At 34.4% G+C, this 72,089-nt stretch overlaps 3 protein-coding genes and 3 long non-coding RNA genes across 9 annotated transcripts; 5 read left to right on the top strand and 1 right to left on the bottom strand.

Moving 5' to 3' along the window:
* Nucleotides 1-4,966: 4,966 nt before the first annotated feature.
* LOC136061677 (uncharacterized) lies at nucleotides 4,967-8,736 on the top strand. Of its 2 annotated transcripts, XR_010623523.1 has the most exons (3): nucleotides 4,967-5,383; nucleotides 5,532-6,357; nucleotides 7,590-8,736. It is a non-coding gene; the product is annotated as an uncharacterized LOC136061677 (long non-coding RNA). The 2 variants fall into 2 exon arrangements; XR_010623522.1 differs by lacking the exon at nucleotides 4,967-5,383 and having other exon boundaries at nucleotides 5,422-6,357.
* Nucleotides 8,737-12,166: 3,430 nt separating this feature from the next.
* LOC112028211 (inorganic phosphate transporter 1-4) lies at nucleotides 12,167-15,291 on the top strand. Of its 2 annotated transcripts, XM_024060878.2 has the most exons (3): nucleotides 12,182-12,283; nucleotides 12,381-12,411; nucleotides 13,322-15,291. In XM_024060878.2, exon 3 carries the CDS (start codon nucleotides 13,380-13,382, stop codon nucleotides 14,952-14,954), a length of 1,575 nt encoding a protein of 524 aa, XP_023916646.1. In that variant the 5' UTR covers nucleotides 12,182-12,283; nucleotides 12,381-12,411; nucleotides 13,322-13,379; the 3' UTR covers nucleotides 14,955-15,291. The 2 variants fall into 2 exon arrangements, with proteins under 2 accessions (XP_023916645.1, XP_023916646.1); XM_024060877.2 differs by lacking the exon at nucleotides 12,381-12,411 and having other exon boundaries at nucleotides 12,167-12,283.
* Nucleotides 15,292-17,211: 1,920 nt separating this feature from the next.
* LOC112028208 (actin-depolymerizing factor) lies at nucleotides 17,212-24,063 on the bottom strand. 2 transcript variants are annotated; one of them, XM_024060873.2, is made up of 3 exons: nucleotides 23,785-24,063; nucleotides 19,613-19,878; nucleotides 17,212-17,747 (listed from the first exon to the last, which is right to left on the bottom strand). In XM_024060873.2, exons 1-3 carry the CDS (start codon nucleotides 23,806-23,808, stop codon nucleotides 17,597-17,599), a joined length of 441 nt encoding a protein of 146 aa, XP_023916641.2. In that variant the 5' UTR covers nucleotides 23,809-24,063; the 3' UTR covers nucleotides 17,212-17,596. The 2 variants fall into 2 exon arrangements, with proteins under 2 accessions (XP_023916641.2, XP_065615841.1); XM_065759769.1 differs by lacking the exon at nucleotides 23,785-24,063 and adding an exon at nucleotides 20,775-21,027.
* A 7,431-nt stretch (nucleotides 24,064-31,494) lies between these two features.
* Nucleotides 31,495-39,927, top strand: LOC112028200 (uncharacterized). Its single transcript, XM_024060863.2, has 7 exons — nucleotides 31,495-31,598; nucleotides 31,718-31,812; nucleotides 33,150-33,250; nucleotides 35,758-35,827; nucleotides 37,713-37,740; nucleotides 37,822-37,882; nucleotides 39,683-39,927. Exons 1-7 carry the CDS (start codon nucleotides 31,586-31,588, stop codon nucleotides 39,786-39,788), a joined length of 474 nt encoding a protein of 157 aa, XP_023916631.1. The 5' UTR covers nucleotides 31,495-31,585; the 3' UTR covers nucleotides 39,789-39,927.
* Nucleotides 39,928-64,714: 24,787 nt separating this feature from the next.
* LOC136061850 (uncharacterized) lies at nucleotides 64,715-68,420 on the top strand. The gene is made up of 3 exons (XR_010623709.1): nucleotides 64,715-64,794; nucleotides 64,895-64,974; nucleotides 68,301-68,420. It is a non-coding gene; the product is annotated as an uncharacterized LOC136061850 (long non-coding RNA).
* An 899-nt stretch (nucleotides 68,421-69,319) lies between these two features.
* On the top strand, nucleotides 69,320-69,834 carry LOC136061851 (uncharacterized). The gene is made up of 2 exons (XR_010623710.1): nucleotides 69,320-69,439; nucleotides 69,530-69,834. It is a non-coding gene; the product is annotated as an uncharacterized LOC136061851 (long non-coding RNA).
* The last annotated feature ends 2,255 nt before the right edge of the window (nucleotides 69,835-72,089 follow it).

Here is a 72,089-nt window from a genome sequence, read left to right on the forward strand (position 1 = left end):
TAAATAAATAAATAAATAAAGGAAACCCAGCCCTCAAACGTTTCAAGGTCCATGCCCTCAATGATCTGGCTGAACACGATGTGCTTTCTGGCGGGTCACTCGATCTTGGCGATGCATATGAAGAAATGAGATTCGTTGATTACGAGACTAACATTGGCCATGGAGAGGACTCCGGGGCCAATGTGCTTCTTCACGAAGTTCTTGTCGGCAAACTTGGCGTCGTAGACCGACTCGCCTCCGATGCCGTTTCTGGCAGTGAAGTCGCCTCCCTAGCACATAAACCCAGGGATCACGTGGTGGAACGACAATCCCTTGTAGTGGAGCGGCCGGTGCTCTTCTCACCGGTGTAGAGAGCCCGGAAGTTCTTGGCAGTGCGGGGAACCACGTCGACGTAGAGCTCCATGATGATATGGCCGGTAGGTTGGCCACCGATGGTCATGTCGAAGAAGACCTTAGGGTTGGAAGCCATTGGAGCAGAGATTCAACGCTTTTTTCTGAAAAATAAAAAATTTAGGGTTTCGAAGAGAGAGAGAGAGAGATGGATTTGGGTTAGAAGCAATTAGTTAAATGAGTTTCTTTTTTCTTCATGAAATAATAATTTGGTGGGTTAGGGTTTACCCATAATAATTGGGTTGAGTTAGATTTGGGTTAGAAGCAATTAGTTAAATAGATTTTAATAGGTAAATGAATTTTATATACCCAACCCAATTATGCCCACCCTAAATCCACCCATTTGACTCCCCTATTTGTGGCTAACAAGAGTCCTATGATTCATTGGTTTCATACCCATGAATAAAAACAGGTGCTAATAGAACTATTCTGTTCACAGTTACAAACACATGAATATTCCACCAGAAATATAATACACAAACTTTGACTACTATCACATGCAATACTAATGTTCTTAGTGACTTAAACCGTTGACAACAAAATTGAGCTTTTATTTGTTTTCATCACAACATTGGAAAGAAGATTTAATTTCTGTACATAGGAATCACAAAACACGATTCATTAAATTGAACTGTTAAGTCTATATTTTTGTTGGCTTAGTCACAAAGCTTTTTGTATTTTTTTTTTCTCTCATTTTAATGTGTTTTTTGGGCAAAATTGTATTTGGCAGAAAGTACTTTAGCTTGGTCAAACTATGGTCGACATGTGGAATATGAAGGGTTGTTTGGGTGTGACTATCGTGACCTGCCGCATGGCATGTAGATAGATTATTATCTTTTATCATGATCTGTCTTTTCAACCTTTTACAATAGTCCAACATTCACTCCTTGTGCATGGTGGTTGTGACTAGAGAGTGGGATCTAATTATATACACATTGAGAGATCTCATTTCATCTCATTTATCTTGGAGAGAGAGAGAGCCTTTCCAAAAGAGCTCAAAAAGTACTCTCAACCACTTCATTCTCACATACTAGAGAGAAATATTTATCATTCTCTCCCCATTCACCATCTTCAGAGTGTTGTGAGTTTGTGTTAAAGGATAGAAACATTAAGAGTTGAAGAGGAAGAAAACCATGGATGACGGATCTGCTTAAGTGGACTTGATGGTGAGGTGCAAGCTCTCATGATGAACAGATCAAACGTGAATAGACACCATGTGGACCGAACCAAAGTCCACGTGGAATTCAACTAATGATTATGTGGTCTCCAAGAAGCCTTAAATGGAAACAAATTGCGCCTTAAGGTTAACCCTAGCCCACAAGAGTCCCAACATGAGCATAATTCTAATTCGAAAAGGATTCTGCAAGATATGCGCATCAAGAGAGACCCTCTCCAAAAAGGAAACGGGTTTGAGGCACAAGTCAAGGAGTTAGGTTCTATTCTACTATAAAAACCCAGAGGCCCCCAAAAAAAGGTACGCATAATTCACCCAAGTTCTGACACTCTAGAGTTGTAGAAATATTTTTTTGACTTAACTTTCAGAGGGTTTTTGGTCGGTACTATACCGGTACTCTCCTAGGGTTCTTTCTTTCTGATTGTGCAGGGATTGTTCTGAGTGTGCAAGGACTGTGTAGCTTACTGGTGAGTTTGTCGGCATCATCAAGAGTAATTACAAGGCCAAATTTATCGGTTGCTTTCCATTGGTGGCTTAACAGTGGTGTCTTTGATCATTTAGATGAAGAAATGGCTCTGTGAAACCAATTGTAAGCTAGAGCTTGAAGGACTTAAGTACATGGAGGGATTTAGGTGTGGAGATTTCATAGTCTTACATATATTGCAACTAATTATTTTATTGCAAATTTTTCGATAGTGTGGTTAAGAAAGAGGTTTTTCTGCCTTTATGCATGGGTTTTCCTCTTTCTAAACACTTCTTGGTGTTTAGCTTCAGTTTGGTTTCTTTTTCGCATTTTATATTGATTCCTATTTGTTATAGTTCATATATGTGTTAGCTAGCAATATTAAATTTGGTTTACTTACATTGAACTAATTTGTAGTTTTAGTATGAAAGTGATTAAGTTGTAATTTTCTACAGACAAAGTTTGGCTACAAACTTGTGTTAGGTTTTTAGACCCCTGAAAACCAAATTTCTTTAACCTAGTTATTTATCAAAGTGATTACTTAGATAAATTATTCAAATCTAGGTCAAACAAACATAAATCATATATGTAAAGCAGCGGAAATATAAAAAACATAATGATATGATCACCTAGAAAAACCAAATCAGTAAAAAACCTAAGGAGGATTTAACTTAGTTATTCTCAAGGTAAAAATACCTAGAGAATCGAAGTTTACAATAAGACTTAGACCACTAAAATTTTATTGCTACCAGATGTAGAACTTGCTGACATGACCACATGCAAGCTCCAAATTCACGGACTCCTTTTCTATTAGGCCTTTGCAACATAAGCACCCACACTTGTGATAAAAAAAAACTCCGTTCTAAAGACTTGAACCTCAGCCCTTGCCCCCACACCTCATAAGCATTTATACTTGTGGAGTGGCCACCGCACCAAGGGTGCACAATGGTAGGCTCCCAACTATATTAAGTTGGCCCTAATTGGTCTTTTTTATCTCTTAATTAATTTTAACCTTAAATTTGGTTTTGTGTGTTCTTAATTTAAAAAAAAAATCCAATGTCTACAACTCCCAAAAAAAAAAAATTTAAATGTTTACATATTTTGAAAATCTAATAGTTAGATTGCATGTTCTTTATATTCTTGACAAATATTTCAAATTATTTTTATGCATAATTTTATGCTATAAAACTTGAAATTTAAACAATTGTTTGATGCCACAACTATTGATCTGTAATCTTCTGGAAATTTTGCAAGTATGAAAGACATAAGAAAAAAAATGTAATCCAATAATGGATTCTCAAAGTTCACAACCAATAAAAAAATATTGAGTGAAATTGTAGCAATTAGCTACAACCAAGTTATTAGCTTCTAAAAGTTTAGAATAATTGGCAAATCATGAATACAAATTTGTCTAGATATAGATCTTAGAGTCTATAGGTATTATTAGACAATGCTCAAGTTAATTCAAGTTAAGATTCAAGAACAAGTAAGCTGTAGAAAGAAGATTTCAAAATCTGCCTGGTTCGACCAATCGAAGAATAGGCTCGACCAATCGAAATACGGGTCTGCAGAATTTAAGTTCGGCCCAACAGCAGTTCAAGCCCAAAAAGGATTAGGGTTTCAGATCTATTTCTCCTAGTATATAAAGGAAACCCTAAACACATTTTTAAATAGGCTTTTTAGGGAGAAAAGAGTGTGCCTCTTTTGTAGATCTAGGGTTTGTACCCAAAAAACTCTTTCATGTCTTCTACTGTGTTATTCCTTAAAGAATCTTAAGATTCAGTATTGTAGAAGTTGCTACCTTCTTTAGTCAACAAAGGTGCCGATGATCTAAACCTTCAAGGGTGGTCTTGGAGTCACAAACAGGAGAGTTTGTGGTTTTTTTTTTTTTTTTTTTTTTTTTTTTTTTTTTTTTACAGTGCCCCTCTATTTCCTTTTTCTTTGCTAGATTAAGAGTCTATTTGAGTATTCTTCTAGTCGACATCCCCAAGCAGGTCTCTTGGTGTCTCGTTTTACTCTTTCAAATCCGTTTTACTCGCCCTTTATCCTTTAATCCGCCATTCTTTGATTAAACACCACCTAGAAATGACTTCTGTAGAATATAGGCGAGATGATGTTAGGTCGAGTGAGCTAGAGACAGGGCTATCATCAAATGCTGAATCTCTTTGTATGGAGGTTGATATAGTTGTGTTGAAATTGCCTACATCTTCTTCTTTAACTCCCTTTCATGCCCTTTCTAACTTTGTTCTTTAAAGGTAAAGCACTTGAAAGGTTTTAGAAAAATATTTCAATTCTCCAAAGGAACCACTATTCGCTTGCCCTGTTCTAGCAAGAAGGCTTGTAGTTTTGCTCTTGGCAAAGTGTGTTTCTACGATGCTCTTTTCTATGCGGTCTTCGTTTTCCCATCCATCCATTTATTATGCAACTTCTTTCAATTTCCAAATTGCCCCTGGCCAGCTGTCCCTAACGCTTTGAGGACGATCATAAGTTGTATGTTGATTTGGATGTCTGCCTATGAGGTGGACATGATAACTTTGAATGAATTTTCTTATTTATACGTTTGAAACCTTCTACCCATTATGGGTATTTTGAGCTTTTGCCTTGGGATAGAAAATCAGGGTCGTCTTGGGTTTTCTTTTTCTTTTCGTGATTGGAAATCACAATATTTTTCATCTCTAGAATTGGATGGGAAACCATGTCTGACAACCTCTATCTAACGAAATCAAAATCAACCATCAAAAAAGTATGAAGAAGAGGAACCTTACCAATAAGAGAAAGGGTTTGAAATGTGAAATCCTTCGAAGCTTCAGGCGCAAAGAAAATAAGACAAAAGGAGAAGATTTTTCTTTAAAAAGGAAAAATGAAGTTAAGGCACGCCAAAACCGAGAAAATCTCGCACATACCACAAATAAAATAGGGACACATGTTCGTCATTTGACAAAGAGGTTGTATCACATTAACTACAACAGAAGATTTTCGGGAAGTGAAAAGATGCGAACCATTGCAACTAATCATATTCATGTTCTTGTCTGAACACTGGACAACAAAGGAATAGGGGGACAACTAAAGGAGCCATGAATAAATAGTCATCCATTAAGACGGACGACTGTAAAGCACATTATGCCCGTCATTAAGGCAGACAATCACAACACATTAAAAGCAAAAATAACTCTAGTGACCCAATTAGCAATGAGCAACGGCAAAAAGACTATTGCAAAAGACTTAATAAGCCACCTAGGCATTACAAACCTCCGCTTAAAGAGAGGCATCATTGCCATCAATGTTGTAACTCCTTCAGGTGCAATTGACAAGAGCATTAACCCGAGGCATTGGCTATATAAAGCCAGCTAACTCAAGTAAGTACTCTCATAAGACATTTTCAGATATCATACACTCACTTGAGATTCCTAAGCTGAGAAAGAGATTGCCTAACTTAAGCATTAGAGGGCCTTTGGCTGGCACCATCCAGTGTCTTTCACTCTTACTCTTCTTTGTTTTCAACAGGCAAACGAGCTTGTCCATGGACATAGACCAGGAACATACAGACGAGGCGACTTTGTGCTTCATCAATGTTGAAGGTCATGAGTGAAGTGCTTGGTTTTCATTAATCTATTACTGCTAGTTAATGTTGATGGAATTTTATATGTTTAGATGAATAAGATTTCCCCATCCAGTAGGCAAAAAGAAAATTTTCCTTGTATAACATCCAAACAATAAAACTAATATTTGACATAATTTTAATTTAGATTTTCATGCAAATGTCAATTTCTCCAAACACAACATAACTAAAGCTTTCAAGAATGCAACAAATAAGGAAAGAAGAAAATGTAATCAATTATATTAAATTAAAACAAATAAAATCAACATTAGTTCTGATTGCATTCAAATCTTCTAGAGTTCCTAGAGTACTCTACCAAGTAAATTTCTTTAAATCCTCACCTCTCATTTAAAATTAATGGTTTAAGATATTGTCACATCATCAATCCACTAACTTACTCTTTAAAAAAAAAAAAAAAAGCGAATAAGCTTAGGAAGCAGCTATGATCTTTAACGTTAGCAAATGGATCTAACCCTTTTTTTTTTTTTTTGGGATGGAACAAATCTCAAACTTGGTAAATTCATCAACTCACAAATTTCTCCCGCCATTTTTCCCATCTGAATCCAAAAGACACTCCTGAGCAAAACAATTCAAGAAGAAAACCGGACTTTCTTTTACAACTCTCCTATATCCTTGAAATTTTCAATACTTTCAATTACAAATGATGGATCCATCCAGCTCAATCCCTTCAAATCGTCCATGGATGACAATTGAAAGCTCAATGGAGGCCAGGTATATATATCAGCTATCTCTCTCTCTCTCTCTCTCTCTCTCTCTCTCTCTCTCTCTCTCTCTCTCTCTCTCCTTTGTTCTCTGTCTATTGTCTACTGACTACTAGTTTCTTCCTTTCTTCTTTTTTTTTTTTCTTTTTTTGTCATTTCTTTATTTCATAACTGTGCTTGATATTAGATTTTTGTTGTTTTGCAATTTCACTACTGCAAAATTGTTTAATGATTACTCAAGAAACGCTGTGTTTTTTTAGGACTATCCTCTGCCTGTTTGATAATTGTTCAAGATAAGAAACAGAGCAAACAAAGAAGATAACTGTACTAGTTTGTTACCCTTAGTATAATCTTAGACACAAAGCAAGGCCACAATAATCAGAGAGAAGAAAAGAATGATTCTTTTATCATGACCATTTATTGAATAACTTGTACTTGTTTAGTTTATGGTTTGCATCTTGCTTATGCAGTAATAATATTTTGTCTTGTAAAATTGGTAAGGAACTTGTAGTGGGTTATGTGATATCCATAGTTGGACCAGTGCCACAGGGCAGTCAATGGAATTCTTTACAAGTTTTGGCAATTGGGACCCCTTTACGTATTGTTGATTTTTAAAATTCTTAGTCTTTACTTGGTGTTTGCCCCACTATGTTTATAATTAAAAGGCCAATGACAGGTTACTAATTCTCATTACCCTTTATTTTCACTCAAATGATAATTTTGAGTCTTTCTACCCCTTAAAAAGAATGTTGTGTAAAAATTATATATTTGAAAATCCTAAGTTAATTGATGATTCAATTGAATATGAATAAGTTAATCCATTATGCCTCTAACCACTTGGAATCAATTGAATATCAATTAGCATGCATCTACTTTGAATCACTCAATTGTAGTCAATATTAATATAATGTATATAATATTATTAGGTTCAAGATAATTGTACTAGATCGAAAAAATATGATAGGGTACACTACATAAAATGATATATATGTACTGGTGTAATCAATTTGCTTTGTGTTTTTGCTAATTTTTCTAATGATTTGCAAGCTGTTGGATTTGGAAATCTACTTTGGTGCTTTTCTTTTTATATTATTAGGTTTTTCTATTGTGATTATTGTTTCAAACTTGTCTACTTAGGTTGAGTATATTAGTAATGGGACCTTGGTATATTAGTAATATTTGAAATATTCAATTTTAGTTAATTAGAATTGAGTTTTTTTTTTTTTTTTTGTATTTTTATAGGATGATGGATGATTCTTGTCAAAACAAGGATACCATGAATGATTGTACCCCGGAGGTTGGTATGGAGTTTGGTACGTTAGAGGCAGCTTGGATGTTTTGGAAAAATTATGGAAAATAAATGGAGTTTAGTGTTCAAAAGCATTATGCAAATAAAAGTAAGATAGATGGAGAAATAAAATCAAGAAGATTTTTGTTTTCTAAAGAGGGTACATGTAAGCCTGATAAATGAGATCATCTGACCAGTCAACCTCGACAAGAAACAAGGACTAATAGTCTAGTACGATTAGGTGTTTCATTAGTTTATGAGACCGAAAAGTACAAGGTGTACAATTTTGTATCTGAGCACAACCATGTTCTTCATCCTGCAGCAACTACTTTCATGATGCGATCAGAACGAAAGATGTCTGATGTCCAAGCTTTTGCTATTGATTTAGCTTATGCTTCTGGAATTAAGCCTAAAGAGATACATGAGTTAATGAGTAGAGAGGCTGGTGGAAGGCTAGTCTTGACTACGCTGGAATTGATCAAAAAAACTATCTTCGAACTAGACAACAACAAAGCTTGATATATGGTGAAGCCGGTAGTTTATTAAGGTATTTCCAACAATAATTGGTTCAAAATCCATCGTCCATTATGTTGTACAGTTGGATATTTGAGGAGCAAATAACTAATATATTTTGGCCTGATGTTAAAATGATAATTGATTATGCCCATTTTGGTGATGTTTTTAGTTTTGACATTACATTTGGCACAAACAAAGAATTTAGGCCTTTAGCTGTGTTTATTAGTTTCAGTCACCATAGACAGATGGTATTTTTGGGGATGCACTTTTATACGATGAGACAACTGAATCATTCAAATGCCAATGTTACATTTTTCTTTTGTTAAGATTGTCCATGTTATAAAAGAGAAGAGGGGATAGGCCATTGTTAATGTTGCCACTGTTACATTTTTCTTTTGTTAAGATTGTCTCTGTTGTAAAAGAGAGGAGGGGATAGGCTATTGTTAATGCTACCAGTGTTACATTTTTCTTTTGTTAAGATTGTCCCTGTAACAGAATAGGGGATAGGTCTTGATATCTAGCATTTTCTCTTCTTTAAAACAATTGTACCTTGTGCAAAGTTGAAACTTCTAGATTTTAAATCAATATTATTGGCTATTTGAATGTTTAGCAATAAATTACATTATATTACATATATAGTATACAAGCATCTATGAAATAACAAAGTAAGAAAAGAGTGATAAAACTGATATTATTGCCAATAACTATTCATTACATATCTATAACTATTGAAACATTGGTAATACATGAAGCATTTTGGCCACTATTGATACATATTCTTCTTAAATGTTGTGATCTTTCCTACTATCTTTTTTCCAAAGAACTAAATCCTAAAAGCCACTATGGATCCTACTCATTGATAGCCACCCGCATAATTAGTGTGCAATCATAGATCATTAACATCCAAGCTTTCAAGTGAACTTGAAATTAGAAGTTGGAAAAAAAAAAGCGTCAAAGTGGGATGTAAAGATCAATATGATACATTAAATTTCTAAAAGAAAGGGAAAAAATTGTCACATTGCAAGTTGCAACATCATGCACTTGCCTAAAATTGAGATTATAAACAAACCAGACTTGTTATGAATTCTTTTCTAGGGGCAGAAGACTCGAAATATCATTTAAGTTAAAATAAAGGGTAATAAGAATTAGTAATCAGGCATTTGTTTCAATTATAAACATAATGGGGCAAACACAAAAGTAAAGTCTAAGAATCATTCTTTTCTTCTCTTTGATTATAGTGGCCTCACTTTTTGTCTAAGATTATACTAAGTACCCGTTTGGATATTGAGTATGCATTTAGCGTCTGTGTTTCACCTTTTTTTTTAGAAGAGTAGATTATGCTTTTCCAGTGGGTCCCGTGCATTGTTCACAAGACCCACAGGTACTTTATTTAGCAACTTTTTCATTAAAAATGGGTCTCACGGCACTATTCACATATTTAAAAAATATTTTGCTGCAGTGTTTTCAGTTTTTAACGGTATCCAAACAGACCCTAAAGGTAACATCTGCCATGTTCTTTGTCTCCCCTGTTTCTTATCTTGAACAATTACCCAAACGTAAAAGGAATAACATCTACCATGTTCACATAATAGAATTGCCTCACAAACATCATATTTGTACTCCAAAGGTTCTTATATTTTAAACTGCTCATTATACTGCAATTATTAAAGCTAAAACTATCAACACTTTGCAGCTTATAAAAAAAATACATCATAGAGATTGAGAGTAGGGGAGAGTAGAAGAAACACACCTAGGTGCTATTAGTGCCTTCAGGGAGCTTAAGAATCAATTTGCAATGGTCTATTATATATGCAGTGAGTCCTAGCCCCTTGTTTGCCTACACCCAATTTCAAGCTGAGTACAAAACTGGCCTACTAGCAAATACAATAAATAATCATACAAGAAGAATTAAAATATCACATAGAAGAAACTAATGAGCAAACCACAATAACAAACCCTTAGTCCCAAATTTGTTGGGGTTGGCTATGGATCCTCAACAAATTCGTTAATATTTATTCTTTTCCTTCATTCTAGTCATCTAAAGTCATACTCATTGTCACTTCCTTGATTGACATGTCTTTTGTTATTTCTACTAATGTTATTTTTGCTCTTCCTTTACCTTTTTCTTTTTCTTATTCCTTCAACTTGGATCAACTCATCCTTTCTTACCATACTAGTGCATTAATTGCTCTACTCTAAACACAACTAATTGTACTGGTTTGATAATTGTTCAAGATAAGAAACTAGTACAATTATCTTCAACTTGAATCATTCTTTTCTTCTCTCTGGTTATAATGGTCTTGCTCTTTGTCTAAGATTATACTAAAGGTAACAAACTAGTACAAAACTATCTTCTTTGTCTACTATGTTTCTTATCTTTAACAATTATCAAACACCTTGTATGCATAGGGTAGCCCCAAAAAAAACACAGCCTTTCTTGAGCAATCATTAAACAGTTTTGTAATAGTGAAATTACAAAAGAACAAAAATCCAATATCAAGCATAGGTATGAAATAAAGAAACAACAACTAAAAAAAAAAAAAAAGGAAAAAGAAGAAGAAGAAAGGAAGAAGCTAGTAGTCAATAGACAATAGATAGAGAAAAAAGGCTAGAGAGAGAGTAAGATAGTTGATATAACTGGCCTCCATTAAGCTTTCAATGTTCATCCATGGACAATTTGAAGGGATTGAGTTAGATGGATCCATCATTTGTAATTGAAAGTATTGAAAATTTCAAGGAGTAGGAGAGTTGTAAAAGAAAGTCTGTTTTCTTCTTGAACTGTTTTGCCCAAGAGTGTCTTTTGGATTCAAATGGGAAAAATGGTGAGAGTAATTTGTGGGTTGATGAATTTCTCAAGTTTGAGATTTTTTCCATCCAAAAAAAAAAAAAAAAGGTAAGATCTGTTTGCTAACGTTAAGGATCACGGCTACTTCCTAAACTTATCCCCTTTTTTGTGCTTTTAAAAGAGTTAGTTAGTAGATTGATGATATGGCAGCATCTTAAAGCATTAATTTTAAATAAGAGGTGAGGATTTAAAGAAATTTACTTGATAGGGTACCATAGGAACTCTAGAAAATCTGAATCCATTCTAATTGTACTTTTCACCAATGACAGATGCAATGATAGGCTAGGGCTATTCCACCGACTACCTGGCACTTTTTACCTAAACCTATCATATTTTCTCTACAACTCAGAGTTTGTTACATGATTCTAGACAATTTTGATAACTCTAGTTTTTTAATATATTATGTTGAGAAAGAGTAATGCTATAGATACAAACTTTTTTACAAACTGATGATATGGTGAGTAGTTATTGATAAATGAAAATATGATATTAGTGGTGAGTCTAAATGAAAATCAATAAGAAGTTGACAACATCAATAGTTTATAAAAATATTGTAAAATAATATGTGGCATTACTCATTGAAAAGTGTTAAATCCACAACATTTTCACAACACTTTTTACAACAAATTCTAGATTGTAAGTTGTTACTAGTTATAATTTGAACTCACTACTGAAATTAACTTTCTTCTCACAAGTAATAGCAATAAAAATCTATCATTTAAGATTTATTGTGAAAGTATTGTAAATATATTGTGGGATAACATTTCTCATATTACATTAACTCTAGTCATAGTCGACGGTATTATCTGTTTCTCTGCAGGTTGCACGGTTTAACATGTCGCTAAAGATAAGGTAGATTTTGTCAAAACAAGGTAGATAACATTCAGAAATCTTGCATGGAACTGAAGACTCCGTAATATACCAAGTACAGCTAGACTATGTGCCTGTACCCAAAATTAAAGTAAAGATGAATATAATATAAGAAAGACATTTATATTTGATTTGTTGGCCAAAGTCAGCAAGCTATAAATGGTAATTCTAATGGGAAAAATCCAATGGAATATACTAGTGATGATTTTAGTCAAATCGGCCAGAAAATGGGGGTGACAGGTTGGGAGAAAGAGAACTTTGGGAATATGCCGGCCACATATTCTGGTCTTAATTAAGAAAAATTTAATGCATATAAGTTCTCAATCCCATACATGGCTTTGTACCATCATTTATAATTTTCTCTATCTCTCTCTCTCTCTCTCTCTCACAACAATCTCGAGCCAAGAAAATCTTCAGGTGAGTTTATCAAACTTCTCTGTGAATATAATATTATGCCTTCTTTGGGGCTGTTTTTCACGTTCGTATTAACTTTTTGTCTATTGAATATGCCCAGGTCAATTGAAGCTGTTTGTCTCTCGAATTAGGTGTCACTATCTGCTCTAGCTCTATATTTTGTACAGAAATATTTCTACTTTTTGAGATGTAAATGGTTAGGGTTTTTAAACCAAACCCAATACGTCATTGTCGATGATATACGTATACAATATTCCAGTTTGATATTTATGTATATACTAATCCATCATTCAAAAGCCACAATAATATATTAATTTTAAAGTTGTTGCTTTCGTAAATAGGAACAATAATAAACCAAATGCATGTTTATTTCTATGATCTCTTCCCTAGCCTCTGTAATTTGCTATCTTTACATTTGTCAAATGAATCCTATTGGGATCTATCCTGTGTGAGAAAGCTGTAATATGCAAATATTACATAATACACCACCCAATTTCTTAATACGATAATTGCCAATTATGTGATTTTATGAAAATTCAACTCTTTTGCCAAAGATTTATTATTGTCACTATTTTATGTGAACTTTCGCACATAAAATTATAAGGAAAGTAATGAAATTCGATTTTCAAAAAACAGAATACATCTTTAAATTCCTTTCTTAGATTTTGAAACGTATGAGGAAAATGAGAAAGTATTTGTTGATGGAAGTCTGTATTCTAAAAGAATTTCTGGACCTTTTAATTTTTCCTCATATATTTTAAGATCAAAAGAGAGTTTTAAGTTCCTTACACTACGCTTTGAATGGTTCTCTAATATTTATTTTACTTCTTCGTATTTAAGTACTTATTTGATAAAAGTTATGTTATGAATTGGATGCACAGTACATAATATATATATATATATATTCCTTTTTGTCTGTCATAAAAACAATGTGGTATATTTGGTATGCATAAGTTTATGTGTGTCACATTTCTAATGAAAGATCCAATGATTCTTGTTCAAAAATTGGTTGTGTCTAAACTTGTAGTGCAATTGGCGCAGGGATTGTGTGTGAGAGAGAGAGCAAAGACAAGAAAGACAGCTAGTGAGCTAGCTAGCCATGGCAAGGGAACAATTGAAGGTGCTGAATGCACTTGATGTTGCCAAAACTCAATGGTACCATTTCACTGCAATTATCATTGCTGGAATGGGCTTCTTCACAGATGCATATGATCTATTCTGTATATCCGTTTGCACCAAATTGCTTGGGCGCATATACTACCATCATGAAGGTGCAGCTAAGCCTGGCACATTGCCTCCCAATGTATCAGCTGCTGTTAATGGTGTAGCACTTTGTGGAACTCTGGCAGGGCAGCTCTTTTTTGGATGGCTTGGTGACAAGTTGGGCAGAAAGAAAGTCTATGGTATCACTCTGTTGCTCATGATCATTTGCTCCATTGGTTCAGGGCTTTCTATTGGCCATGATGCAAAAGCTGTGATGGCTACGCTTTGCTTCTTTCGGTTCTGGCTTGGATTTGGCATAGGTGGCGACTACCCACTTTCTGCTACCATCATGTCTGAATATGCTAATAAGAAGACTCGTGGAGCCTTCATTGCTGCAGTGTTCGCCATGCAAGGCTTTGGAATTTTAACTGGTGGTATATTTGCTATTATTATATCTTCCATATTCCAGAACAAGTTCGATGCTCCTCCTTACGAAGTTGATGCACTTGGCTCAACTGTTCCCCAAGCAGATTATGTTTGGAGGATTATTGTAATATTTGGAGCATTTCCAGCTGCACTGACATACTACTGGAGGTTGAAGATGCCTGAAACTGCTCGTTACACGGCACTTGTTGCCAAGAATGCAAAGCAGGCTGCAAATGATATGTCAAGGGTTCTGCAGGTAGACATTGAATCAGAACCACAGAAGGTTGAGAAGTTAGCTGAAAAACCAGCCAATACCTTTGGTTTGTTCTCTAAGGAGTTTCTTCGACGACATGGACTTCACTTGCTTGGTACAACAAGCACATGGTTCTTGCTTGACATTGCATTTTACAGCCAAAACCTGTTCCAAAAGGATATTTTCACTGCAATTGGATGGATTCCTCCTGCAAAGACCATGAATGCCATCGAGGAGGTTTTTAGAATTGCAAGGGCCCAAACACTGATTGCTCTTTGCAGTACTGTCCCAGGCTACTGGTTTACAGTGGCTTTCATTGACAGGATGGGAAGGTTTGCTATCCAACTGATGGGTTTCTTCTTCATGACAGTGTTTATGTTCGCCCTGGCTTTTCCATACAACCACTGGACTCATAAGGATAACCGCATTGGATTTGTGGTGCTCTATTCATTGACTTTCTTCTTTGCAAATTTCGGGCCTAATGCAACCACATTTGTTGTGCCAGCTGAAATTTTCCCAGCTAGGCTTAGGTCTACTTGCCACGGCATATCAGCAGCAGCTGGGAAGGCTGGGGCTATTGTTGGTGCATTTGGGTTTTTGTATTTGGCTCAAAACAAGGACAAGGCCAAGGCTGATGCCGGGTACCCTGCAGGCATTGGGGTGAAGAATGCGCTCATTGTGTTGGGAGTGGTCAACTTCTTGGGTATGCTGTTCACTTTTCTTGTGCCTGAATCAAATGGTAGATCATTGGAGGATATGTCCCGTGAAAACGAGGATGAAACTGTGGATTAAAGACTGCTACTACCTGTGCACCATAACTTTTCCTTATCAGTTATTTTTGTATGTCTTGAGCGCGATGTTGTAGCTATTTGTTTAAGTTTCTCTCAATATTCCCCTTTTTTTGTCTTTCTTTTTAAATGTTGTGATGCCCCACTAAAAGAGTGTGTTATTAGCCATTAGATTGTAATATTTGTTCAATTTCCCCTTCCTGTTTTAACCACCTTCATGTTCTTCTTGCTATTGTTTATATGACTTATGTTGCATTCCACAGTTGTGTTACTTTCTTCTTCTTTTATGGAAAGAGGTACATTGCTTTTTGGAAGCATGAAATCATAAAATATTTTCCTAATTTTATTTTTATCCAAGTAGTAGCAATGAAAGAGGTACAACACAAGCAGTCTTCAACCTTTGGTCCTATCAGTACTTTGAGCAACCCTTCCAAGCAAGAATATGCAACCAATATTCTCTGTTTTTTTTTTCTTTGATCACTAGGCTACACAATGGAGCTAGTCTTTCCCCTTCTCAGACCCCATCCGTCCATCCATCCATTCGAAAATAGAAGGCAGGGAAAAATGCCTACATCCCCGTCACTGGTGAGTTTCATGAAATTAAGTTCATTACCGGGAAACAAGCATCAAGTTTTGAAATTGCTTGTAGATCAAAATCTAAGAGCCACATATATTATACTTCTATGGCAAAAAGTTGGCTACAACATTGTTGGTCACTATGAGTAGCAAAAAATAAATGTTGGTCGCTAGTAAAAATATCATCTGCCTGGGGAAGAACTCATTAACCAATCTGCTATATTAAATGGCAACAGGCTTGTTCGAGAAATTTTGAACATATTCTGGCAAAATAGTCTTGCCTTGCAAGAGGTTGCAGGCTTCGTTTTCAAGGCTAACCTCTCTGCGTATGTAGTAGATGACAGAGTCACAGGAAGGTCTTGACAATCCACCAGTTGCAAAGCAATACAGAGCTATATTCTAATTGAACTGACTCAGTATGTTTGTCTATATGATGGTGCATCTACCACAAGCTTTGGAGGAAATCTTTAAACATTTCATGGTGATATTTGGTTGAAAAAGCACATTCCTGTACGAGTTACGTCTGCACCACATCATGAGTGGTGTTGGCTCCACCCATAGTCAAGTCAAAAATCAACCATACTACACTATTGTTTTTACTAATAAGTAAATTACATTATCCTCTTATCAAAATGAAACTCTGGAGAATTATAAATGCAATATATTAGTCCATGACCTCTCAAACTATGACTAAGTTACCAGAATGTTCCTTTCTAAAACAGATTTGTACCCAAAATATGGACAAAATAACACCACCCCCCCCCCCCCCCAAAAAAAAAAAAAACGTTTGTATAAATGACACTGACTTTCTTGAGATTTATAAATGCAACAGTTTAGTCAATGTACTCTCAAATATGATTAAACAAACAAAATAATCCATTTAAAAAAAATAAAAATTCTTACCCCAAACTTTAAACAAAATGACACTCCCCTCTTATGAGGTTTGTGGATGCATGGCACTCCCTTCCACCCCCAGCTATGTATAAATTAATACGAATCGTTTTAAAAAGTAAAATATTCGGTAAGAAAAAATTGTGGGATTTATAAGAGAAGTGTCACTTCACAAAATGAAATATTGAGCCCCCACCCACCACCCCCCACCCCCCCCCACCCCCCCTCTCTAAATCTCCCAAACGCTTGATAATTAGTTTTTTTTACTTTGCTCTTTATCAGATAGCTTCTTCTTCTTTTTTTATTCTTTTGATGCTACCTAGTATTAGTTGATCGAGTCTTCCACGCATTTTATCCCATAACTTAAAGCTATTTATTCTTTTTCTTTTTTTTCATTTGCCTCCTTGGCATAGATTTCAGGGACTATAGGGAACACCGTTCAGAACTTCTGATGGGACGTACACTTGAAGATTTCGATTTATTGAAGAAAATTTGGCCAGATTATCTAAGGCACAAAATATTCTGGTTTGCTAGGAAGACTGCCATGCATGCAAGCAAAGCTTGGGCTATGGACAATGGTGGGTGTATTTGTTTTCTTGTATTTTTACGAACCAAAATAAGACCAATGTCTGTCTCAAAAACAATAAAAATTAGGCCAATGCTGGACTAGAATTTTGCTGTGTGTTGGGTGAAATCAATTTCTCAATTATGTTGTTTACATGGTGCCTGAATCAAGGTGAAAATATCCTTCGAAAATGTCAGGTGAAAACAAATAAACAATAATGGAAATAGAGTTAAGTAACAGCACTTGGCAGTATCAAATGCATCCCCTGAAACCAAATTTATAAGATGATATACAACAAGAGTTTGTAAATATCCTTTTACTGGACAATCCTTTAAAGATGAAATCAATATAATGACTTACATTTAGAGTTTCTAGATTCCCTTTAACAAAGCCATCTTCACCTGAGAAGCAGTAATCAATAAGGAAATTGACTTTCTCAGTTTCCAGAAAATATTAGCCTAAACCTTGAGCCTCCCAGATGTTAGTTTATTCACGGATCATGCAATACTATCTTGTTTCTAAAATGGGTTCTGCACAGGGATAACTAATTCATAAGTTGGCATAGTGATATCAGATCTTTTTCCCACTGAACAAAACTCAATGACAGAGATTATTCAGTGTGCTCGGTCTTTGATCACTTCAAGATCCATCTCTGTGGGGTCAGTAGCCTGAATCTCATAGTGGACACCATCCAGCTCCCGTCTAAACCTGTCTCTAGATGTAGCATAGAGCATCTTGGCACGGATTCGAGAGGATGATGGAGCCCTGATACCAATGTCGTGCAATGAATAAATTAAGAATGAAATTCTGATGACAAAATTACTGAAATCAATGACAATACTGATTTGTTTGGATAGGAGTTTCAATAGAAGGATTGGATTGTAAACTTAGTTTAAATGACTTGAACACGGTATGAAATGACATTTTTTTTTTCTTATTGATTAACTTTATGGAACGATTTGGGTTATGTGGATTGAAAATGACTAGATTTAAGATGTCATTCAAATCCAACATATCATAAATTTTTTTATTTGAGTAAAATCTCTAAAGTTCTTATGATGGTGTGTTGTTAAATTTATATCAAGCAATTTAATATAGTAATTTTTCTTCAAATCCCTTGATTTGAAATCCTCAAATCCAAACAACCTAGATGGAAAAAAATGCCATTGTTGTGAGACAAAATTATAAACCGTTGATGTAAGCAACTTCCAGACACTAGAAAAATCATAGCTTTAGATAATTTAAAAGTATTCCTCTCAGAAAATAACATATAGAATTAAAGGTTCAAACATATCATTGGAAAATAGTTTTCAAAAGATGGAAATATAAATGACAGAAACGAAAAAGTGGTAATGGTCAGCATATGGTCTTGGTCACAATACCATTCCTTCCACAAATCAAAACAGACACAAAATACAGAACCAGACTGTCAAGAGTAGAACTTATTTTTCTTTGTTTTCCTTTCAGTTGATCAATAGCAAAGTGAAAAAATGGACATAAAATTCTAAACAGAGCTGAGAGTTTGAATTCCATTACATGAAAGTTTTAAATTGGAATTCGTGACAAGTTTTGAACGACTACAACATTGACATCAGTAGCAGATTTGTAATACCCAAACCCAAAGGCTGTTCTTTATGGTTAATTAATAGATAGATAAAGCAATGGAATTTGTAAAGAAGTAATCTTTATTCATGTACTCATAACCAAACAACTAAAATATATCATTGATGGCCATATGCACAGTGAGCCCATCATCTGATAGATATCAATTTATCCTGTTTAACTTCAAAGGTGGACTACAGTTAAAACATAATTTTGGTAACTTCAGAAAGCACAGTCATCAAATACTACTGAGCTAACAAAGTTCAAGTGATTAAACAATGCATAAATATGGATGACAGAAAAAATGAATAAATATTTAGTTTCTGTTGATAATAGGTGAGTAAAGACATAATCAGGACACTTTTAGCAGTCTGAAACAGCAATTTGATATAACATGTGAATGCTGAAGTTTATTGAAGCTTGGACACATCAGGACTTCCCACATGTTAGAGTCATATAGAAGAAAAATGGGTGCTTGTAGCTACTTCAGATTTTTTGCAAAAAATGTCCTTATTTTCATTCTCGAGCCTGTAAAGGATGCAATCCAAACAAGCTTGCATGCCCAGAAATACCATATAGTAAGCTAGGGGATGACATTAGATGAAGATAGCATGATATTAACAGAGTAAAAATGCCTTCAATTTTAACACAAAATTTTATTCAAGTAGCAGAGCAATCAATTTTTGAGGTTTCATAAAAGAACTAACATAGAAAATCCCAGGAAAGTATTTATAGATTCAGGTAAATATAATTGCATGGACATGTTGAAGTCAGGTCAAAGATGTAGTAAAATACAAAAGAGAGAAGCATCAGAATAATTTAAGAATGCAATAAGTATAGACATAGGCAATGTGGGTTGTAAGGTTTTCTTTTTATTGTGATTAGAACATACATGAAAGAAATTTATGATGATAATTACCACGTCTCACAAGGATGATCAAAATGTATATTCATTAATTACCCTCATGGTGAAAACGTGATAATACCAGTCAAAATGGAATAGTTAGGGATCATAGGCGAAAGCTTACCATGCAATGAAAAATATCTTGCTCTTTTGACAGTTATCAGAAGTCACAAAATCATAGTCATATACAGCATATCGGCAATCATTCTCAGGCAAAGCTGCAGTGAAATCATCATAGCTCTCGGCTGGACCACCGGTCTTCTCAACCACTACCTCCTTTTTACCCTCATCAACCTTGAAAATCACATAACGGTGAACCTTCTTCCTCTTCAATTCCAAAAACGTGTTTTTGGTGTGATCAGCAACGCCCATGCCGGACGAAGCATTTGGCTGGAAACCATTCAAATTGCATCACAAAATATTTCAATATAGAAGCTTCAAAAATAACAGGCGTAATAGCTATTGATTCCTTTCTAGCAAACAAGATGGTCATCAACAAGTTGCCATGGATGATGTTGTATACTGAGTTCCCAATTTAAAGTTGACATTTGATGATATAATAGGTTTAATGATGAACATTATTACAAGCTAAGATCATATCTAAAACGGTATTCATATTAAACTACAATCAAATACTTCAAATCACAACATCAGTCCTTTTTCACGAAACCACCAGCTTAAAAAGTTGATTCATACCCAGAATTCAGTTTCTTCCAAGGTGGGTAGCATGATTAAAAAGTAGATTCATGCTCAATTGTAAGTAGAACACTTAAAATGTTGGAGTAGCACTCCTTGATTCATTAAACAAATAATTGATCTAAATAGTTTCAAGACTATTATTCAAAAATTGATCAAATCAATTACAACTGAAATTATAAATGAACAAGAAACCCCATCAGAGAACAAATATATAAGCTCTATCTGGGAACCAAAAATACAGAAAATTATTTGAAAAGGAAATTCCTCCAGCCAAAGGGGGAAAAAAAGTCTTTTTTTTTTCCTGTTTTCCTAAGATTCATCAGAAGCCAAAATGAACTTAAAACAAGTGGTGTAAATATCATCCAAGTTGAATAAATGTCATGATGAAACAGAACATCTTCAAAGATTACAAAAAACAAAACATCTTCTTGAAAAATGAATTTATAATCTTATTGATCATAATTCATATTCAATAGTTGCACTGATAAGAAACAATAAATTAAAAATCAACATAGTCCCAAAATTATACCCACAAAATAAAATTTAAACAAAGTAAAAGAAGGTCCAAGAGAGAGAGAGAGAGATACCCTGCTGAGCCATCTGAAAGACATGGTAACGAAGAAAGTATAATAATAATACTATGGAAGAAGAAGAAGAAGAAGAAGAAGAAGAAGCTAAAGCCGATGGGTATACCCTTATAGCACGTATACCCCCCGGATGAAAGAGTTTTGGAAGGAAAAGGAAAGGGCAAAAAGTCTTTTTATAAAATGGACAAGAAAGAAATGGGAATAGAATATAGAATAATGCCAAACAACCAAAGGGAACTGCAATTTCCTATCACTCTCCTTAAAATCGGACTTTTTTTGAGTCACAGGACTGCTGTGCCTGTGTCGGGTGCCTCTACTCTTTCTAAATAGTTTCAAGACTATTATTCAAAAATTGATCAAATCAATTACAACTGAAATTATAAATGAACAAGAAACCCCATCAGAGAACAAATATATAAGCTCTATCTGGGAACCAAAAATACAGAAAATTATTTGAAAAGGAAATTCCTCCAGCCAAAGGGGGAAAAAAAGTCTTTTTTTTTTCCTGTTTTCCTAAGATTCATCAGAAGCCAAAATGAACTTAAAACAAGTGGTGTAAATATCATCCAAGTTGAATAAATGTCATGATGAAACAGAACATCTTCAAAGATTACAAAAAACAAAACATCTTCTTGAAAAATGAATTTATAATCTTATTGATCATAATTCATATTCAATAGTTGCACTGATAAGAAACAATAAATTAAAAATCAACATAGTCCCAAAATTATACCCACAAAATAAAATTTAAACAAAGTAAAAGAAGGTCCAAGAGAGAGAGAGAGAGATACCCTGCTGAGCCATCTGAAAGACATGGTAACGAAGAAAGTATAATAATAATACTATGGAAGAAGAAGAAGAAGAAGAAGAAGAAGAAGCTAAAGCCGATGGGTATACCCTTATAGCACGTATACCCCCCGGATGAAAGAGTTTTGGAAGGAAAAGGAAAGGGCAAAAAGTCTTTTTATAAAATGGACAAGAAAGAAATGGGAATAGAATATAGAATAATGCCAAACAACCAAAGGGAACTGCAATTTCCTATCACTCTCCTTAAAATCGGACTTTTTTTGAGTCACAGGACTGCTGTGCCTGTGTCGGGTGCCTCTACTCTTTTAAAATCAATTATTATTATGAATAATGTACTCACGAGTCACGCCCTCTTTTTAACACACCCTGTGGTAGAGACGCTATAACATGGATTGAAATGGTATTTAAAAAAAAAGGAAATGGTATTTTTAAATATGATTTTAGTTAGAGCATTGCCGTTGGGGTGTATCAACATTCCAAAAATCAAATTTATACGGGTGTATATTGCTTTTTTAAAGCAACCGTAAATAGGGAGTTTTCAAATATATAACATACTTTTCAAAGGTTATAAACATATATATATATATATATATATTATTGAGGAGAGAGATAGAGAAAGAGAAACAAATTTTTTTATATTATTTGATTGAATAGTTAACATTATTTTATTGAGTTGTATGTAACAATAAAAATTAAGAAGCTGAGGTGTATTGTTTAAGCATTAACATTGGGGGTAAAAACCTCCGGTTGTTTTTTTACCAACCAAGATACTAAAATAGGGCTTTACCTAGATATGAGTCACATATTTTAATGGAGTGAGAGGAAAAAAAGGAAGAGAAGGAATTGATTTGTTTATATTATTTTAATAAGTTGTATGTAAAAATAGAAACTAAGATGTTAAATAAGTTATAAAATGAATGGTAAAATAAATAAAGTAGGTTTTGAGTATATAAAATAGACACTTTTTTTGCATCCCCGGATGTTAATATTCAATAGGTTAATAAAATATATAAATTATTGTTTGGGAATGTAAAATAAGTCTTTTTTTACATTTTCAAATGTGAATGCTTATAAATGTGAAATTGTGAAGCACAATTTCAAAAAATAATATATGTGAAATGTGCAATATGGAATGTGTATTAAGATTTTCATTATTATTATTACCACCAGATAAAAGGACTACTCTTATTATTGGGACATAAAGGGTGAGTGGATTAGAGTTTTTATTTTTATTTTATATTTAGGACAAAGTGTGGGTTTAGTGTTTAGTGCACTTGAATTGACATATGCCGATATGTGAACATTTTTGAATATGCGTTTGAATCTTGTTGAGTTCACTGTATTGGGATACTAGATCTAAGTTGAACCCCTTTTTTTCAGTAGTATTTTGTTACCCATTAGGTAACCACTTTTTTAATATAAATTTTTTATTTATTTAAACTTGCCAATAACTCTATAATAGGTTTAATGATGAACATTATTACAAGCTAAGATCATATCTAAAACGGTATTCATATTAAACCACAATCAAATACTTCAAATCACAAGATCAGTCCTTTTTTTCACAAAACCACCCGCTTAAAATGTTGATTCATACCCAGAACTCAGTTTCTTCCGAGGTGGTTAGCATGATTAAAAAGTAGATTCATGCTCAATTGTAAGTAGAACACTTAAAATGTTGGAGTAGCGCTCCTTGATTCATTAAACAAATAATTGATCTAAATAGTTTCAAGACTATTATTCAAAAATTGATCAAATCAATTACAACTGAAATTATAAATGAACAAGAAACCCCATCAGAGAACAAATATATAAGCTCTATCTGGGAACCAAAAATACAGAAAATTATTTGAAAAGGAAATTCCTCCAGCCAAAGGGGGGAAAAAAGTCAATTTTTTTTTTTTTTCCGTTTTCCTAAGATTCATCAGAAGCCAAAATGAACTTAAAACAAGTGGTGTAAAAAATCATCCAAGTTGAATAAATGTCATGATGAAACAGAACATCTTCAAAGATTACAAAAAACAAAACATCTTCTTGGAAAATGAATTTATAATCTTATTGATTATAATTCATATTCAATAGTTGCACTGATAAGAAACAATAAATTAAAAATCAACATAGTCCCAAAATTATACCCACAAAATAAAATTTAAACGAAGTAAAAGAAGGTCCAAGAGAGAGAGAGAGAGAGAGAGAGAGATACCCTGCTGAGCCATCTGAAAGACATGGTAACGAAGAAGGTATAATAATAATACTATGGAAGAAGAAGAAGAAGAAGAAGATGATGAAGAAGAAGAAGAGAGGAAGCTAAAGCCGATGGGTATACCCTTATAGCGCGTATACCCTTACCCCCCGTATGAAAGAGTTTTGAAAGGAAAAGGAAGGGCAAAAAGTCTTTTTATAAAATGGACAAGAAAGAAATGGGAATGGAATAAAGCCAAACAACCAAAGGGAACTGCAATTTCCTATCACTCTCCTTAAAATCGGACTTTTTTTGAGTCACAGGACTGCTGTGCCTGTGTCGGGTGCCTCTACTCTTAAAATCAATTATTATGAATAATGTACTCACGAGTCACGCCCCTCTTTTTAACACACCCTGTGGTAGAGACACTATTACATGGATTGAAATGGTATTTTTTTTTTTTTTTTAAAAAAGGAAATGGTATTTTTAAATATGATTTTAGTTAGAGCATTGCCGTTGGGGTGTACCAACATTCCAAAAATCAAATTTATACGGGTGTATATTGCTTTTTTAAAGCAACCGTAAATTGGGAGTTTTCAAATATATAACATACTTTTCAAAGGTTATAAACATATAATATATATATATATATATTATTGAAGAGAGAAAGAGAGAGAGAGAGAGAGAGAGAAACAAATTTTTTTATATTATTTGATTGTATAGTCAACATTATTTTATTGAGTTGTATGTAACAATAAGAATTAAGAAGTTGGGGTGTATTGTTTAAGCATTGGGAGGTAAAAACCTCCGGTTGTTATTTTACCAACCAAGACACTAAAAGAGGGCTTTACCTAGATATGAGTCACATATTTTAATGGAGTGAGAGGAAAAGAGGGAAGAGAAGGAATTGATTTGTTTATGTTATTTTAATAAGTTGTATGTAAAAATAGAAACTGAGATGTTGGATAAGTTGTAAAATGAATGGTAAAATAAATAAAGTAGGTTTTGAGGATATAAAATAGACACTTTTTTTGCATCCCTAGATGTTAATATTCAATTGGTTAGTAAAATATATAAATTAGTGTTTGGAAATGTAAAATAAGTCTTTTTTTACATTTTCAAATGTGAATGCTTATAAATGTGAAATTGTGAAGCACAATTTCAAAAAATAATATATGTGAAATGTGCAATATGGAATGTGTATTAAGATTTCCATTATTATTATTATTACCACCAGATAAAAGGACTACTCTTATTATTGGGACATAAAGGGTGAGTGGATTAGAGTTTTTATTTTTATTTTATATTTAGGACAAAGTGTGGGTTTAGTGCTTTAGTGCACTTGAATTGACATATGCCGATATGTGAACATTTTTGAATATGCGTTTGAATTTTGTTGAGTTCACTGTATTGGGATACTAGATCTAAGTTGAACCCCTTTTTTCAGTAGTATTTTGTTACCCGTTAGGTAACCACTTTTTTAATATAAATTTGTTATTTATTTAAACTTGCCAATAACTCATTCAATGCATGGAAACAATTAATAAAATATAAGTTTTCACTTTTTTTAATTATAAAATTTAATAATTGTGGTAACTATTAATAGGCATTTATTATGTGTTTTTTTTATGGAATTATATGCTCTACTATTTAAATAATATATTATTAGATAATATTTTAATGGAGAGTTTAAATATAAAATAGAATTTAAAATTAATTTAAAAAAATGATAGAATAATGAAAGTATAAGGTTTCAAATGCTTATGTAGCAAAATAATATAAGCTCAACCAAAAGTTAAATGTCTTTAGTATTATATATTTATAGATAACTTTGATTTCAAAATGTTGAAAAATAATATTTATCAAATGGATCTAGTTTATTTGTTCTTCAACAGATTTTTTTAAACTTAAATATTTTTTAAAATATAATTTTTTTAAATTATTTTTTTAGTAAATATATAAATAAATTTTTGAACAAAAGTCAGACACATGGCTAATTATGAAAGTGGATGGTTCAAATGGAGAATAAAGAACTTGATAACATTTTAAAATAAACAATATATTTCTCAATAGTTGAGAAAGGGGATTTGGACTCTAGAGATCTCTGTTGAACACCAAAAAGTTTTGTTGAGATACAAGCTATTGACAAACACAAAGATAATATTATAGAATTTCAACCGATAACGTCCACTTCATTATGATTACTCTTATCGTTAAGCTAAGACATCAATCAGTTTTTTGTATAAATAGGATTTGACTTCATATTACTTACCGCGATAAGAGACTTTACCAATTGAGCAAACTAGAACCCAAGACAAAAAAAACATTTTTAATTGCACAAAATTGCTCCTTCAATTGTGTAATTCTATGGGAAAGGTTTACCCCACATCCAGTGTATACTTCTTCTTTTTTTTCCTTTTTTTTTTTTTAATATTGGCATTGAGCTGTTGATTTGGTATGGATTGGACTAGGAATGGAATTGATAATTTTAATTACTCATTATTTATTATTTATGTTGATAATATTGACACAAATGTTGTCAACTATATACAGTGGTTTTTAATAAAATTGTTGTGCACCGCACATTCTTAGTGTGGTGGTCACTTTATAAATATAAGTGTTTATGAGATGTGGAAGGTAAAGATCGAAGTTCAAGCATCCAAGAGAGAGCTACACACATATATATACTTAGATTAAATTAGAGTAGGATTTCTATTGGTATTAAATAATATNTCCTAGATGCTCGAGAACCCACTATAGCTATTCCCAAGCCACCTCCGGTCCAACATTGGTGCCCACTAGAAGCTCAATCTTCAAGGCTAACTTCGATATGACGGTGTTTAAGTCAGACAATTTGTTACTAGCTTAGGCATCATGATTAAGGATGGGCGTAGGTAGGCCATTAGAGCATTAACCACGCTAGTTCCCCTAGCTCCGACTGTGGTTTGAATGGAAGCACTGGCTTATCGAAGAGCGGTGCAGTTTGCCAAGGAGATAGGCCTTACATAAGTCATATTTGAAGGAGATTCTTCAATAGTCATTCAAGCAATTTTGGAGGGGCCCTCAGATGTCTTACAATATTGCCATGTCATTGAAGATATTTGCATTCAAGCTTTGGACTTTTAGCTATCTGTGTTCACTCATGTTCAACGAATGTAATGCAGTTGTTGACGCTTTAGCCAAAAAAGCAAAAACTTGTAGGGGCACTCAGGTTTGGTTAGAAGAATTACCTGAGGACATAGCCTCTTAGCTTGTTTTGATGTTCACTGATGTTTCCTCTCTTTTATCATGAATAAAGTCCTAGACACTAATAGTCTGGTTTCTAAAAAAAAAAAAAAAAAAAAAAACCTAAAGGTAGTTAACATACCTTATTAGGTCTCACCTACCATAATGATTAGGAGTTTTATTTTTCTCTCTCTATTAAAACCTCTAAAATAATAAGTCATGGTGTTAATAAGGTTTTCTAATGAGTAGAGATAGTTTTCATTTTACCTATTTTTTCTTATATTACCAAACATAGGAAAACATAAAAAACTATGTTCACATAAGGGTTTTCATGAAAATAAACATAACATAAAGTAGTAAACCTTCTTTAATTTCTTAGGACCTACAAAAAATTTAAAATATAATTTAGGGGGCGAAGCTATATATATATATATATATAAAACAAAAATATTTACATCAAATTTGTCTTTTTATCACTCAAAATAATTTTTTGCTTCTAGTAAGTTTGTGAACTATGGACTATCTTAAACTTTTAACTCATATTAAAATTAAAAAAAAAAAACTCTTTATTTTAGATGAATATTTTTTAAATAATTTAAAAAGTACATACTTAAAACATTCTTCTCTCTCCCCATGTGTGTGTTAAAATACTTAGTATTCTAATATATATATGAAAAATTATTGAATACTCTGAGAGTGCCATAAATGTGTACTTCTCCTCTCACATGAATTGTGGATCCTACCATAAATTTAATTACTAGAGTCCACAGTTATGTGAGAGGAAGGAGTACGCATTTATAGTACTTCGAGAGTACCCAATAATTACTCATATATATATATATATATTAACAGTTTTTAAAGTGGTATACAAAATTTCTTAAAATAACTCATTAACAAAAGATTTTAAAACATCTATTACCCGAACCATATAAAAATAAAGATAAATAAAAAAATGAGGAAAAGATTTTGCAAAGGGACAAGGTCTAAAAATCTAAAACCATGAGTTGGCTGTTGGACAATGGATTACAAAACTCAAAGTTAAAAAAAAAAAAGGCGAAACTACGCTATTGGTCCCTTATGTTTGAAGCGAGCACAATTAGTCTCTCAAGTTTTAAAATTGAGTTGTATTAGTCCTTTTACTAACTGCTGTTAGTGGTGTTATTTATGTGGCTAACGAAACAATGACTTGACATTTTTTTTTAAATGATGTGGCAATTTTTTAAGTAAAAAATTAATTAAATGAATTTACACATTAAAAAAAATTGACCCATTCTAATTTAAGTCTTAATCCTAACCCGTTACCAAATTAGAACTCATTTACAGTCTGATTCACAAACCCGCTAGAGAGAGAGAGAGAGATTGAGCAGTTCCAAGCCAACCATTATCTTTCAGAGTAAAGCTCGATATCGATCATGGAGGAGATGAAGAAGAAGAAGATGAGGACGACTACAATATTCACAACAATTGGACGATACAATTGTATTCGGTGGCCGGAGACAGAGGAGTTTTCGTTGTGGCGGGGTGGTTGGATCTCACTTCAACTTTCAGCAAAGCTACGGAGCAGAAAATCGTGCCTTAGCAACAACAGAAACCTCTGGTCAAGAAGAGCAGACGTGGACCAAGGTCTCGGAGCTCACAGTATCAAGGCATTACGTTTTATGGAAGAACTAGTCGATAGGAATCCTATGTAGTTTGATTGGTGCAAGGTAGACCATAACCAAGCCATCATGTGTTGCAAACTTGGCTGTAGCTATGGAGGTACAGATAAAGAGAGTAGCAATGGCAAAGGCCACGATAGATGAGACAACAGTAAAGGCAGAAAGTTGGTGCCTAAGGGGATTGCAAGAATTAGTGGACTTGAATTAGAGTGGGTCAATTTTTTTTTTTTTAAACGATTGCAAGAATTAATGATGAGTTTTAATTTGGTACCGGGTTAGGATTAAGACTTGAATTAGAATGGGTCAATTTTTTTTTTAATGTGTAAATTCATTTAATTAATTTTTTTACTTAAAAAATTGCCACGTCATTAAAAAAAATGTCAAGTCATTGTTTCGTTAGTTATATAAGTAACACCACTAACGACAGTTAATAAAATGACTAATACAACTCAATTTTAAAACTTGAGAAACTAATTGTGCTCGCTTCAAATTTAAGGGACCAATTGCGCACATAGAGTACACTTAAGGGACCAATATTGTAGTTTCGCCAAAAAAAAAAATATATATATTTTTTTTTTCTTTTTCAAAGCATATTATACATCTATTCAACCAACATTTTTTCACTAAATTATAATAATGTGGTGATTAAATTCATCTTTAATTTCCGACAATTAACATATTTTAACATCTTCTTCTCAAAAAAAAAAAAAAAAAAACATATTTTAACATCTTTTTTTATTTTATGATACTTCGAAAATACCCAATAATTACTCTCATATATATATATATATATATATGTATATATTAATAGTTTTTAAAGTGGTATACAAAATTTCTTAAAATAATTCATTAACAAATGATTTTAAAACATCTATTACCTGAACCATATAAAAATAAAGATAAATAAACAAATGAGGAAAAGATTTTGCAAAGGGACAGGGTCTAAAAATCTAAAACCATGAGTTGGCTGTTGGACAATGGGTTACAAAACTCAAAAGTTAAAAAAAATATATTTTTTCTTTTTCAAAGCATATTATACATCTATACAACCAACAATTTTTCACTAAATTATAATAATGTGGTGATTAAATTCATCTTTAATTTCCGACAATTAATATATTTTAACATCTTCTTCTCAAAAAAAAAACATATTTTAACATCTTTTTTATGTATAGTATTTGTACGGAATTCTTTTTAATTTTAAAGTAAAAAGAAAGCCAGAAGAATGAATTTTAAAAAGTTTTAAAAAACAAATCCAAAATATAAAAAAAGAGGGGCCGGTGCGTAGTATCAACGCTGCCTTGCTTTTTTGGGGCTTTGACTCAGAAGCTTTTTGGCTTTAGGAATTTGAGCGTTGCTTTTGAGGAAAAGTGGGACCACGAATCTATTTACCTTTTAGATGCGATCATATCCACCGGTTGATCTCGCCCAAAAACAAATCTTCTTCATTGATGGCTCACCCATCTTAGTCCGATAAAAATCTATGATACAATTGCAATCCATTATTCCACAACGTTTTATCTCGTATATTATTACCAATATCTTTTTTTTTAATTAATAATTATTTATTACATTAATAATTTATAAAAAATTAAATAATTTGTGAATTTGGAATTTTCTTCTCAAACTTTAAAGAGTTGACTTGATTAAACCCTTAATATATCTATGAGATCTAAATTTGAAATCTCTTGCTTCTTTGGACTAGAGGTGGCAAAATTGGATACGATTCGTGAACTTGACATGATACGACACAAATCTAATAGGTTATGAATTGAGATTTAATGAGTTTGTGTCATATTCAAGTTGATACAACTGACTCATTTAATAAACTGGTTGAGTTAGTGTTTAACACATAGAACTCGTTTGACATATTTAACTCGTTTAATTAAATGACATTTTACTAATATACCCTTCAAACTCTAGGTATATAAACTTATTAGTTGTTGTGATTTATTTTCTTTAACATATTGTGATTAATTATTTGTGATATTGAGATATACTTTAGTTTTGAATGATTATTTGTGATGCAGTTACTCATTAGTTCTTAATTTTATATTAAAAATACTTATTTGTTTGTTTTTTAATAATTTTTTCTTAATTTTGATAAAATCTAATAAACATTAGTTCTTAATTTTATATTAAAAATACTTATTTGTTTGTTTTTTAATAATTTTTTTAAAATTTTGATAAAATCTAATAAACAAGTCGACACGATTAATTTATTTAATAAATGAGTCATATTAGGATTGAGAGATCTTGATCTGGTTAATAAACATGTCGGGTTAATGTTGATCTATATAGTCAAATACTCATGAGTTGACCTAACACGAATCCGACACGTGAACACGAATTGCCACCCCTACTTAGGAGTATTATAAAAGAATTCCTTCTTATAATTATTTGATATACATAAGAGGTAGAGTATACATAAGAGGTAGAGTATACATGTGAACTACACGTACTTGAGGTCCTGAGAATTGTAGACGTTTGTAAATTTCTAAATGCCCTTGTTTCTCAAAAAGAAAAAAAAAATATTTTTCCTTCCAAAAGGTGAAGTGGGTCTCACTCACATTGCCGTACTCAAGCAGCTCACCTCAACGTTATCTAGTCGTCGCGTAACCAATTCGTAATAATTTCATTATTACTTTACACTATTGCCAAGGCCAGGAAAAAATATTAAGGATAATGGCGACGACGTCGTTTATCATTTGCAATCTGGCCCATATTTCTATATTGGGCTGTAAAAAGGGACCCAAAAAATTCATGATGACATGGCGAAACATGATTGGCAATTTCACGTAACTCGAAAGAGAAAACGCCCGTAGAGGAACTAATCCAACTTTACCCCTAAATTTAAAAATCAACCCCTCCCTCCCGTGTGTGCCCTAGCAGAGAAATTAGGGTTTTTTTTTTTTCACCGTCAAAATTTTCGCGCGAAAATGGAATCCGAAGGTAGCCGTTGGATAATTATCTTTGTTTGTACTACTAATTCCTTCGTAGATATGAATTTGAATTTGAATGATTTTTTAAAAAATGTCGAATTATTTTGAATTGAATTTTGAAAATTTCAGGGCAAAAAGCCTCGTTGAACCCATCGGCACTGCTCACTTCTCTTCTTGGCAGGAGAGCCAAGCTCCACGAAGAGCTTCGAATCATCGAGAAGCAGGTAAATTTTCCTATTTTTCTATAGCTTGTTCAGGAATTTAATTTAGCAATTATTAATAACGGTTTTTTTTTTTTGGTTGGGACGAGTAACAGTGTATTGAAATTATGGGTATTTGAGAAAAATGCAAAAGGGGTCATAGTGCAAATGGGAGCTGAATGTGAACATGAAAGGATTGGTGCTATGCTTAAACCAATGCAAAAATATGTTTTAACACCTAACATAGCATCCTTTGTTCAAATTTGTATATGATTTTGTGTTAACTGTGAATGTTTACATGTATTAGGTTTCAATAATGTGTTGGTAAATCCTAGTGCCAAATCATCAACAGTGTCTTATTTGGGTTGTCGTGTTATTTGAGTGAAACTTGTTTCATTGGAAAGTAGATATCTAGCACTTCAAAATGGACACAAAATTGACCCAATTTGGATTTTTAAATGAGTGATAAATGGTTGTTTGAAATTGGTACAACTATGATTTCTTGAGTGAATAATGTAATAGTTAAAACGAGACGTCACTCAAACATGAACGAATTTGCCGCAGTTTGTTTCCTTGTTTATTTCCTTATCAAGCCCAGACTTTAAGCTACCTATGAAAGCCTCACTTTGCAAGAGGAAAAGGTAGTCGTTTTAAGACCATTAAGAGGGACTTAATTTGATTGAGCCTAAACTATCAGAAAACTTCTCCCATGATTGTTATTATTATTATTTTTTCATTTCAAACAATAGATTTGCCTAAACCTTTACCTGCTCGGTAGAATCTTTCCAGAGGTTTCTTTGGAGGTTTTTCTAGGAATATCCTTCACTTGAAAGTAGCAAATTAGCATCTTATGTATGCGTCATTTAATATAGAATATTAATGTAATTTGTTGCCATTGGGTTTACCATCACCATTACATATAACAAGAAATTTTCAGCAGTGTCTAGCTCTTATTATTTGTGGCTAAAACTGTATATGGTGTGGTGTATGGGTGAATCTGGCTAAGAATTCCAACCTCCTTTTTTTCTTTCCCGTTTTCCTAAATCCAGGAAGATTTTTAAGCCCATGTGCATGTACAAACATGCAAATATCTTTCATTTGTTTAAATTTTGAAATGAAATAGGGATAAATAGTTTAAGCAACCTTCTTCCCCCTCTCCCCCCCCCCCGCCCGCCCCCGGGGATAAGCAGTTTATGCGCTAATATTAATACATATTTTTTATTATTATTTTTATTATTATTATTATTTAAAAATACACACACACACACAACACACACATACACACACACACACACACACACACACACAAATACAGTAAAATGAAGATTTGGTTGGAGCCTAATAGTTTGCTTTTACTCCAGGTCTATGATATGGAGACTAGTTATCTACAGGACCCGAGCCAATGTGGCAATGTGCTGAAAGGTTTTGAAGGGTTCCTATCTTCATCTAAGAACACTGCCTTGTATGAAGTGACTGAGAATGAGATATTCTTTACCTTCAATTTTTACTTTTATGATTACATTTCCCTCATCTTTCATTGGCGTTTATATGGATTGAATGTATGTGTGCTAAACTCCAAATGCATGATAATTTTTAGTGAAAATACAGAGACTGGGTTATTTTTGAAATTTATTTTAGGAGTACCCTGTCTAATTATGCTTTTTCGAATTTCTTCTTTGTTTCATATTCTTGTCATGTTTCTTGTTGGTTTAGATACCTGTGCCTTTAACACCTCCAAGTCACATTTATGATCTGGTGAAGTTCTTAAGGTTTCAGTGTTTGTCTTGTATCTGTATACTATGTGAAGTATTCTCACAAACGATTTTCTTTTTCTGACCTGTTTTTGAACCAAAGCTCAAGAATAAACTTAAACAGTTATCTATTGTGACCCTGGAGAGGAGAGAAGGGGGGAAGCAGCTTGTCATGGTGGCACTATATTGAATCCCTATATATTGCCATTTATGTTGTTTGGTCCTCTTTTGAAAGTGACATTGCCCTCTCTTTTTTCTATAGCAATTCAATGCACAAGTTGGTGCAAAACTGAATAGTAATTATTCTAATCAATATGATAATAACAATAAAGAGGATGAGACAATTATTGGGTAAATTGTAAGGTGATTTCAAGGGTGAATTGGACAGCTTCAGAACCTTCAACAGAATTGACGGCCACACCTACAAAGGACCCTGGCTCTCGAAACACAAGCATAGTTTTGGCAATAAGCAGTATGTAAATGGAGATGTGAAAATGGAACTTGGACAGTGAAGGTATGCATGGAGGAAGAGGAATGAGTATATGGATGGGTGGTAAAATGGGGTGATTTGTGGTAATGGTTTTGGGCTAATGGGAATAACTAAGAATTGGATTGGGAAAATGGTGAGTGGTGATGGTTTTTTTTTTTTTAGGTGGGTGGTACTATTACTATGAGGAAAAGGTCTTTGGTGATAATGAATGTTGTGAGGAAGATAAGAAATAGCGCAGAAGAAAAAAGGAAAGGGAGAAGGTAAGAAGCATGGACACTTCAAAACTGCCGGCATTTCTGTGTCTGACACACCAGGGACACTCTTTGCATGCTTGTTCTCATTGTGTTGGGAGGAAAAAAAAATCTTTTTATTTTAAAAAAATTCCTCTGATTTTAGATATGTATTTAAAGATTTGATAGTTATTTGTTTCAAAACTTGAAATAAGCATAAATTATGCCTATAAATAAATAATATTACCTAAAATATTAATTAATTAGTTGTCGTATCCCCACCATGTTGTGTCCTAATTTCTAAGAATTGTTGTGTTGCTGTGTCTCATGTTTGTGTTAGTGTCAATTTCCATGCTTCTTAGGGGAGAGGAAAAGGAGAGGAGAAGGGAAATAAAATGTTTAATAGGGCCACACTAGATAATGCTGAATTAGCAGACGTCTCTGTTGGCCACTAGCAACATAAGCCAAAATTGAATGGAAAATAGATGGTTGTACTAAATAGTTACACTTTTGACAGTTAAAGGGCTAAATTAGAACTTTTGAAACCAGGGGACCAAATTGAACTGTCTCCATGTTTGATGGACAGAAATTGCAATTTGCTGTTAATTATTTAAATGGAAAGAAAACTTACCGTGGCCTACTTTTAGAAAAATCAATGGACATATATATATATATATATGCTGCTCAAGGAAAAGTTGGGTCATTTCCAGTGCTGTTTGAAACATGTTGGAGACATGTAGTTTCAGTAAGAGTCCCAATTGCTGTCTTAGAGATAAATATCCTTTTTTAAACTGAATAGATTAGTCTCAGGAAGTCAGATGCTTCTGAGTAAATTAGGTAAAGGTTAATTATGAACAATCTAACCTCTGTCTTAGATTGTTCATTCTCTATAGCATTCCATGTCATTCCTCTAAATGGGAATTTTAACTATATCTGTCACTTGAGGGAATCTAACTTGGTTGGAAGTTTAGAGAAAAAAAACATTATTTGCTGTGCAATGATGCAAATCATTGAAAAGCTGATGAACCTTAGACATATCTTCATAGAAACAACATTTTAGATTGTGGATCCTAGATGTTAATATATTCTTATAGGGGAAAATCCCTAAAAAAAAAAAAAAAATCTATATTTTTATCTTTGTGATAAATTAAACCTCATACTTTTAAATGTGCCATTTTAAACCCCATGCTTTCATTATTGGGCCAAACAAAATTCTCTATGGTCTCAAGTGTTTCATAATTTCCAAGTGTTTGGAACAATGATGAAAGTGCAAGGTTTGAAGTGGCACATTTGTAAGCATGGGATTTAATTTGTCACAAGGATAAAACTATAGGGGTTTTTTGGACCTTTCCTTTATATTATATTAAGACGTACATAGCTTGATGTTTCTGGCATTATGCATGTGTACATACTTAAAAATTAATATTTTTTTAGATGAGGTGGGTTGTTGTTCATCTGATATCAATGAAACCTAACCACTTGAAAACTTGTGGTGCAGCTTGAAGCGGTCTAGGAAGTTTCAGCCTGAAGATAGGCTCTTCTCATTATCTTCAGTCACCTCACCAGCTGTATGTATATAGAATTTCAATTGTTTATTGAAGGCACTTCATTTACTATTTAATCTTTTCTTGTTCTGCTTTGTTGTCTTTCTTGGAAAAGTGGCCTTCATGCAAGATAAGGCGGGCTGTTTCATCACTTTACTGTAAATTCTAGCTGCTAGCCAGTGTTCAGTTGGTAGTTAACATTTCTGCTTATGCCATTTATTGCTGTTGAGCTAGAAGTGCTCAGTTGGTAGTTAATATGTTTGCTTTTGTCATAACCTATTGCCAAAGTATTTTTGGTTTGAATGGGTGTGTCTTTATGTACTTGCACATGTGATATATTCTGATGGTAATCCATAATGATATTGGAACACAAACAGGGTGCCGTTCTCCTTTTTCTTTTGATATCTATACCTTTTTTCCCCTTGATAATGGAAAAGGAGAACAAAATGAGGTGGGGGTATGCCAATGTTAAAAGAATTTTTGACAAGTCCTCTTTCTCCAGAGTCCAAAACACAGCACTGGGAAGGGTATCTGTAAAAATCTGACCTGTTCCTTGATTTATAAAGGATGATAGATAAGGGTATGCTTGGTTTTTCACTCTCATTTCATTTTCAAAAGAGTGCCTTCAGAATAGTAACCCATTTTGACTTTAAACCCACAGGTATGTAGCATTTATAAGCAGCTAATTATCCTGCTTATTGAAGTCGATTCTGATGTTGGAGTTGGAATCCATGTCAGGGCTTCTCATATTTATTTTCCATTGTTTCTGATCATTGTAATATCCATTAGATCTCATGATCTAAAAAAAAATTCTAGGTGAGATCCTGCTGTATTTACCCCAAATTAAGACAGCCACATGATTATGCCTACCTCTACCAGCCAGAGCCTCTGACTCTGAGGGATGCATTGCATTTATGTATCACGGCTGAATCTCTAGAGCAGTTCAGCTACATTTAGGCAAACCCATGATCAGGAAATTTCTATTCTTTCGGTCATCATTTATGTTCTGGTTCCCATATTGCTAGCATCTAAAAATTGTATTAGTGATCAAAGGTTATTCTAGTTGTAAATACCTACTTCTTCTTCTTCTTCTTCTTCTTTTTTTTTTCAGTTATTAAGTTCTTAAGGTTTGCATGCTGCTTGATGTTAGTGTTCTATTGATAATTTTGTGCATTTCCAGGCGAAGTAATTTAGATAACAAATTTCTAAGTCTTTGGGGCGTCTAAATGTTAGTTGAGATGACTGATTTGAGGCTCATTGAAAGCCATCACTTGATAAATTGCAGTCAGGTTATATCACTTGATAAATTGCAGTCAGGTTATATCACTTGGTTTGCCTTTGCCATTGGGTAATATCAAAAGCATTGGAACAATGAATCTATCAATGAACAATACATCAGGTTCAAGATACGAATTTAAAATCAAGAAATTCCAGCCCCCCATTTCCCTGTGGACGACAAAACAGCTAAGAAATAAAATATGGCTGTGGCCAAGAGAGAACTAAGAATATGGTGGTGGATATGATACTTTCCGTTAGTTTTGTTTTTGTTCATGGCAAAACATACAACTCTACAGTAAAGGGCAATTTTCCTTTGGGATGTGTTACTCCATAGAATTGATTTCTATTTTTCATTTATAACTGCAAAATGTTCTCCATTATCGACTGCATGAGAGAGGAAGTCATATACTGAGATTTACTTTAGACTATTGGTCAACTGTGAAGTCCCTTTATTTCCCTTTTTCCAATCCTTCCAAAATCAGATTTTTTGCACTACGAAGTCATTTGCTCCTTTTGTTATTATTATTATTTTTTTGTTTCTCTTAAAAATATAGATCATAATGGTGTCCACCAGGAGGTTCTTTGACTTATTTTAACATGGTTTTAACATATGTTCTACTGTGTTTGTCAGGCTGAAGAGCTTGCCGCTGGACGAGATGGTGAGCCTATATAAGTGAACGTATTGACTGTTTTGCTTTTCTAAATTCTTATTGTTTCTCCTTCCTTTGTGTTCATTGCAGATGGGAGATCAGACTACGGTCTTGGTCGGTCTAAGGGTGGAGGTATTTATGCAAATGGCCAGTAAGTACTCTGCTACTTTATCACTCTAATGATTATATTACAAATGTTACCCAAGCTTGAAAATGATTGAAATTGAACAAATTTTACCATGTGTTTGGGCGCTTAACTCTTTAGGTTACGCTGGTATTTTAAATTCTTTTGTTGCAATCTTCAAGTTTGGCAAGTTTGAAACAAAATTTGAAAATTGTCCTTGGAACACGTTTCCGGAATTTGTAGAGGCAAAATCCTGGATTCAAAATTCTGTCTAAACAGGTAGAATTTTCCAAATCCCTTGATATTCTTCTCCTCACTCTCTCTAACCCTCTTTAAAGTCGTCGAAGGCATTGTCGACATTGTTAGAATTATGGTTCAAAGATATTCATCATTTCCTAACAGCTAAAACTTTTGAAACAGTCAGTAATTTAACATGATATTATATCAACAGATACTAAGTTCGATCCCTCGCTTTACTCTACCTCCCATTTAAAAATGTTAAAAATATCAGGTGTTGAGTCCCACTTATTAAGGGGGAGTTTAAGCCCACACGTGAGGCAGAGTGTTAGAATTATAGTTAAATGATTAAATTCATTATTTTTTAATAGCTTAAAATTTTAGAACAATCATTAATTTAACACACATCAAAGACCTCATCCTTCTCAAAGAACCAAATGACAAATGAAACTTCTCACCAGTAAGATCCAGAACATTTCGTTGATTTGTTCATTCATGGTTACAATTTCAAGGACTTTGCCTTTGCTAACTTCGACATGTCAACCATAAGTTTGATGGGTACAAGGACTCCAAAGTGGACGACAAGGATGATGTTGTTTTGAAGGAAAGGAGTTTCAGAGAGTTCGTGGAGAAGAACTGGTTTGTGATTGTGGAATTCTATGTGCCCTAGTGTGGACATAGCTAGTCATTGGTGATGAATTATTGATTACATGTTGCTGTAACTAAGCTCAAAGGCATAGATATAGTATTCGTTTAGAACTGCTTATTTAGCTGAAATTAAAAACTTTTTGTTAAAAGTGTAGAAAAAAATGCTAAAAAATAAGCTGAATAGTACTGTAAGATCTATGGATAGTATCAAAAAATATAGTGGGACCCATAAATAGTAGTAAAAATAAGTTGAAAGTAGAGATAAACTGAAAAATTCAGCTCATTCCAAACGCACACATAGACTTGGCCAAGGTAGATGCGTCTGCGGAGATCGACATGGCTCAACAATAATATGTTAAGGAGATCTTCATCTACCAATTTAGAAAAATTTCAAGATACAATGGTTTTGTTGATTGGAGAGATTTGTATTGGTTTGAGAAGAGAGAAATTATATGGTCTTCATGGTGGACAAGTGACGTGGTCTACCATTCTACTAAAAGACTCCTATCTGTTTAAAATTGCTAAGTCAGAAATTTCTCTTAAACAGAAACTGATTACTGACTCAACAATTTTAAACAAGTAAGAGTCTTTTAGTAGATAAGTGACATGGTTCACCATGAGGACTGTATAATTTCTTGAGAAGAGGAGATGAGAAACATGATAAATAAAAAAAGAGATTTGTTTTGTTTTTCCTGAAAAAAAAAGAAAAAAAAAAAAGAAAAAAAAAAGAAGCTAGTTGCAGAAGCTTTTATCTAGATTGTAGGTGATTGTTTTTAAATGATGGGTTTGAAAAAAATACCATCATTTTAAAATTTCCATGAAAATATAAATTTCATTTTCCAAACACAATGTTAATGACAATATTGACATTACTTGTGGCTAATTCTTTATAACTTCTGGCCTCGTAATGTAAAAAATAAAAATAAAAAAAATGTGTCACAGGGGAAAGCCGAAGAAGGGAAGAGCTGGCCCAAGGGATGCAAAAAGAATGAGGTCTTCAGGTGATCCGGATTTTGACTATGATGATGATCCTGATGTGACATTGTAAATTTTCTTGTATACCTATCTCCTAAAAAAAAGAAAAAAGAAAAAAGAAAAAAAAGAAGACATTGTAAATTTTGCTTGCACTATTTATCAAAAAAAATTTTGCTTGCACTGAATGAAATGTGATTTGGCTTTTCTGTGTATGCTTTGCAAACCTTGGGTCTTGGGGCCATAAACAGTAAGCTTTTTGTCTACAAAATCCCGTTGATTCCAGAACTCCTTAGGAAATGAAAGCCCCTCTTTAACCCTTGCAGTTCATAAGAGATGGTGTCATTGCATATATTCAAATTTATTTCTTTACCAATTTTTTATTTGCATTGTAACTGAAACGTTACGTATAACCTGAATATTATCCTATCATGGTGAAGGATGTCATCAAAGTTTCCTTTACACCAAGATGCAGGCTAGGATGTTCTTTTGATAGTGCAGTATTGCTTTTATTATGACCACTTGCTAGATCTCTCCAAAACTGTACACTGTAATTTATTTGTGGAAAGATTTTTGTGTTCTTAATTTGCATTGGTATGGGTACTTTTTGTCTTTTGGTATGTGCTAGGCCTGTCCACAGGTCATGCCGATTCGGGTTTGGACTTGAACCGAACTCAACCCGTTTGGGTTGGGTGGTTGGATCTTAGACCTGTATTTGATCGAATAGTCGGGTCGAATCCGGTGTTTTGGGCCACTAGTTGGGCAGGTCAGAGTTGTTGGTTAGGCGGGTTTAAGCCATAAATTGGGCCCATTTTTTGGACTTCTATGAAATTTATATTAGTTTAATTTTTTCAGCCTTTTTAGCCCAAATTAAGGAGTTTGGCAGTTTTAAAAATTACTTGGGTATCATATTTTTTTAATTTTTCATATAAAATAGATTGGGCCTCCCTTTTACTTTTTGTTTGTTTGTTTGTTTGTTTGTTTGTTTTTTTTTTTTTTTTTAAATGGGCCTTTAAGATAAACTTAAATTAAGCAACTACTCTATTTATAAATCCATTGGGCCTTCTATACATGAATATCCTGGACAAAATACTGCACCACAATTCACAAAATAAGCCTATTTTTACCGCATGTTAAGAATTAAACATCCTAGACAAAATACCTCATAACACAAAATAAACTTATTTTTACTGGATTCAGATCTTCTAGATTTCTTAAGAGTACCCTACCAATAGATTTTTTTAAATCTTAACCCATTTTTTTTTTTAAAATGATTTAAAGGTCAAGATTTTTTTATGTCAGAATTCTACTAACAATACTTTTAAAATAATAAAATAATGTTGCAAACAAAACAATTAAGATTATTGTTAGTGAAATGTTAGCATGGCAAAATCTAGACCATTAAAGAATGGTTAAAATTTAAGGAAATCTATTTGGTGTACCCTAAGAAACCTAGAGGATCTGAATTTATTTTTACCACATTTGTTTTTTTTTTTTTTTGAAATCTAGACCTGAAGGCCAAGTATTTATTTCATAATAACTCAAAAAGATTACAAAGAGTCTCGAGTTAATAGGGGAGCTATATCATCAAGAGAGGATTCAATCTAAACCTGTAGCTCATTGCCAGAAACAGATTTCTTGGTAAGAAAATGGGCAACTGAGTTGCCTATGTGTTTTACATGAGAAAAATTACAACATCGAAAATTTTTTGCTACAATCAAAATGTCACTTATCACATGTCCATACTCCGGATTGGCCATATCTCTTGCTATGATAGCCTTGATAATGACCTCAGAGTCGCCCTCAACAGAAACTTCAAATATGCTTAATTCCTTCGCAAAATACAAAGCCCTCCTACATGCCAATGCTTCAACCACTATTGGAGAAGATGGTAGGTGAATTCTTTCTACCAAGGCTCCAAGAACACTACTTGTATGGTCACGTACAACTGCACCCAACCCAGCAGCACCTAACTTTTTGAAAGTAGCCCCATCAAAGTTAACTTTATAAAGTGGATATATAGGAGGGATCCACCGAACAGCTCTTTCACTTGACAAAGATTGATGACCCTTGCTACATTGTACCTGCTGAAAATCCTGGAGTAAGCCACTGCTCTCTTTCGAATTTGTTGTACCTCAATGAACTGCTCCCCCACTCTTACTGAGTTTCTTCTAGACCAGATAAACTAGTGGCCATAAGATTTACATCTAACCTTTCCCTCATCTTTAATAATATCTCCCACAAATCAGCAAACAAGAAAAACTTGTACTTGAGTAATTTTGTTGTCACTTCATTTGACTCCCAAATGGGAATGAGGGAAGCACAACTCCATAAAACATGCACTATGTCTTCACTGTCAAATTTACAACTGGAGCAAAGAACTAATCTAACAACATTTCTTCGCCAAAGATTATAGAGAGTAAGGAGAGCATTATGTGTAGCCCACCAAATCATGTGCTTGACTTTGTGTGGAACTTGTAAATTCCAGATGCTATTCCACATCAAGTGGTTTCGATTAGGACTTGAGCAAGATGGCAGCACTTGTGTGTTCACACCAGCAAGGAGTTTATAGGCACTGCGAGTTGAGAAGGTACCTTGAGGGGTAGGGAGCCAAACTTGCTTATTTGCAACACCCTGGAAACTCAGTGGGATGCCAAGAATAATACTAGCTTCCTGAGGGATGAAGTCCTACTTAACCAATTTGACCTTCCAGGTGTGTCTCAGCATTAATTAGATCACAAACTCTAGCTTTAGAGGGCAGAACTGATAGGGGAGAAACTATTCTAGAACATGAAGTTTTTGGCAACCATCTATCCCTTCGAATCTGTATAGACTGTCCATCACCAACTCTCCAAACTGAACCCAGCTCTATGACATGTCTCGCTTGGCAGAGGCTTTTCCAAGCATAGGAACCCTTATTTGAGTTCTCACAGTCCATGATAGAATAATCAGGAAAAAACTTTGCTTTGAACACTTTGTGAATCAGAGAATTTTCCTGAGAGTTTAAATGCCAAACCTACTTAGCGAGTAGGGAGTTGTTGAATTTACTCAGTTCTCGGAAACCCATACCACCTTCATTTTTTAGGAGGCAAAGTTTTTCCCAACTAATCAAATGATACTTCCTCTGCTCACCTCTGTATTCCCACCTGAACTTCCTAATTAAGGTTTCAATATCCTTAATAAGACATTTTGGCAACTTAAAACAAGACATTGTGTAAGTCAGGATTGCTTGAATTACTGCCTTGATAAGTATTTCCCTCCCGACTTGAGACAATAACTTCTCCCTCCACCCCTTGAGTTTTTTCCAGACTCTTTCCTTAATAATACTAAAAGACTTCTTTTTATCTTTAACAACCAGCGACAGGAGACTGAGGTATTGTTCATATCTCTGAATTGCTGGAACGCCCAGGAAAGCTTGAATAGATTGTTGGGTTTGAAAAGAGGTGTTCGAGTTGAAGAAAATATTTGTTTTCCCCCTATTGATGTTTTGTCTTGATGCTTGTTCATAAAGATGCAGGATTGACTGGATTTGCACACATTCTGAGATCGTAGCTTGACAGACTACAAGATTGTCATTTGCAAATAGAAGATGAGAAACACGTGGACCAGTTGCACATAGAGATACTCCCTTTATTTCCCCATCTGATTCAGCCTTCTTGAAGAGGGCATGTAGACCTGCAGTAACCAATAAGAAAAGATAAGGGGAGAGAGGTTCCCCTTGCTGGAGCCCTTGCCCTGGAGAAATAAAACCATGGGGCTGACCATTTAGCATAATGGAGTAGGTGACAGAATGAACATACATGGATATGAGGTGCATGAATTTTTTGCTAAAACCCATCTTCAGCATAATCTTCTCAAGGAAAATCCATTCAACCTGGTCGTACGCCTTGCTCATGTCAAGCTTCAAAGCCATAAATCCTAACTTATAGGTCTGTTTTGCCTTCAGAGTGAAGCATCTCATATGCAATTAAGATGTTATCAGTAATAACCCTCTCTGACATAAAGGCACTTTGAGTTTCTAAAATGATCTGGGGTATGAGTGGTTTCAAGCGATTTGCAAGAACTTTAGCAATAAGTTTGTACAATACATTACTAAGGCTGATGGGTTGGAAATCAGTAACCCGATGAGCACTCTTTACTTTAGGAATAAGAGTTCAAAATGTACGATTAAGGGTCTCAGGAATAATACCTGAGTTGAGCACAGAGAGTACTGCATCTGAACCTCAGCTCCCACCTTATCCCAAAATTGCTTATAGAACAATAGAGGTAACCCATTCGGACCCGGTGCTATGGTGGAGTCCATCTGCTTAAGGGCGAACAACACCTCACTAGCCTCAAAAGGTCTATCCAAATCATCATTCATGGTAGGAAAGACTCTTGGATCAACCCCATTCAAAACAGGATCAAGTAACAGGGGATTTGAAGAAGAGAACAACCCGGAATAATATTCGACAAGCAAATCCCCTATCCAGTCTTCCTCCTCAATCCAATCAGCTACATCATTCTCTAAACCAGCAATAAAATTTTGCTTATTGCGTTCTGAGGATCAGCAGTGAAAGTACTTAGTATTCTGGTTACCATACTTCAGCCAATCAGACTTAGCCCTTTGATTCCACATGCATTCCTCCATCTCCATCAATTTATCAATCTCATTTGACAGGGACTTCACCCTTTCATGCCCCTTGCCCACCATAGATAAAGCCTCAGCTTTTACTAGCTGCTTTCTTTTATGTGCCAATAATAGACGGATATTGCCAAAGACCTTTTTATTCCAAGTACTCAATTGAGATTGACAATTACTAACCTTCAATAAAACATTCTCCATTGGGCTACCAACAGATCCCATGTCCCAGGTAGACTAAACTACACCTTCACATCGATTGTCCTTTAACCACATGGACTCGAACCTGAAGGATTTTTAAGCTCTATAAAAACGGCTTTGAGCATCATCAGTACATAACCAGAATGGATTGTGGTCTAAGGAGAAACCCGACAAGTGGTGGAGTCGAGTTGAAGGGAACTTGAGCATCCATTCTGTTGTGGCAATAGCTCGGTTAAGCCTTACCCAAGTCACCAGACCATTAAAACGTTTATTACACCAAGTTAATAGGAGATCTGTGAAGCCCAAATCCTTTAGACCATAGAAGTCTAAACAATCTCTAAAACCTTGCATTTGATTTTCCGGCTGAATACACCCTCTTGGCTTTTCTTGTAAGCAAGTAATCTCGTTGAAATCTCCCATACAAACCCATGTCATATCCAAATGTGAACCAAGGTGGCGAAGAACAGTCCAAGAATCTTCCTAGTTGGAAACTTCAAGGGCTTCATAGAAACCTGTGAAGCGCCAGGTGTCATCAATTCTTGGATTCACCACCGCATTGATATGGCGAGGTGAAAAGGTGTGAATATGAAGGTCGAGCTTGTTCATCCAAAGCAAAGCAAGACCACCACTTTAAACTTCTTCGTGGAACAATAAAAAGGTTGTCGAACCCCAAATGACATGGAAGTCTCTCCAGATAAGCATTCTTCTTCTTTGTTTCCATCAGAAAAACTAATTTGGGATCTTTTGCTTTCACTAGATCAGACAGCTCGCAAACTCGCCGTGGGTTCCCAAGCCCACGACAGTTCCAACTCAGGTAATTCATAATGAATGGTGGGGCTAGGAGGTAGCCACCACCGATGGGTTATTGTTGGAGAGAATGCCATTTTCAAGCTCACATACGACACCTCTTCTTTTTGGAACTAGAAGCTTTGTTTCTTCAAGTTGGGAACGCTTTCGTGAAGCTTCTAGATTAAATACTTCCTTTGTAATGGGTTTGGTCTTGCAAATCTGTTTAATCTTGATTTTAATCTGTTTGGGCTTCACCTTACTTAACTGCACACCTTCGTTTGAGATATCCTGAAGAGGGGATCTGGGCTGTTGACTAGAATGGCCTAAGGAAAGAGTTGAGGGAGTATTTGAAATCGGCGCAACACGTACTGAAATTGAACGTCCAAGTTTTTCAGCAATCCAACTAGTGTTTCCCTCGTAAGGCTATGCCAATGGGCCCCGTTCGTCCTCCTGCCCATTTGGGCCTAAACATTCACTTGTTGTAGCTAGGTTTGGCATTGTTACTATTTTTAACTTCATCTTCTCCTTGTGGTCAACGCTTATATCACAGTGCATACTCTCTGTTTTGTCAGTCTGCGCTTTGGCTTGGTTCAAGACATTTTCTTCTATTTTCGACTTCTTTTCCTCTTGTTTTCCAATCAACCCATTAACCTTACCATTTTCATGCAACATCGTTGCCACCTTTTCCGAAACCCCATTCTTTTCTGTTTGCTATGTTAGAGGGCGGAGCTTGATGCTTGTCTGTCTTGGAAGATGATCCCCTACCACTCCCACTGAAGCCCCTTGTCTGCTGATCAGCTCTGTTCTCCCTGCCGTTTCAACTCTGGTGTTCCACTACCATGTTCCAGCTTCCTTACCTCTCCCCAAAACATACTTCGCTTGTTCTTGCACATTTCTTCTTATGATTTCTCCTCTTAACCATGCCCTGTCCTGTAATTCCATGTTCTCTATCTGATTGTTGCAACTAACATTTTCTGGGCAGTCTTTCAGGGCATGGCTAAGGAGGCCACACCAGTAGCAGAAGTTGGGTAGCCTCTTGCACTTGAGGTTCACCCACTTGCACTCTCCTCCTTCTACAGTAATCTTTTTTCCTTGAACCAGTTTTTTGGTCACATCTAGGCGCACCCTTATGCTTAAACACCTTCCCCATTGAACTTCTACATCCGAGACATCCACATCCACATCCACTACCTCTCCCAGTTTTGACCTAATTGGCCAACCAATTTCCTTCGTCTTGCAATTTAGAGGGAGATTGAAGATTTGCACCCAAAATGGTGACCACTTCATCTCTATTTCTTTCAAAGTTAGCTTTCCCTCGAACTCTTGCATTAAGATCAACTGCTTTTCATTACTCCATGGGCACATGTCAAGCACCTTCTTCTTATCCTTTCCATCCTCAAATTCTACCAAAAACATGTCTTCTTCAACCTCAAAAATTTGGACTCCCTTGTTTGGCTTCCATAGCATTCTCACATTTTTCCTCATTGCTTCAATAATAATGGATTTATGGGTCACAATCTTCATCACCACACAGTTCTTCCCTAGTTCCATTGCAACTTTTGTGCTGTTGGTATCTAGCTCTATATCTTCATCTTCTTCTTCCGTGAAGGACAGTTTTTGCCATAGCACTTCAAGCTCCTCTACCATGATTTTCCTCCACCAGGACTTCCCACTGGAGAGAAGAAAAGCACCTCTCTTAGGGGGAGAGGACTATCACAAGCCCTCACACTATGGAGGACACGCGAACTCTTGCAAGTATCTGCAAGACACCTATTGCATCTACACACTTAGGAGCATGAGAGCACAAAAAACTGCATCTACACATTGACCACAAAAAATAAACACAGCAAAGTATATTGTAAAACCTGGACAAAGTGCACAACATAACTAATAACACACAAAATCCTATTTTCACCACCTGTGACTTGTTAAACAGCCACACATTGACTACCAAAAAATAAACACAACAAAATAACCTAGACAGAATAGTAAAACACAATACACAAACATGCCTATTTTTACCACCTATGATCTGTTAAACATCCACACAATAGAAGCACCTGATAGTAAGCCAATAGCTCAATACAAGTCATATATATTCAAGAAAAACCCAGAGGCATAAAAGCCAATTTTAACACCTATGTTAAACTTGCACCTGCCAACCACACAACAAGTAATATTTCCAACAACACATAAGTCAACCACAACAAGCATAAGCAACAAATTTATGTTGCAATATTTCCATATCTATATATATAAATGGATATATACTAGGTAAGCCATATAGGCAGAGAAGGCAATTAGATTACTGCAAGTTTTTAAGATAGTAAATCATAAGGCAGTAAGCTTGTTGGCTATACAATGTTCCCAGCAATATAATTAATTATAATTATGAAATACCACAGATATTTCCAAAAAAATATCTTTTCCAAAGCATTGAATGACAAATACTCTAGCTAATAAGTCTATAACTTATAGAAAAGAAAACCTATTGACTAAGATTTCTTTAAAGAGTAGTATTGTTAGAAAAGCAATATACAAAAGAGCTTCCAAAATGTTCCCCAAAGGCTGTCTCCTTTAACCAAAAAAAAAAAAAATTCCTTCTCAATGGACAAAAAAATATTTACAAATAATACATTAGTACCAAATACAAGACCAACTAGAAAGGACAACAAATTTATAACAGTAGGGAGCCAAAGGCAGTTACATACCAAGTCAATTATCAATCTTCAATACTATTTAAGGGTCGTTTGCTTGAGCTAGAACCCAATTTGGAGCTGGTACTTGCTGATGCACTTGATGATGATTGTTGATTTAAAACTAGAAAAGAAAATGAAATAAATACAATAGATTAAATTTTGTTTGAATACATGAGACATTCAATAAGAATTAATAAACAATAAGTTTCAGAATTTAAACATATTACCTAAATCATGAAATTCCTCCTCCAATGCCTCAACCTCATCTCTTGATTGGCGATGAGAAATCGGAACTATCGCTTGAAGCCAATTTTGTGCACATACAAGGTTTTGTACCATGAGAGGAGAGAGAGAACTTCGAAATGGATTAACAATGCGGCCTCTGGTGCTAAATGTTGACTTAGATGCAACAGTTGAAGCTGGTACAACCAGCACATCCTTAGTCACTTTGGACAATAGTTGATACCCACTAGAATTGTCCTTCCACCACCACAATACCTCAAAATTCACATCCTTTCTACCATCACAATTTTCAGCCAAATAGTTTTCAACCTCATTACTACAACTTACAAATTGCTCAACTTCCAAGAAAAGCTCATAGCCAGAGTGAACCATCACATATGGATCACTAGCATCACCTTCCATTTGTGTCCTCTCACTTCCACCTGGTTCTTGCACATTTGGGGAATAAACAAAACAGTAAAAATTATACAACTTCATCAAAATATCTTTCTCCTTATCAACCATCACTTTCCCCATTGCATTCTCATAAATTTCAGAAAAAGAAAACTTCAAAAACTTCATTTTTTTTTTCATGGATCAAAAACCACAGCTACATACAAAAGAGGATTAATTTTATCACTTTCCCCCCAATACTTCTCAAATTTAATTTGCATGTTTGTGGCTGTGTTTTTCAAGAGGGTATTTTGGGATTTAACTAAATGAGAAATACTCTCTTGAATAACAAAGATCTCATCAAAGAAGGCATTTGAAGTAACATACAAAGAGCTGAAAAACTTCTTTGTTGCATTGTAAAAAAGTCTCAAGAAAGTCACAAATTTCCTACAATTTTGGAAATCACTCATACAAGGAGATTCCAAACCACCACTATCTTCGTTGGTTCTAAAGTATGACAAATAACCATTATCTTCAAAGTCCATTCTAAGGAACACTTTCTCAAAATTTTCAATAGTTTCTAACATGAGGTAAGTTGAGTTCCACCTAGTAGATACATCTAGACAAAGAAGACTCTTGGACTCCATACCTAACCTCTCCATAAAACTCCTAAAAGTTTAATTTCTATCGGGTAAGGACTTCACACACCTCACAGTTTCACGCACTAGCAACAAATGCATCAATTTCTTTCAAATCCTCCCCCATAATGAGATTTAAGATATGGGCACAACACCTTATGTGCATGAACTCATTTTCTAAAACCGACCCATTCCAATCTTTTGTTACTCTTTGCAAAAATTTAATTGTGGTTAAATTGGAGCTAGCATTATCCCTTGTCAAAGTGAATATGCCATCAATACGCCATTCACGCAAAGACATCTCAATCTTTCTACCTATAGTCTCCCCCTTGTGATCTTCAACTTGACAAAAATTTAAAATTCTCTCATGCAACTTTCAAGCATCATCAATAAAGTGACATGTGAGACACATATAATTCAAATTTTGAATAGAAGTCCATGTGTCCATAGTAAGACACCCTACAACCCTTCAAGGATTTCCTTAATTTTTCTCTCTCACTATTATAAATTACAATCACATCTCTAGCCAGAGTTTGATGAGACGGAATATCCTTTAGACGAAGTTTAGGTTGTCAGGTAGTTACATATTTCTTAAACCCATGCCCCTCAACACACCTAAAAGGCAACTCATCAATTATGATCATTTCAGCAAGTTCCATTCTAGAAGCTTCAACAGTAAAGGTTGTTGACACAAGCTGGAACCCTTATTACTAGTACCACAACTCTTACTATCAACATGATATGGTTTTTTTTACAATAATTACATATATCCTTAGTGACACCCTTATCTACCTTTACTTTTTCAAAATGATTCCAAACTAAAGACTTTTTTCTACCATTACTAGTACCAATCTTCACTTTGCTAGGTGGAACTGGGGGCAACTCAGCATCAATAGCTTCAGCTTGGGTAGGAACAACAACCTCTTGAGTGGTAGTAGCACCATCAGCTTGGGTGGCAGTAGAACCATCAACTTGTGTAGCAATAGAACCATTAGCTTGTGTAGAAACAGAGGGTGTATTAGTGGAAGGTTCCATGACCTAAAAAGATCAAATATAAATATTAGCAAACTAGAACAACAAGAACAATTAATAATAATCACGCAAACCAAAAAGGAAAAACTTTGATGCTTGAATCCAAATAATAGTATCCTACATAAAACATAAAACTCCAACATAAAAATAAAACAGTATCCTACATAAAACTTAAAACTAAACAAAACCCAAATACAAACAATATGATGCTTGAAATTTTATTAAATAATAAAAGTAGAAACATTAGTACTCAAAATTTATTAAACAAAAACAGCAAAATGACAATAACCACCACAATAGCATAAGTAACATTCATCAACTCTAACAAAAAAAGAACAAAATCCCAACTTTTAACACAAAATGCAAAGGGAAACAAAAATCATACCTTAAAGAAACCGTGGGTGTTGGAGTTTTGAATTTGAAGACTAAAAACCCCACTTGGACAACTTTCAATTTCTAAATAAAATTAAAATAGCAACAGAATTGATCAAACAAATGAACAAAGAACAAAAGTAAAATGGTTAGGGTTTCAATTTTTTTTAGTTAGTGTTTCAAATTATAAAACTTTGAGTTTATTTGATTTTTAACAGTAGATTTTCATAACAAATAAAATTTTACTAAATAATAAAAGTAGAAACATTGATGCTCAAAATTTATTAAACAACAACAGCAAAACAACAACAACATCCACGACAGCATAGGTAACATGCATCAACTCTAACAAAAAAAGGACAAAATCCCAACTTTGAACACAAAAAACAAAGGTAAACAAAAATCATACCTTAAAAAAACCATGGGTGTTTGAGTTTCAAATTTGAAGACTAAAAACCCCACTTGTACAACTTTCAATTCCTAAATAAAATTAAAATAGGTACAAAACTAATAAAAACAAATGAACAAAGAACAAAAGTAAAATGGTTAAGGTTTCAACTTTTTTTAGTTAGGGTTTCAAATTATAAAACTTTGGGTTTATTTGATTTTAACAATAGATTTTCATAACAAATATAATCAATGAGAGACTAAAAACAAAGAGAGATGAGAAAAGGAGAATATTTACCTTAATTAGTTTGGAGTAAGAACTGAGAGGGGTGGAAGAACAAGGATGATCTCTTCAACAGTTTAACCCATATAATTGGTAGCAAGGAGAGGAGTGGGTGCTAGTGGTAGCAACGGTGGTGGCTAGGTATGAAGAACTTGTAGTGAGAAGCTAGGGTTTGGACCTTGGAGTAGAGAGAGATGAAGTGAGATCTGAGAGTTTGAGAGTGGGGTCTATTCATTGGTGAGAAGACCAAAGCTTAAAGCCTTTAAAGAGTGAAGATTGAAGACTGAAGAGTGATGAAGATTTTGTATGGAACTAGTGAAGAGAGAGAGAGAGAGAGAAAGAGTGCATTTGAGTCTGAGAGATAAGAGATTGAGATAGAGAGACTGAGAATGTTTGGTGAAGAATGAAGAGAGAGAGAGAGAGAGAGAGAGAGAGAGAGAGCATTTGAGACAGTTGAATTGTGTCTATTGGATTGGATATGAGATTGAGATATCTAATCAAGAAATTGATCTCTAATTGTGACCGTTGGATTGCGTTATTAGTTTTGATTTTAACGATTGATTTGTAATTTGGTACATTTGCTCTGAAACGCTGATGTGATGTGTCTCTATGCAGTCTACTAATATGACTCAAAGGAGTTTGTAGAGTGTAATTGTAATCGTAGAATTTGAATCTTGATTTGGTTTAAACGGTTGGATTTGAAATTGGGAACTTGTGCCAAAAAATGCTGTTCAGATTGGTTTCCTCTCAGCTATACGTTACCTAATAACTGAAGCACAAGGCATGTGAGTGGAAGACTACTTTATGTTACCTAAGTACTAGTCGGTTCAGTTTATTTGGCTTAATTATTTTGTAATCCGAAAACTAAACTGAATAATCAATTCTTCTTAAAATAGGACTTGTCATCGACCAAGACTTGCATTCGGATCTGCCCGTGGACTTCGAGTCGGGCAAGTATGGTCAGACGGGTCGGATTTTTTGGGTCACTGAACAGCCCTAGTATGTGCACTTGTATATAGGTTGTGATGTTGAATGCAATGGTCAAGCTTCCAAGTAACCATGCGAAACCTAAAACATTACTGGGTTCCTTTACTTGGGCTAATTAGAAGTTTACCATTCGAGAGTGCTTTTCTTGCATATATTAAGCTCCTAGGGTTGGCTTGCCTGTGGCATTATGGTTTAGTTACACACCATTGGAAATGCTTGGTTGGCTTTCAAGTTTCATCCTTATTCCTTGAACATATGGAGGTGACTTTACACTAGTCAAAATTAGCTATCTTAGCACATAGCTAAAAAATTTGTTGTCTTTAGCATTATTGATAATTTAATTGAAATTGCTTATGACTTGCCAAGCATTAGTCAATGTGGGTGTATCTTGTCATAGGGTTTACTTTTTTTTAAAAGAGAGTTTCAACCTATGGTATCCACTCCTAATGATAGCTCTTTATTATCAAACCAAGACACCAATTAGTTTTTGGTATATGCGAGGATTGAATCACAAATCTCTTATTCAACCATCAAAGACTTTACCAGTTAAGTTAACTAGAACTCACTCGTAGGGTTTACTTTGATATGCACATAGAGAGAATTTTCTACAACTATCTTATGTGGCAGCACGTGATTAGTGGCCAATCACTTTTATATGGATCTACTACTTATAATCTGCTATATTAGAGTTGTAGCAAAATTGTGGCACAAAAGGTTGTGGTTTTAAATGATTTACATTTTAATAAATTACTACGTTTAGGGTTAAAATTTGAAAAAATCAAAAGTTTAAGAATGAAGAAAATCATCCAAGAGTTGAGTTTGAGGTGTAGATCAAGTTCAAAAGCAATTACTAAACGTAGGCATGCAAGTAGCTTTGGTTGGCTATTGAAGGTTGAAACTTGAGACTAATTGATTTTTTTATTTTTTTTTCTAGATTTGATATGCACTTGAACTCTTTATCAGCATATTAAAATATCAATGAATTTCTATTTTTTCCAATCATTCTCAAACCAATACAGTAATAAAAAAAAAAAAAAGATCACTATCAATATACAAGTTTTAAATAGATGAACTGAATAAACTGAGCCTTCTTTATTCTATAATTTAATCGTATACATGCTTCTATTTGTATAATATCACGTGTCAATGGTTGAAAGGTTTTCTCAAGCAACGAGAGTAATGTTGTCTGTTTGCTTCTTCTTTGTTTTTTTTGTTTTTTGTTTTTAATCTCATAAACAAACTTTATTTATATTGATGCAGTATCCTTTCATAACCATTTGGATTAGCCTCAGTGGTTTCAAAGATGTATTTGATGCCGTATATCTTATTCCACAAATGAATGGTATTGGGATGTTTTCTCTCTCAGATCTTTGGTTTGTTGTGTTTGGATTTGGGGGTGATGGATTAAACAGATTGAATTAGGTGGGAAGAACACTTAAAACAGGTTCGAACAAATTTTAATATAGTGTAATTTTTTATTATAAAATAAGGTGACATGTAATTTAAAAAATTCCACCTCACTATTCCGTTAGATACATAGAAAGAAAATTAACAGAAGTTAACATAAGACTGATAGTGCTCATTTCTAAAACTTCAGGGATCAATACACTCATTTCAAACTTCAGGAACTAATAGTGCTCAATAGGTAAACTTTAGACCAACAATATTATATTTTTGCATATTTATTGACATCATATGCTATTTTAACTTTTAGAGGATTCATTTTGGTACAAAACTTTAAATCATAACACACTTCATCTCTCTCTCAACTTCTTCAATTTCTTTCTCTCTAGATTTGAATGTTTTAATATTCAAAAAAGGGAAAAATAAAAAGGAAGATTTCTATGTTTGATGACCCAATTCACACACCGCACAAAGTAGGACCAAAAGGCTTTGCAACACTCCAAATGATGATTTCTAAGCAAACCTCTTCCTTACCTTTGTGCCCCTAATATATATATATATATATATATATTATGAAATGATTTGTGACCTTTACTCTCCTCTACTTTCCCTTTCTCTCCATCCATCCAAACTTATATAAGAATAAGACATCCTAATTACAACTTACAAAGATTTTCTTTACAATTTTTAAGTATAGGGTTTTACTTGGCCTAAGTTTGTTCCAAATGATTTGGTTGGAATTTGTTCCCCGGTTAATTAATTCAATTTACCCAAGTTGATTAATTAGGTTCAATTGCATGCAAATTGTGAAGGCACCAACAAATAACCAAATAAACTAAATATAGTAGAAATTAAATTAACACGGTGATTTGATGATAAATGGGGAAAACCTCTCGCAAGACAAAAACCCCACCGGGTGATTTAAGGTCACCACTCCAAAAAATTCACTAATCACCACTCCAAGTTAATTAATTCAATTTACCCAAGTTGATTAATTAGGTTCAATTGCATGCAAATCATGAAGGCACCAACAAATCACCAAATAAACTAAATGCAGTAGAAATTAAATTAACACGGTAATTTGATGATAAATGGAGAAAACCTCTCGTAAGACAAAAACCCCACCGGGTGATTTTAATGTCACCACTCCAAAAATTTCACTAATCAACAATCAAGTGGTTACAAGTATAAGGAATTTTACCACTATCCTAGCCTATCCCAAAATACAAACTTACAATTGAACATTTGCTTCAATACCCAATTGAACTTGATCTTGTAGTAGCCTTCTTTCCCTTGATGCACAAATCTCCAATTTATGATTAACCCTTTGCATGGATCCCAATATGTGACTAACTCTAGTAACTTGAATGATGTTGTTGGCTATAAAGTTCTTCACTTCATCAAAAATGAAGATTAGGAAGCACTTGGTTGCAAAACCCTATGGTGTACAAAAAGCAGTAGCTTCTCACAGAGAAAGTAAATCTCTTGGTCTTTGTATTTGTATATGATGACTCTTAAAATAAGCCTTATATATGTCTAGGGTTGTGTGAAAAGAAACCCTAAACAAATACATAAGCTTGGGTCAAATTTCAAACTTGGAAATTTCAAAATCGTAATTCTCAATAAATTGAGGATGTGTCGAGCCATCTATTGAGCTTCATATTAAGTCTTGACAAATAGCTCGACAGATGACTACTATTGAGACCTAATGAGTAACTTTTCTTCACTTGTTTCTTGGATCAATCTTCATGACTTTTAATACGAACACTTGATATGCTTGAACAACATATTTCTTGATGTATTAAACCCAACTTAGATCTACCAAATTACAAGTAAAGTGCATTTTGTCAAAGAACTAGCTAATTACATAAAATATGACCCTATCAAAATTGATTCGATTAGTAGACTTTTAACAAATATTAAGTTGACTATTCTGATTATGTGGATGTAGTTGGTTTATTTTTTTTATTTTTTTTTTGGGTTAAATAGCATTGGATAATTTAGCATGTTAAACTATTTTACAATATTTGATAGATGCATATATTTTGAAGTACTTTACATAGTTAGGTAGATGGTTATATTTTGATTAATTGTCGATGGTTATGTAGATTATTCTATATATATATATATGGGATGGTTTTTTTTTTTTTGTATTGATTTTTTTAAAAATGTTTGTGAACATGTTCGAAATAAAATTGGGATGCAAAACAAGAAGTATTGCAAGCAAATAAGTATCAGAAACCAATAGCTTTCAAGGAAGGTGACTTGGTTTGGATTCATCTTAGGAAGGAAAGATTTCCCTCTAAAAGATCTTCTAAGTTCTAAGTTGTAGCCTCGAGCTGATGGGCCTTTCAAGGTGCTGCAATGGATTGGTGAGAACGCTTACAAGATTGAGCTACCAAGGGATTAAGGTATTTCACCAACCATCAATGTTTCTGAACTTTCTCATTTCTATGAAGATCAAGAAGACCAAGTGGACTTTGAAGCAAGTCCTTTTCAACCAAGGGAGTTTGACATTGGAGTGTCCCAATTTCCAATAAACCCAATTTGATGCTAAGTTTGGCCCAGATTTTTTTTCTTAAGGCTAGAAGTGCAACCAATTATTTTGAAAGTTTTTCCTCCAAAAAATATCATTAATAATTTATAGTTTCCAAATAAGTCAAATAGCCTTAATTAGTAATTCCTAGGGAATTATCAGACTTTATGTTTTAATTTTCCTAGGCAAACAAGTCTTTTATTGTGTTTCTAGTTCCTGAGTCAAGTTTGACTTTGGTCTTGCAAAATTTAATGTTTTAATTACTATTTTCATTTTCCTATGCTTAAAAAGTTTTTCTAAGCTTTATATAAGTCTTTGTACATAAATAAATAAAATTAGAGTGTATTTTCAAATTATATTGCCTTTGTGCTTCAGAAAATGGATTTTTTCTTTTAAACTTTTATTCCATTGGTGGATTCCTTGGGTGGTGAGTTAGGGTTTTGTATCTCTTTTAGTGGTGTTTCTGTATCTCATAGAATGGTGAGTCATTTATCTCCTTTATTTATTAAGTGTTTGGTTAAATTATCATTTTATATTATATTCCAGCCATCCATCATTCAAATATCGAATTAGTTTGGGTTTTCCCTTTCTATTCTAGAATTTTTATCATCTATATTTTTGCACAAGATTAGCGGACAAAATTGGTAAATGCCCTGTTTGGGCAAAACTAGCAGGTGTTTGCCCCCTTTTCCAAACTAATTAGGGGAATGCCCATGTTTTGTAACTCAACAATAGCAAAGTCGATATTTATTGAAAAACTCGATCTTCCTATAGTCGAGTTTTGTGTGAGCTTTCTGCCATCCTGGCAGACACGTGGCTTTTTTCAATTAATCGTGTTTGCAAACATAACTCGGTAACTTGTAAATCGAGTTTTCTGAAACTGTTTTCCTTAACCATTTCAAACCCCAACGTCTCAGAAATTGTACAGTCTCTCCTGTATACTCTCCCTTGCTCTGCCATCACTCTTTCCTGTACTTTGCCTCAACATCTCACTCTCCGTTAGTCTTACTTTCCCTCTACACTTTCCCTGTTAGTCTCACTCTCCCTCTACACTTTCCCTGACCCTCTCACTCTCCCTGGTGCTTCCGTCGAATCCTCACTGCCGGCGTTGATTACAGGTACGTTGATGTTCTCTTTCTCTTGTTTTGTGTATCACAACTGATCTAGATTAGCCTTGCATGCATCTTGTTGGTTTAGAAAAAGTCATCTGGATTACAGGTACGAAGCAATTTTTTGTTGTGTGTGGGTATTTTGTGTGCGTATTTTGGGCTTTCAATCTTGTGTGCGTATTTTGTGTTGCCTAAATGCTATAAACAACTCCAACTCCAATGAAGGTACCTACGTCTTCCTGATTCAGTTACAGTTTCTTGTTTATATGGGTCGTCTCATTTACAGTTTCCTTGATCTCTGTGTTTCTTGGTTCAAGAATTTTAGCTTCAAGTAGAGATTTTTGGATGATGATGTGAAAGATGATTTTTGTCCGTGTCTATTGGCAAAGTGCATTGTTTGAAAATTACTGAAAAGTAGTAAATTTAATAATAAAGATGAGAATTTTGTTGTGTTTTATATGCTGCAATGATGACATTATAAATGTAATGTGATTGTTTTGTTTAAATACTTTGCATAGTGTGTAAAAATTCACTTGTAAAAATTCCCTTCTCATTCCCAAATCTAACTGCTTAGAGGAACCTAGTGTGAATCGGAATACTAATCTTGTGGCCCGTGATATGTTGTAATCCTCTTTTCCCTTCAATAAATGACCTTTGGGTTGGATTTCTCAAAGAAAAAAAAGATGATACAGAGTTGTTGAGAAACAATTTGAATAGTGATAATTAAATGAGCATTCAGGCATAGTTGCTACTTCCAACAGAAACAAAAAGGATATGGTGCTTTATTTGTGATTTTATGTTGAGCACCAGTTTCATTTATAATTGTGTTGTGCATCTTTGTTAGATGAATTGCTCTTAAGTAATTAAACAAGGATGTTATTGCTCTGCAGGAGGGATTAGGATCTCTTGTACTTATCCTAAGAACTATAAAGGATCTTAATCCCTCAAAGTAGAGATGTTTGCATGGGATAATATAAGCATTTAATTAAAATTGTAGTTAACATTTTTATAGACATGCCATGGTGAAACATCATAAAAATGAAGACAGTCCCAGGTGAGAAAATAAAGCAATTGCTTGTTTTCATGACAATAAATTTTGTGCTATCACCAACTTAACCATTTCATCAAATCATTTGTTAATGTCATGGTCATCCATATTGTCGCTAGGGTGTGCATCTAACCTACCAATCCTAACCAAAGATAATGGATTCGTTTTTTATAAGTCAGTTTGGGTTGAGACTTTTGGGTTGAGATTTTTGTAAGAAGGATGTGCATATATAGAAGCTTGTAATTTCCATTTTTGTTATCTTGAGATGATTTACTTTACCTTGGTATTATGAATATGTCATCAAGAGTTTTGTGTTCTGTGACCAGCAGCTCGCCACTTGTGTGAGTTGCCTTAAATCGAATCCCCCATCTCTTCCCTTCATTTCTCTTCAATTGACTGATTTATACTGTTTCTTTAAATTTATAAAGAACATTGGATGACACCATTTCATACGTGAATTTTGAGTTTTGACCCATAATTTGATTACTATATGGTTATGCAGGACTGCATGATTTGCTATTGTAATTACATCTTGGCATAGAGTGAATCATTAATAATTGCTAACAATCTATTTGCTGCCATGTCAGATATGCAGCCACTGGATAGAGTGGAGCCTGGACCCGATGATCGTACCCAATTGAACCGGCAGTCGGATCATCGGTCAACTCCGCTTTGGAGGCACGCCGCCAACGAGGTATGTATTTGTATTATTAATACATCTTCGTTTTATAATTACCTTGTGTGTACTACCTAACACAATGCTCGTCTGTGTGAAGGAGGTGCTTGGCATCGTAAAGGTTTGACGCCGTAAATGTGTACTGCCGCAGGGTGGGCTAGACCCACGTATCACGCAGTACATAGATGCAGCAGGTTTCACCGGCTTGTTCATGGTTCCCGATGTGGAAATCGATCACGCATTGATCATGGCCTTGGTTGAGCGGTGGCGTCCGGAGACACACACGTTCCACTTACCCAATGGAGAAATGGGCATCACCTTGCCAGATATAGAGGTGATGTTGGGGATTCCGATGGATGGGTTGCCTATCACTGGGAGACAGACATGGACTGAAGTCTGTTGTGTCGACAGTTGTTGGGCCATCAACCTCCGCCCTCGATACCCAACTCAAACACGTCTACCCTTACTGGGGCGAGGATAAAATACAACTGGCTTGCTGAACGGTTTGCCGCTCCCCCAGCTGCAGACGCTGGTGATGAAGTAGTGCAGCAACATGCCCGCTACCACCTACTTGTTTGGATGGGGGCCATGTTGTTCATGGACAAGTCGGCGAACCGGGTCTCACTCCTGCCTCTGCAGCTCCTCAACCCAATTAGCAATGCGAGACAATATAGCTGGGGTAGTGCAGCGTTGGCCTGGCTCTACAGGCACCTCTGTAAAGTATCGAAGAAGGATGCGATGCAAATTGGAGGAGCACTAGTGCTGGTGCAACTGTGGGCCTATTCAAGGTTCCCACGAATATGCCCAATTGCGAGGCAACCTTTACCGCCAGTGCACTCAGGGACCCTTGCCATTAGGTACGTTCATCAAGTTCTCATTATTTATATGTAATAATATATTATATATAATTAAAAATATGCGAAACTAACAAACAAACGAAACTTTGCTAATGCTTATATGGATGTGAATATAAAGCAAAGTTTGTTAACTATAACTGTAATGGAAGAGAGAGTTCAATAATGACATTGTTCACAGTTCATCACATGAAAGTTCACTAACGAGCATTTGTTGAAACCCCATGTTTGCTAGGTGGAGCGAGCCAAAGAGCACTGCAGAGCATGCCACACATGTCCTTGTTGCGTACCGGACGTCACTGGCTACACTACGGGCGGAGCAGGTATTCGTATTTACCACTAGGATATTGGCTAAAAAAAGAAAAATATGGCTCCGAGGATTTGGTTGCTATCTGAGTTAAGTTCCAAATGACATTTAGACATTCATTTTCAAATGCAATATGCCCCACCCCCACTAGACTTGGACTCAAATATCAAGTACCATCAACTAAAACCCATATCCAGCTTACCAAAATATAATTCATTATACACACAAACCACAATGGAGTCCAATGGAACTGAAAATTGATTTAATAGAGGTAGTGGGGGTGTGGTATCTATGATGCAGCTAGATAAGATTGATTTAAGACTACCTTGCTATTTTGTCTATTCAAGATTTAATTGGGGTTCAAATATGAAGTCCAATGGAACTGAAAATTGAGTGGTTTAAAGGCCCAGTTATATTTGCGTAAGGGTTAAAAAAGATATTTAATTTGGGTTTGTATTTGTATTTTAAAAGTTATGGTAAATTTTGTCGATGTAGACAAAATACGTAGTTTTTGCAATCGTTGTGGATTAGGGATATTTTGGTAATTTAGTTGAGTCAAGGACTTTCTAGGAGATCCTAAGTATCTTAGTTTTTATTTTATTACGAGTCCTAGTAAGTCTTTTTATTAGTCATTACCTTATTAGGCTTTTAGTTTACTAGTCAATGCACCGACTCTCATTACTATTGGTTGTACTACTATTAGTACCAGACTGAGTCCTGTCTTGACTAAGATGGATATCCAATGAGTCAAGTTTCAAGAGCAAGAAATTTTTGGTTGGAACGTGTAGATTGGGTTTTGGGTTACTGTATTTGTCTGAAAATGAACATTGGAGAAAATGTTCACACTTGGTTTTCTTTAATGGATGGACTAGACTTCATGCTTCAATCTTATAATATAAGACCCATGAAACAACAACTAGACATTAGCCATTGAATTGGTTAATCAAAGTTGACTTCCATGTTTGATAATCACAATGGAGTATCAAGATGCATGTGTATCTATGAATAATCAACATGATTGGCTTGAAGAGCTATAACATATGGTTGGATAAGTATAGATTAATGTTAGCAAACTACATAATTAAATGTAGAAAGAATCTTAAATGATGGTAAGAATAGTACCAATCTTAACACACTTATTGCAGCTGTTGTTTCTTGGTATTGGCCATTTTTTCAAATGGATGTCAATAATTTTCTTAATGATGATTTGAGTGAAGAATTCTACATGCAGTTTCCTCTGTCATCTTCATCATATTGTATTTTTTTTTTTTTTTTTTTTTTTTTTTTTTTTTTTTTTTTTTTTTTTTGAGAATCACTACTTTGAACTTTATTAAATAGTAAGCAAAACAACCAGATAAATAGCAATGGTGTGTGATAGGACATCTTCCATCTACACTTGAAAACCAGTGACATGTTGTGCATGTCAAACTAGATTGTAAGCTACAATATTCCCTTCTCTACGAGCATGTGGAAACCTAAAACAATGAGATAAAATTGCAAAACATTTAACCTTATGACTAAATAAACTAAAAGAAATCAAAGAGAACGAGTCGGAATCTCCTTCTGGGATGGCAACAATTAAACTCAGATCAGCAACTAACTGTAGAGCACTCGATGTGGCCAAAGTTTCAAAATCCATGACAGTTAAGGGAAGAGGGATGATTTCGACCCTATGCCAAGCCCTACCTTGGCAATCTCGAATGATCAATCCAATCCCAGCCTACACTAATTCTGACTGGGCATGAGACAATACTAATTCTAATTAATTGTTGCTTCACCATAGGTTTTTATTTTTATTTTTTTAGTTGTGATGGTTGTTGCAAGATATTGGTGTCACTCTCTCCTCTGCCACTTCTTTCTATTGTGATGGTTGTAGCACGATTTAAATTGCATACAAATGACATTTTTTTTTATAAGCAAACTAAATGTATTGAGATCGAGTGTCATTTTGTTCGTCATCACTAGTAATCTTCTTCAGGGTACTTTGTAGCTTCACTCCATGTCATCTTGAGACTAATTTGCCAACATGTTTTTTACTAAATCTTATCCATTAAGACAATTTTGTGACCATTTGTCCAGACTCAAGGTGTGCTATAACAAAGCAACTTGAGTTTGAGGGAGGTTGTTCGATTATGTTATCCCTAGACCTAAGCACATTTTGGCCCATTGCACTTACTTTATTCTATGATTATATTATGTACTATTAGTTATAGACTCTACTTGTATATATTATAGGCTTCCACTATGCATTATGAAAGTTACTATTTAGACCCTTAAATGGCTTAGCTACCAATTTAAATCAATTGCTTCAAATATTAATTGAGTAATTTATCAGTCAATGTTTGAGTCATACGAATAATGGATAAATAACTAAATAAAATAACTTATATACAGAGAGACAACATTCGTTCACCAAGTGAAAATCCAAAATTGTAAAAACACTTTGAGAGTGAACCCCAATAAGCAAATCCACTATAAAAGGATGTTGTTGTATTAACGGTATTCACATGACTTCCTATACATGTAGTTGGAGTTGAAATAATATACTGAGTGGAAAGAACAAATTTTAACCTTTCACGTTTTAGCTTAAACACCCAAAATTTCAATTAGTTATGTATGGTGTAAATGAAACAAGGGAAAATATTAGTGTGTTAGTGTACGGTTAGAATGTCAATGAAACCGAATTAAAATATTAGTGTGTTTGGCGATAAACCTATTTCCTTATTGTATTTATTTAATTTTTTTTTTAAATTTCTGTTCTTTTTATCTCAACCTTTTCGTAATAAACTAGATTTTAGTGTTTTGTATCTTATATATCACATTTAGTGTTTTGTATCTTCTATATTGCAAAAATTGGTTTTGCACTGCTTCATCTTTGATATGTGTAGTTGCTATGAAAAGCCTCTATTAAGTGTTATATTTATATGCAACACGTGAAATTTATATGCATTTTTCTGGTTATGGGGAATAAGTCGATGTTGTCATAAACCTGCTTGTGTTTAGATGTTTCAAATCCGAAACTGCAGTGTACTAGTAATCAAATTGCTGATAAATTTTGTTTAAGTAACGGTCCATTTATGCAGATTATGTGGGAGCCGTACACGCATGCACTTGGCTCCCTGCCTGCATATTGCACTGCTGGCGAACATATTTGGAGGGCCGTTGTGCCATTGATATACTTTTGGATAGTGGAGGGGCATCATCCTGAGCGGGTCCTCCGTCAATTTGGAATGAAGCAACCAGTTCCAGAGGTCATGGATACGTCATGCGACCTTCACAAGATATCCTTCCAGGGTAAATGGGACAAGGATTGGGTGGCAGAACATGATCCCCGTATTCAGCAATGGGGCAACCGAGGGCAACTTGTTCACGCTGCCCCTCTCGTAGATGGTGATACGACGTAACTCATTGAGTACATGACATGGTACAATGGTAGCACAAGGAGGTACATAACAGTAGAGTCTGCGTACTGGGAACTCATGGTAAGGCAACCATTCCTGAACCTTTGTTGAAACCATTGTTTGATTAAATATCTTCAGCATGTATATCTGGTAATTAAAACTTCACAATAATTGTTGTCATTAACTGAAAATGAGTTGTATCTTTCATTATATTTTAAAGTGAGACACATGCTATGATTTAAGTTCTTCATAAACTAGTCGCTAACCCGTGCGATGCACGGATAAGCTATTAATATGAGAAATTAAAAATACACTTTTGACATTGTAAGTTTAGAGTTATTTCATTTTGGACTGTTTAAAATCCTTCAAGTTTCATTACGTTGTAACCAAAATTACTTTTAAGTTCATAAAAAGATAATTTCACATGACCCTCTATTATAGTTTTGCATCATACCTGCGTTCCTCTGTTTATGACGCCCTTGTTTTGCAGGTTTAGACAATGCTTCGGTCTCTACAGAGGTGCGACTGAGGGTCTGACATGTACAATGACCTTAAGTTTACACTAAAGGTTGTGGACGAGTTGGGACAAATTAAATTGGTGAATGCACTCGTAGAAGCAGCCGACATTGATACACAGGCCCCAGGTCGCAGCAGGCGAAGTGGTGGGTCTCGAGGGGGTCGACGCCGTGGAGGTGGTTGTGCTGGTCCCGGATGTGCGACTGAGCCGGAACCCATCTACGAGGAAGGGGATGAGCTGGGTGCAGAAGCAGAAGAATCATGGTTTCAGGGTGATTGGGTATACACCACCGATGATGCTGTTGGGCCATCCCATACTTTGTCCTGTGGTGCTAGCTAGGAGTACAAGGCCCCTCGACAGTCCCCCCGTATGTTGCCCCCAGTGTTCAGTGGATCCGCCCGTGATGGTGGATGCATATTTGTCCCCATACTAGGCATGCCCACCCCACCTCTTGTGCATGCGGAGCCTAGCATGGGACCTTCACCTCCAACCCCCCACGAAGAGGTTGTACAGATTGAGCAGATACTGAGGACATTCAGCCAGTGGAGGGTTTGCGGAGATCTCGACGCCCTCCTGCGCATGCTCCCGATTGCGGGACCGGTGACGGTATCTTTTTCCTCTACATTGTCCATCGTATTTAGCTAATTGTACTGTGAATTTGATTGAATATGTTCATTTAATTAAGCTGTTGTGTCTGATGAAATAGGTAAGATGAGACATGTGAGGGCATATGGGCGGAAACGAAAAGGCCATTGAGCCCGAACTTAGTGTGTTGAGAATGAACAGGTGAGTTTGCAATTGATATGTTAGGAAGGTCATATTGTGGTATGCCTGAAAAAAGTTGGAACTTCTTATTTTTCTTCTGCTTCCGTAAGAATGCTTTGGAACATGTGTGCATGTGCTGAATTAGCAACATGTGTGCACCTTAAGGCAATATCTGTACATGGGATAACATAGGAGAAGAGGACTAAGACTTGGTGATATTTTCTGGCTGTATTAATGGTGTGGAGGATTTTCTATATTATTTTTAAAATGATTTTGAACAATGATAATTTGTAGCATCTGTTTAGTTCACAGTTTTTATAGCCTGGATTTTTATTTTCTGTTCTTACATGCTTGCATTTTGTTTGCTTTAAAAGGTTGGATGGACTGCGATGTTGTCTACAGTTGTGCAAATTTTTTTTTATTTATTTATTTTTTATGATGGAATGCCATGTTGTCTTTGGCAAGATGCTATATGGGATGGATGTTGTTTACAAGAGTGACATAGAAGTATATATTAGTTATTGTTTTGGGATGTTATTCTATTTGGTCAAATATTATAAATTTTACCATTCATCTAGAGATGGTGTCTTTTGGAGAAGTCCTCCAAACTCTTACCCATGATCCAGCTGTTTCTAAGTAATTTTTTTAGAACAATGCTTACTCCTAAATCTGTGTATATTTACGAGTTTTTTCTTGATATGCAGAGGATTAAGAAATTTAATATTTTTTAATTGGATAATTTTAGAAATATGTTTTGAACCAGTTTAGTGTTGGTGTCCTATAAGCAGTCAATGGTACTATGGGATCAATCTTGCACATATTTCAATTCAAGCCAGATTACAACTTCAATTTATTTTCTATAATTTAAGGAACCTCCTTTTCCCATCCATTTGTTGAAGCACAAATTTATGGAGTTCTCTTTCAGATAAGACATTTGGGTGTTTTTTAAGAAGAGTTACTGAATCAAACTGAAAGATTAGGACAGTCTGATTTTTCCTCTGTTTATCTCATATTTTCCAGCTTAATTGTTTCAATTGACATATTTGGGTTTGAATTGGTTTTTGTTCAGGATTCAATTGACCTATAACCCTATTATGATTCCATTAATCTTTTTCAATCTTCTTCCGATAGCCAAATAGATAGAGTTCTCTTTGATTTTTGTTGTGTGCTATGTTTTGTAATCAAGTTGGCTTATTTCTGTTTGTGAGGTTTTCCAATTCAGTCTGTCTAACTCAATGATTACATTGTCTTGGTTTTGATGGTTTTGAGTTTTATTAGTGATATTTTGTAAGTGTTGATCATGCTTTACAAAAAAAGAATTACTGATTCCCACATATGAAGTGCTATTTATACCTAAATTTTTTATGTCTAGAAATGGTACTCTGTAGGTGAAGCATTTGTAATTCAATAGTGTTTCATTTACCCAACCAAAAAAAAAAAAAGTTTATAGTTAAACATTAGGGAAATTCCCATCTGGGGTTTGAGGTTTCCTCCTGATTGTAATGTCATTGAGCATCTGTGTGTCTTTGTTTGGTATTTTGGAGTTGAATTTGATGGCTGCTGATATAAAAATTTAAACATTTTGTACCCAGTACTACAATGATCTTGGTTTAGAAGACTACATGTCATTATGTATCAGATATTAGACTCAGGATAAATGAAATGCTCCAATACTAGGGGCTTGGGGGGCTTCAAAGTCAGATTTAAGTAATTTTTCAAAATTCCCACCTTAAGTTGACAAGGACAAAATACTGTGTTATTTTGTGTGTGTGTGTTAGAGAGAGAGAGAGAGAGAGACAGAGAGAGATGTTTAACTGGAAAATAAAGACACTCGCATTTTCCTCTATTTGCTTTAAGACTAACGATCAGCATGGATTTGTTGGGCTATGGAAACATATTACCGTCATGGCTGGAAACTGTTATCTCTAAATTCAAGATCCCCTTTGGCTGTGGAAAATTTTTATTTGAAGAAATTGATTTACTCTTTCTAGAATGTTTGTGGCAAATTTTTGATTTAGAGAGTTTATAACCTTGATTTGAATATCTTTTGTGTGTGTGTGTGTGTTGCTTGGAATCAGTGTTTTAGCTTTACATGTGAGCTTTTACTTGGTAATATTATTGCTATAAATCTTACCTTTAGTTTGATTAGGCAGTATTGTTTATATGATATGATTGAGTTTGGTGTTTTTTTTTTTTTTTTTTTTTTTTCCATATAATATGAGCTGTAATTATGGAACCTTCATTCCCAACAAGCTAGCATTTGAACAATCACATATGGCATATCCCAAAAAATGCCAAATAAAGAAACACAAAAGATCACATATTTGACGCCACAGAACAATGATGTAAAAGATTTTCCATTGTCTCTCCATTATTCTTACACAAATTGTGCAAGATTACTTGTTCTTGACACTATATGATGGCAAACCATTACAGAGAAGCAAGGGATTTGAATATACTTTTTGGAACCTTGAAAAGATTCTAAAGCTGAGAATTCATTAATGGGATCAAACGAATCCTGTTGTGAGTGGCTGGTACCCATCACTCTATCAGAACATCAAAAAGTGATGTGGATGTGTGCGGTGGTGGTGGTGGGGGGTGGTGGTGGTGGGATGGGGTGGCACACTGGGGTGGGGGGAAGGGTGCTGAAATTGTGGATAGTTTGTCACTGTAAGTTTTGTAAGTCAAAATTAATGCAAATAATTTATAAGACATTATGTATAGAAGTCTAAAGGTTCACTGTAAGTCCAAAACTTTTTATTTTTATTTTGCAATCATATTTGTTTGGTGAGAAATTGAGGGAAAAGGGAAGGGAAAAAAGGGTTTTGGATCCTGGGAAAGAATGAGAAATCTGAGGGCAGTACCGTTAAGATATGATAAAAACCTAAATAGTCGAAGGCTACGCCCCAGCCAATTCAAAAAATTGTATCAATCATCCTCTAGAGAAAGAGTAGAAGAAGATGAGAGAACGATCTCACTACCCTGTTACCTTGCAATTCAAAAAACTTGTTAAGCAGTCTTCTTTTTGGCTTTCCTTTTTCACTGAATTTTTTCCTTCTGTTCTTTGCCATTGATTTCAGGATCAGGTACTAAGTTTTTGCCCTTCTAATTGATTTCTCATAGTTCCAAAAACTCCCCTACAAAATTCTCTAAGAAGAAAACAATGGCTGTCTAAGTGGGTATGTGTTTCTTATTTGAATTGTGATTGTGGGAATTATTGTTGATTGAAGAGATTGGCAATAAAGATTGGGTTTCTAGGGTTATTTTTAAGAAATTTCGAATAAATTTTTTGGGGTGTTTTGTTTGATTTGTTTCATGTGTTAACTATTAATGATTTGGGATGTCAGAGGGGAAAAAATGTTTGACAATGAATGAGGGAGAGCAAGGAAAAGTGACGTAGTAAGAGTTGAAGCATTGCAACTTGCAAAGCCAGTTTGTGGATCATGGACTCATGGAATGGCTAATGTAATAGGTATAACCTGAAAACATGGAATAATGTACAATATTTAAAATACTAAGAACTACAAGTGGAAGAAAATTATAGCATTATGAAATAAAATAATATCAAATAGGGACAAACTAGTCATAAGAATAATGAATATTAGAAGGCACATATTAATGCTTTGTGAGATCGTGGCATATCATTTGTGAAAATATGACATTCATAAGTGCCATAGCTACTTCTATGTTGCATTGTAAAGTTATCATTAGTTTTGAGTTTAAAAAAATTGTTTTTATTGTGTTTTAACTCGATTTTATTTGCAGATAATATTCATCTCATATATATATATATATATATTTATTGTTCAAGACTGTGTTTGGTTCTAAAGTGATTGTTTCACTCTCTACTATTTAATTACAGTCAAATTTCAATCTGAATAATTGCAATTGTTAATTTATTTTATGCAATTTCTATCTATTCAAGATAATTACATCAAATTTAGGCATCTACATCCCATTGTGGATTTCCATAGTAGGTATGTAGGTGATTTTGCTGCTAACTTTGAGCTTTAATATTTTTGGACTTCAATGGGGACTGCTCGATGGAATCTAACATAAGTTTACATTTTAAATGTTTTGAGGCATGAGGAGTACTTTTAGAAACGTGATCATGCACTTGAATTTATTGTCTATATGAAGAGGTAATTTACCCAATTCAATTTCTTAATGCTTTAGAATTTATGAAAAAAAAAAATCTTAATGCTTTAATATGATTGCCTTTTGTTGGATTCACAAAATCCTATTGATCACGGGCGTTGAATTTTTGTAAGGTTTTAGTTGTAAACGATTTCTTGGCTCGGTTGGTTTGCAGCAGTTTTGTTGCTTTTTGGATTTATGCAAAACCTATCTTTTCTATCCGGGTTTTCACAGCTTCCTTAAAATATGTATTGTCATTATATGTCATTCTATTTATTTGTTTATGCTAATCTAGGCAGTGGCAACAGAAAGGCAGGAGGTGAATGTTGTGACAGATTACATTCTAAAGGTAATAACAGCAAATTGTTGAATTGATTATGAAATTGTTTAGAACTTATCAATATAGTTCACTTTTATTCATTTTCCACATTGTTTTCAGGTTTTGGGATTGGAAGTCTGTGCAGATACCTTAGTTGGGAATCAAATGTTAAGGGGAATATTTGGAGGGCAAAGGAAACGAGTTTCAATTGGTAAAGTCAAATTTGTAGTACATATGTACAGAATCATATTCTCTCTACATCTGTATCAATAATATCTAATACTAAAATTGTAGGTTAGATGTTGGTTGGACCACCTAAAGTGTTATTCATGGATGAAATATCTACTGGTTTGGATAGCTCAACAACTTTTTAGAATGTGAATTCAATCAAGCAATATGTTCACATTAGAACCAAACATTTCTTATTTAGTTTTTTTATTATTGCATGGGTTTGAACATGAGAAATGAAATTATTGTAATTGCATATTATTTAAATATGTATCATAATATAATAATATATATTTTGCAAAACTTTCTCGTGCATCACACGGGTTAGTGACTAGTACTATATATAATAGCAGAAGCCTTTTAAGGAGGTGCTGCCACGTTTACAATTTCAAAGGCGATAATTTACAATCTTTCACTCTGTAAAACACTGTTTGGAGCCTGTGGGTATAACAAGAAACTAACCGCTTTAAAAAAAAAAAAAAAAAAAGCAAATTGCTTCACGGAGAAAGGAAAAAGAGGGAAAGAGAGACAGAGAAATAGAGAGGCAGAGAGAGTTCTCCGTTCCCTCGCTAGACTTAGAGCACCGCTGCAAGCAGAAAGAAAAATCTATGGGCATCAACACCGTTACGCTATATACCTGCCACCATTAGATCGTGAGAAGCAGCTCCGGTACGTTTTTCTCTATATTTTTAGATTTGGGTATGAAATATTACCTTTTATTGATTTTCTTTGTTGGAAAGGTTTAGATTTGATTTTGGTTTTGATTCATTTTTGTTTCATGCTTTTGGGTTGTCCAGGTAAATGTTTGTTTTGTCAAATTTCCGATTTATTTTGATATCACTAAGCCTTTCCCTGTTTTCTAATATTTGTGTTCATACTTTTTTTTTCCTTTTTTCTTTTTGGGGTTTTGATTTGGAAAACATCTTTTGATCTGTTTGGCAGTGTTAAAACACCTTTTCATAGCCTTCAGCATAAAAGAAAACCAATCGCTTAAATCAGTAAATTGCAAACAACTCGATAAGAGAACAGAGTTCGTCGGAATTGTAACCCATTAGCTTAAAAGAGAATTTTCTGGAACCATCACTATCGGTTTCTCCACCACTGAATACAAAACCCTTTGGCATATTTTTCTCACAAGTTTCACATGCTTATGTCTTTCGGGGTACGTACCAGATCGTTGGTAAGATCACCTTGAATCCTCATTCTTCACTACTCCCTTCCTATTTTGTTGTTGTTGTCCTAATCTACTTGCTTATGAATAATTTGTGGTTTTTCTTTCCAACATGACTTTGAGGCTCAAATATTTGTAGGAAATTGAGAAAACAAACAAGGACACTGGGGAAATTACTAGATTTTCGATTTGGGGGTTGTTTTTAATTTTGGGATTTGGGGGTTCCTAATTAGGGTTTGCTGCAATTATAGATATTATTTTAGGGGGAACCAACATATTATTAGAACTTGTTTTTTATTTGTGACTTGGGTGCTGATCTAGGTCTAAGTACTCAGAGTTGAGGTTTTGCATTCCTTTCACCAATTAAGTGAAAGTTACTGCTTCAAATTGGTTTAAACATATTGTGATGTGAATTGTTCATTGTCTTTGTTATTATGTGGATGTGTAAACTATTTATTGTGTTTCTGCTATTATGTGGATTGCTGTTGTATTTTGGTAATTAATGTTATTGCTTGAATATTAATCATTAATACCATCACTATAACTGGAAGTATCTCCCATCACTATCACTATCACTACTTTTTTTTTTATATCAACTTTAGCTTTGGGAAAATTTTTGTTTGTTAATATAGTTGTCCAACCTGGTAAATGCTATGCTTGTGTCTTTTGGATATTATTATGCATGCCACCAATTATGGCCTTTCACAAATTTAGAAGAATAATACCTTATTCACAGTGATGTGATCTTTTGCCCCTATTTGTTAAATAAGTGATTGTGTACTAATTCTTAACCAAATTATTTGACTCATGCAAATTAAGGCTATTTCAGTTATCTTTGTGTTTTAGATCTACATGAAGCTACAAGAAAGTTGATCTGGAAGACAGTATATGACAAGGCATTGCATCTTCTACGTTTATAGATATGGTCTTTTCCAAATTTCAATTTCCCTTGATTGATATGGATTAAAATTCAGATTGACATTGGTTTAAATAGAACAGAGCCTCAAAGTTGAGTTTTTATTATATTGTTTCATTGTTTGCTCTGTTATGGTAGTGTGTATATATACTGCGTTTTTAGCTTCCGTTGCCCTTATGGTAGTGCATATATATTGCACATTTTTATACGAAATTGTTGCTTTGTAAACTGCTCTGAATCAAAAATTGTGTCACTTCCTATTTTGGTGAGCCTCTATTGAAAAAAAATATGAATTTTATTAAATGCAAAAGGCACCTGTGAGCGTATCTTTAAGTACTTCAATGGTAATGGTGATGAAAAAAATC

Source organism: Quercus suber, unplaced genomic scaffold, assembly GCF_002906115.3.
Source record: "Quercus suber isolate HL8 unplaced genomic scaffold, Cork oak 2.0 scaffold_17, whole genome shotgun sequence".
Taxonomy (NCBI): domain Eukaryota; kingdom Viridiplantae; phylum Streptophyta; class Magnoliopsida; order Fagales; family Fagaceae; genus Quercus; species Quercus suber.

What these genes read in the sequence shown, in the direction of transcription:
- LOC112028211 (XM_024060877.2), top strand. Translation starts at nt 13,380, where the DNA reads ATGGCAAGGGAACAATTGAAGGTGCTGAATGCACTTGATGTTGCCAAA.
- LOC112028200 (XM_024060863.2), top strand. An exon ending in TTCGAATCATCGAGAAGCAG is followed by an intron (nt 31,813 to 33,149) that starts GTAAATTTTCCT and finishes CTTTTACTCCAG; the next exon opens with GTCTATGATATGGAGACTAG. An exon ending in CTTCAGTCACCTCACCAGCT is followed by an intron (nt 35,828 to 37,712) that starts GTATGTATATAG and finishes TGTGTTTGTCAG; the next exon opens with GCTGAAGAGCTTGCCGCTGG.
- LOC112028208 (XM_024060873.2), bottom strand. Translation starts at nt 23,808, where the DNA reads ATGTCTTTCAGATGGCTCAGCAGG. An exon ending in CTTTCAGATGGCTCAGCAGG is followed by an intron (nt 19,879 to 23,784) that starts GTATCTCTCTCT and finishes AATGGTTTCCAG; the next exon opens with CCAAATGCTTCGTCCGGCAT. An exon ending in AAGATATTTTTCATTGCATG is followed by an intron (nt 17,748 to 19,612) that starts GTAAGCTTTCGC and finishes CATTGGTATCAG; the next exon opens with GGCTCCATCATCCTCTCGAA.